Raw genomic sequence first — 53,673 nt, 5'->3', positions numbered from 1 at the left:
CTTGTTCCCTCACCCTCCTGCTGGACAGTGGGCTGAGGAGGCGATTACTGCACTGTCCCTCCGTGCCCCTGACTCTGGGTCCGTTACATTCCAGCCTCTTCTCAGCTAAGTCTTCCCTCTCCTGCCCCCATCCATCGCCTCGCCATGGGTGGCCTGGCTGGCGGGTTATGCCTCTAAGTGCCCAAAGAGAAGTGAAAGTCACATGTCAGGGAAGCGGGTGGGATGAGGAAGCTTCGCAGAGCTGGGTGTCAGTGGGGTCAGGATTCAGCAAGCAGAGCTGGGAGGGGAAGAGCATGAACAAGACAGCAGAGGTGAAGACACGGAGGCCTGAACACGGTCCGGGGTGAGGGACGGGCAGGGGAAGTGGTGCTTGGAGGGAAAGAGGCAGGAAATGAGTGCGGACAGCGTACAGGACAGAGGATCTGCACTCAGGGCCAGGCCGGTTGCTACCAATAAACTTTACGGAGGTGTAATCTACATAAAGCACAATGTAATCGCTGTACAGACCACTGTCGTGCTACAGGACACAATAGAACTTTTCCGTCTTTGTGAACAGTTCCTTCTTGTCCCTTTGCAGGCCTCCCTCACCTGCCTCCTGTCCCCTTAGATTAGTTTCCCGGGAATTCCCTACGAAAGGAATCACACAGTCTGAAGTCTTTCTTGTCTTGCCTTCTTTCACTCACACAACGTTTTTGAGACGCATCCAGGAGCAGGATTCCAGTTTATCCATTCCCCAGCTGAGGGGTGTGTGGGTTGCTTCCAGTTTGGGGAGACTCTGTACAAAGCTGCTGTGAATATTCATGTGCAAGGCTTTTGGATGGACATTCATTTTCATTTCTCTTGGGTGAATACCTGGAAAAGGGATGGCTGGGTCTTATGGGAGTTCTATGTTAAACTTTATAAGAAACCACCAAACTGTTTTCCAGAGTGGTTGTACTGGCTTAGATCCCCGCCAGCAAAGTGTGAGAGTCCTAGGTCCTCTGTACCCGCATCAGGATTTGCTATTGTTAAACTGAATTTTAGCCATCTTCGTGCGCATTTAGTGATATAGCACTGTGGCTTTAATTCACATTTCTCTGAAGACTAATGATATTGAACATTTTTTCATGTGTTGTTTTTTGTGGTTTTTTTGCCACTCGTATATCTTCTTTATTTAAGCATCTGTCCACATCATCTGCCTATTTTGAAAACTGGATTATTTACTTTCTTACTCTTGATTTTCTTGAGGTGAAATTTGAATAACGTGTATTCCATCATGGCCCATTTTAAAGTGTACAATTCAGTGACATTTAGTACTTTCACGGTATTGTGCAACCAGCACCTCTGTCTAGTTTCAAGATATTTTCATCACCCCAAAATGAAAATCCACGGCCATTAAGCAATCACTCCCCATTTGCCCTCCTCCCAGCTCCTGGCAACCACCAATCTGCCTCTGTCTCTGTGGATTTACCTATCCTGGACGTTTCATGTCAATGGAATCATACAGTATGTGGCCTTTTGCGTCTGGCTTCTCTCACTGAGCTTCATGTTTCTGAGGTTCATCCATGCAGTGTCTTGTGTCGTAGTCTCTTCCTTTTTATGGATGAATAATATTCCCTTGTGTGGGGGCTTCCCTGGTGGCGCGGTGGTTCAGAGTCTGCCTGCCAATGCAGGGGACATGGGTTCAAGCCCTGGTCCGGGAAGATCCCACATGCCGCGGGGCAACTAAGCCCGTGTACCACAACTACTGAGCCTGCGCTCTAGAGCCCGCAAGCCACAACTACTGAGCCCACGTGCCACAACTACTGAAGCACACGTGCCTAGAGCCCGTGCTCTGCAACAAGAGAAGCCACGACAATGAGAAGCCCGCACACCGCAACGAAGAGTAGCCCCTGCTCACCGCAACTAAAGAAAGCCCGCGCATAGCAACGAAGACCCAACACAGCCAAAAATAAAAACAAATATAAATAATTAAATTTATTTTTTAAAAAAATTCCCTTGTGTGTAGACACCACACTTGTTTATCCTTTCATCTGTTGATGGACATTTGGGTTTTCTCCACCTTTGGTTATTATGAATAATACTGCTTTTCACGTGTGTATACAAGTATTTGTTTGAGCATCTGTTTTCAGTCCTTTTCGGTAGATGTTCAGGAGCACAACCGATGAGTCACATGGCAGCTCTATATTTGACTTTTTGAGGAACTGCCGAGCTGTTTCTGAGTGGCTGTATCATTTTACATCGCCACCAGCAATGTAGGAGGGTTCCAATTTCTCCACAACCTCACCAATACTTGTTATCTTTTTTTTATAAATTTATTTATTTAGTTAGTTAGTTAGTTAGTTTTGGCTGTGTTGGGTCTTCATTGTGGTGCGCGGGCTTCTCATTGTGGTGGTTTCTCTTGTTGAAGAGCACGGGCTCTAGGCGCGCGGCTTCATTTGTTGTGGCTCGCGGGCTCTAGAGCGCAGGCTCAGTAGTTGTGGCTCACGGGCTTAGCTGCTCCGCAGCATGTGGGATCTTCCCAGACCAGGGATCGAACCCGTGTCCCCTGCATTGGCAGGCAGATTCTTAACCACTGCGCCACCAGGGAAGTCCTTTCTTGTTTTTCTAAAATACTTTCATTAAGGCCAACCTAGCAGGTGTGAAGTGAACCTTAGTATTGATTTTTAAGGGTGCTTATATGGTCCAGATGTAAGTCCTTTGTCAGATATACATATTGTAAATACTTCCTCTCAGTCTGTGCCTTTTGATGATAGGCAGGGTTTTGTTTGTTTTTTAATTGAATGTATTTAATCCTTACAAAGACTCTGCACTATTTTATTTCATTCTGACACACATCAGACTTATTGCACCCTGTTTTAAGTAAGAGGTATGTGAAAAAGTGGCACATAAATGAAATCTAAATGAGTTAGCCCTCCATGGGTGGGCATTTATACAACTGTAATATACTATCTAAATGGGAAAGATTCCAGGGTGTGTGAGACATCCATGTGAATACTGAGTCACATCTGTGTAAGGGTGAGTGTGCGACTTATGATTGGGTGTGCCATCCATGTGGGGGACCTTTGAGCGTGTGTGACGTCTGTGTGTATGTGTGACATTGGAGTCCTTCATCATAGATTGGAAAGGACCCTGGACCAGCCCGGACTTCTCCCCCACTGAGGCCATAAGCATCCAGTTCCAGATAAGCCTGCAAGTGAGGGCCCATCACATGGGTGGAGCTTGTCTCAGAATAAAGCTGTGGAAGGGAAGAAGGAAGACAGAGCTTCACGATGGAGAAAGACAAAACCCTGGGGTCGTGGAGCCCAGGATCCAGCCATACCTGAACCTTCACCCTGGGCCTCTGAGTTACATAAACCGATGAGTCCCTGCTCCTTTATTTGTAGCTGGTGTGAATCGGGTTTCATTGCAAGAGTCCTGACTAATATAAACACTTATGATGGGATGCGAATGCGGAAAAACTTCTTTCTGTTTGCTGCCACCTCCACCAAATACAGAATATGAATGAGTGGCAAGAGCCCAGGAAGAAGTGAAGGAGGTGGCCAGCTTCACTCCTGGGAGGGAGGCACCAGGAAGTGAGGGCACCAAGGCAGGTGTAGCACCACCAGGTGGGCCCCCCTCCCTCCGTTTCCTTTGGAGGGGCTTCTAGTGAAGGGGGAGGAGAAGTTGCCAGCAGGATGTTGGCAAAGGGGGTCTCCAGTTGGTGCAGTGGCAGGGCAGGTGGGGGAGGGGGTCAGGAGGCCCTAAGACGCAGCTCAGGATGCCCCTCCCTGGACCTAGAGGGAGGGACCCAGAGGGCTGAGCCTGAGAAATAGGGTTTGGGGAGTGTTTGCTGTGACTCCAGGCTGGGAGGGACCCAGTGGAGTTGAGTTGGGAGGTGGCGTGTGGCGGATCATCAGCCTTCAACTCTGCACTTTCCATCACGGGAGTAATTTCTTAAAACGGTCCCGGCAGCTAGGGTGCTGCTGTGGCTCAGCTCAGTGCCAGCCACGTGCTGCGGGGACCAGCTGCAGAGAGCGGGAGGCCAGCAAGAGGCTCGGGTCCCAGGCCTGGGCCGGGCATGGCCAGCAGGAGGAGGCCGCTACAGCCTCACTGCCAGGCTCCGAACACACACTGTCCCACCCCGTCCTCTCAACTGTGCCTGTTTACAGATGAGAAAATGGAAGGCTGGAGAGGAGAAGTGACTTCTAAGGTCCTATGGCTGAAAACGATCATGATAATATGCAATATTATCATGATCTGTGTAATGATAATAAGTCATATATAGTGATAATAGTAATATCATTCATATACTTACAAAATGTACATTCTATATTTATGTATAGAGATCTCACCTATACGGCACAGTTTCTTGGGCACTGAAGCAGACGCTTTGCTATAACCATGTGGTGGATCGCCTCCCGAGGTGGGTGCCCTGTTGTCTCTGCTGTAGCCCGGCTCTAACTGGGCCAGGCATGCACTAAGTTCTCAATATTTGCTGAGTGAGTGAATGGAGATGAAGTTCAGCTAGCAAGGTGGCCAGGGCAGCTACAGGCAGCTGGACGTGGAGAAATAATTGTAAATGCCCAGGAAACATTGACCATCCACTCGGCCAAGTGAAAGAATGGCTTAGTGCCTGGTGTCGACGGGGATGAGGCGAAAAGGGCACTCTTCACCTTTCTGGCAAGAATGTAAATTGGTACAAAATTTCTGGGGAACAAAATTGTAAAAGGGCATATCCTTTGACCAAGCAAGTTCACTTCTAGAAATTTAATGAGAGAAAATACTTAAATTTTTTTAAATGTATATTTTTACCAAAGTATAGTTGATTTACAATATTGTGTTAATTTCTGTCGTACAACAGTGACTCAGATATATATATATATATATATATATATATATATATATATATATATATATACACATTCTTTTTCATATTCTTTTCCATTATGGTTTACCCCAGGATATTGAATACAGTTCCCTGTGCTATACAGTAGGACCTTGTTGTTTATCCATCCTATATATGATAGTTTGCCTTTGCTAATCCCAAACTCCCACTCCATCCCTCCCCCACCCCCTCTCCCCCTTGGCAACCGCAAGTTTGTTCTCTATGCCTGTGAGTCTATTTCATAGATAGGTTCATTTGTGCCGTATTTTAGATTCCACATGTAAGTGATATCATATGGTATTTGTCTTTGAGAGAAAATACTTGAGCAAAGGTGCAAAGAGAGGTGTGTATATTAGTAAAAAGTGCCCAGAATTGGAGATGGGTTAAAAACGTCACGGTCCCTCCATATCACAACGGCTCACAGTAAGTGTGGCTGCAGTGAGAGGTTAGCACCTGTGTGCCAGGTGACAGCTCATTTGGATATCACCACAACCCCTGTAACCCTGTAAGGTGGAATGACCAACCCTGTGGTCATTCCCATCTCATAGGTGAGGAAGCCAGTGCAGAGGGGTAAAGAAGGTCACACACCCAGTGAGTAGAGGAAAAGGAATTTGGATACAGGCCGTCTGGTTCCTAAGTCTCTGCTCTTTACTCCATGGCACATGCGACGATGACATTGACCTAATTCATTAACATGAACCGTGTCCACAATAAATTGTTAAGTGGAGGGGCTTCCCTGCTGGCGCAGTGGTTAAGAATCTGCCTGCCAATGCACAGGAAATGGGTTCGAGCCCTGGTCCGGGAAGATCCCACATGCTTCGGAGCAGCTAAGCCCTATGCGCCACAACTACTGAGCCTGCGCTCTAGAGCCCGCGAGCCACAACTACTGAGCCTGTGCTCTAGAGCCCGTGAGCCACAGTGACTGAGCCCGCGTGCCACACCTACTGAAGCCCACGTGCCTAGAGCCCGTGCTCTGCAACAGAAGCCACCGCAATGAGAAGCCCGAGCACAGCAAGGAAGAGTAGCCCCCGCTCGCCTCAACTAGAGAAAGCCCATGCGCAGCAACGAAGACCCAACACAACCAAAAGTAAATAAATTAATATATTAATTAAAAAATAATAAATTGTTAAGTGGAATAGGGAGGTTAAAAAAAAGTCAAGTGCTTATCTCTCCATGGTGAGATAATGGCAAATATCTTTTAAATTTTTTCTTCATGTTTGTTTGAATTTTTTATAACATGTAAATATTACTCATCATGGAAAGATAATGAAGCTTTTCTCATGGGGGGTGGGTTAAAAAAGGAGAAAATCTGGAGGATGAGGGAAAGAACACAATGTGGGAAACTTCCCAATTTCCCTGTCTAGTGACCAGGCCCCTGGCCTCTGCACCCTCCGATGGCCAGACAAGCTGCCATCCTCCTCTGCTTGCAGGAAAACCAAAGCCTTGTTTATTCATTCCTGATGGCCAGAGACACGAAGGCGGAGAGGCAGCTGCAAAACTCACTGATTCCACAGAAAAGTCATTCCCACCCAGAATCTCCACGCGGCTGCTGATCTTAGTGCCCATTTTTCAGATGGGGAAACTGAAGCTCAGAGAGGTGCCTTCACCTCTCTGGCTGAGGTCATTTCTGCAAAGAGGAGGCTGGACACAGACTGGGGGTTTCTGGCTTACCACTCCACTAAAAACCTTTATAAAACTATAGCAAAGATGCTTTTCCTTCCTTTAAAAAAATGTTGAAGGGAAATGTCTTAGGATCAGGTGTCTTGATTCATATTCTATGTGCAGCAGTTTGGCCCTTGAATATGGTCAATGATGTGGTACAGGCAAACTGAGCACTTCCATAATATGCAGACTCTGCAAACCTCCAAGTGGGCAAGCGATTATCAAGCTTAGCAATAGGCTAACCAAAACCGCATTAGAGTGAAACTGACCCCAGTCTTTAGATTCTGGTTTTGCCCCTTTCTTGCTCATTACCTATAGATGTGTATCAAGATATCTCCAAACTCAGCACCTTAATACAAATATTTATTATTATCTCTCAATTTTCTGTGGTTTGATTGGGCTCAGCTGGGTGGCTCTCATTTGAGGTCTCTCACAGAGTTGCAGTCAGGTAGTGACTGGGGCTGCAGCCACTGGTGGGTCATCTGGGCTGGATGTCCACCATGGCTCACTCCCATGGCCTAAACCCCAAGGATAAAGAGGAAGGGAGATGAGACATCAGCCTATGGAGGATTTCAGAAGAGTCTTTGGAGAATTGGAAGTGGATGGAGAAGTGGTATCTGGTGTAATAGAGCAAGGGAAACTGTAAGCTAAGTGCCTGCAACGAGGAGAAACTGATTGATTGAGAAACTAACAATTTCATTGCCAAATGCTGGGAGCATGGTATGTGCGAGCTAGCTCATACTGGCTCAGCAGAGACGATTTTTAAATTATCAGGAATATTGTCCCTGCGTGGTGCAAATACTATACAATTCTGTGCTACTGCCCTCCTCCTTTCCATCGGGGGGAGGGTAATTCTGAGATCACCCATGGTACCGACATTTCTTGAGTACCACACTGTGCCAGGTACCGTGCTGGGTACCTGCAAACAGGGATCAGCAAAAGAGACAAAGGACCTGCCCGTACGGGCTTATAGTCTATAGGGGCTGGGGTGGGGATATTTATAAAATGACCATCCACATAAATACATAATTAGCGATCATGATAAGCCTAACGAAGGAAAAGTACTTTTTTTTTTTTGAGAAGGGGGGTGGTTTAGAGAAGGCTTAAAAATGACAATTGTGCTTAGGTGTTTAAGTAGGAGTTAATGAGGGGAGAGGGCAGCAGGAGGAAGAGCATTCCTGGAGGCAGGAACAGCATGTGTACGTGCCCTATAGCTCAGGGATGGTGGAACAGGCTGGTGGGAAAGAACAATGAGAAGTAAGCAAGGGGACAACACGCAGACCCCTGGCTTCAGAGGGTGGAGGGAAGGAATTTACTGGCTCCGTAGCCCACTGCGGCGCGAGATTGCGTCTTCTGGGCTCCCATTGGCTCAGTGGCCTGTCCTTGGAGCGCATCAGCGAGCTGAGGGGGATGAGTGGCCCTGATTGGTCAGATCCAGTCACGTGCAACCTGGAGTGCTGGGTGGAGCTAACGCAGGTTGAAGCCAGGAGGTGGGGTGCGTGAGGGTTGGGTCTGTGCAGAAGCAGTGGGTGAAACCAAAGTCCACTTACCAAAGTAAGGGCATTCAGTTTTGTACCCGAATCTGCCTGTGGGCTCACGGGCCTTGTTCTTCACAGAGGTATGACCCCGTGAAGCTGTCAGGCAAAGGAAATGTCTTAAATGACTCCATTTGAGTCCGGCCGCTTCTAGCTGGCCGTGCCACCTCTCACGAACGATTTCAAGCCTCACTCTAGTGAAAAATCCAAAGCAGAACTGGAACTGCGATGTGGTATAGGGTCTAGCTTAGTGCAGACCGTGGTGCCAGACCGCCTGGATTGAAGTTCTTGTCCATGTTTGTTTGTCCTTAGGCAAGTTATTGATATTTAACGTCAGGGTGTCAGTTCCCACAACTATTAAAATGTAGATAATAATAACACCTACCTCATAGTTCTGTGAGGATTAAATAAGTTACAGTTAATATATGCTAAGCACTTGGCCTGACACATGGTAAGTGCTCCATACGTGTTTGCTATTATTATGTTTTATATATATATTAAATATACTTAAATATAAGGAATTCAGGCAAGCACCAATTCCTTACTTTGTGATAAAAGAAGAAAGGGCAACAAAGCAAATAATAGTAATAATAACAACTGAGGGTTTACTATGCACCAGGAACTGTTTTGGAAGCTCCGCAGGTGTTATTTTACTGAATCCTCACAACAACCCCTGAGATGGGTGCTACTATCATCTCCATTTTTCAGCTGAGGAAATTGAGGCTCAGGGAGGTGAAGTGACATTGCCCAAAGTTACAGGCCAGTAAAGACTTGAAGCCAGACTTTTGTAATTCCAGACATCAAGGTCCGCAGTCGCGGGCTTCCGTGGTGGCACAGTGGTTAAGAATCCGCCTGCCAATGCTGGGGACACGGGTTCGAGCCCTGGTCTGGGAAGAACCCACATGCCACGGAGCAACTAAGCCGGTGCGCCACAACCACTGAGCCTACGCTCTAGAGCCGGAGAGCCACAACTACTGAGCCAGCATACCTAGAGACCGTGCTCCGCAACAGAGAAGCCACCGCAATGAGAAGCCCGCGCACCACAAGGAAGAGTAGCCCCCACTCAGCGCAACTAGAGAAAGTCCCCGCGCAGCAACGAAGACCAAACGCAGCCGAAAATAAATAAATAAATTTGTTTTAAAAAAAAAAAAAGTCCGCACTCGGGTTCTCGAAGCTCAGCCCCACCCCTCCCCGCCCCTCTCCCCGCCCCTCTCCCCGCCCCTCGCTCAGCCTGGCCCCACCCCTCCAGTCAGCCCCGCCCCACCATGGACTCGCCCCGCCCATGGCCCCGCCCCTCGCCCGACTGCAGTATTCCAGCTAGACTCGAAGGCCCCGCCCCTCCCCTCTGTGGGCCCCTTCCCTGCCCCGCCCCTCACACGGATGGTCCCACCCGAGGCCCCGCCCCACGTGGCCCTGCCCCCTTGAACGGCCCCGCCCCCAGGCCTCGCAGTCGCTGCGCACGCAGTTCTCGGCCCGGAGTCGCCATTTTGCTCTTGGAGAGGCCGTCAGGGCACCGGCATTTTCCTCATTCGGCAGCGGAGGTTGCGGCGGGGCCGGGGCTGGGGTCGAGGCCAGGTAGGCGGGCGGGAGGCGGCGAAGGTGGTGGCGCGGCCGGCGGGCCGGCCCTGCGGGGCACAGGTGCAGGGGCGGGGGGCTCGGCGGGGACCCGGCCGCGCGCAGCCCTCAGCCCGGTCCGGTTCGCCGGGGTCCGCGGGCCGGGACCTGCGGCTGCGGGCGGAAGCCCAGCCTCACGCGCAGACTGACAGCCCTGGCGGTGCTGGGCTGGCCTTGCGGCGCGGGCCTTTCTGTTGCCCCGCGGAGCTTGAGTGAGGACAGGGATGTAGCTCTAAGGCTTTCTTCTGCTTTTAAATGGTTTCTAGCAGATACTGCACAGTGATGATACCGATTTCCCCCCCTTTTATTAATATTGACGCGGTTTGGGTGTTTAGCTTTTGCAAGGAATGGGAAATTCGGGATGGGGATTTGGGGGGTGAGAAAATGTGATTTATAATGTTTAAAACTGTACCATGCACAAATATGTGATTCACCCACATTATTGAACCCCACGAAGTCCTACCCTTCTTGTCCGTATTCCTATCCCGACCTCGTCTGTACCGTTATTACCCAGTCTGGGTTCGAGGAGATGCAGTTCTGCTCTTACTTAACGTAAGCACTTTCGTACAGTCCCGGATATTTACCGTTTTTATTGTATTGAATGTATATTCAGAGTTTTACTGAATTACCCCATTATGTAACTTTTGCATATGTTCAGTGTTCCTCCTCTTAGAAAAACCATGCAGTGACCGTCATTGAGCTTTTTCTTTCTTTCCGTAGGATAAATTCTCCAAAGGGGAAATACTGGATCAGAGTTACGTGTTCTTTCTTTGACACGTGATATAAATTGTTTTCCAAACAAGGCGTGTTTACTACGCACATATTTCTAAACCTGGGTGTTTGTCTGCCTCGCCCCCCGAAATGTGGGATGTCGGGTCACTCTCCGTGGTGTTGGGAGACAGGCTGAAGCTGAGCTGGTGTCTGCTGCTTCCGGGTGGGCAGCCTTGAGGAGGTGTCTTCATCTTCAAGCGTCACTTATCTCGTGTCTCAAAGGGGACTTGTAGTACCTGCTTTATTGAGTTGTCGTAAGAATTCACAGCCCTCAGAAAATGGTATTTAGCCGAAAGAAAACGTTCTGATGAAGAGACAGCCAGGTGCCTGGGGTCACAGAGGCCTGGAGGATTAATTACATATAGGCTTCACCCTTCTAATTCTCTTCAATACTGACCCCGAAAAAGCAAATTTTCTTTGAGTGAGGTACATCACTAATAAAAATAATAGTTCTTTATACTTTCTGACACCTTTTAGTTTGCAGACGTCTTTCAACTCCATGTGTTAATCATTGCAACTCAACGAGGTCAGGCTTTATTCAACAAACATTTGTTATTTGACAAACATTTGTTAAGCCTCTCCCTCTGCCAGGTACTATTCTAGGCCCTGGGTGTACAGCAGAGAACATAATAGTGGAAAAAATCTCTGCTGTCTTGGACCTTAAATTCTGGTGAGGGAAGCTGTTTTTAACCAAGCGTCTGTCTCTGCTGTCGAGAAGGGGAAGGCCAAGGACTCGTAGCTGGTAAGCAGGGGAGGCAAATCAGGTCTTCACACTGTGACTCCAGCCATCTTTAGATGGGAGGTATTCACACAGCAGACGCACTAGATGGAAAGCAGCACACTTTGATGCCAGCCTCCCTCATCTGAGATGTGCGTGAGTCGTTTTGAAATGACTGCCAGCGCTTGCAAAGCGAGGGCTCTTTCAGAGTGGTTTCCTTCATGAGACTTAACAGATTGCCCAGTCTCAAGCAAAGAGGAATATGATTTGCTTTTCGTAGGGTTCTGAGATTCTCTGAAAAGGCTGTGTTTTCATGTGTTGTATATAATTCTCACACATGCTAGAGTGAATTTAGGATAAATGTAAAAGCACCTGTAGCTTATGGGGGGGAAATGGGGATGTTCTCTTTACCCTCCATTTAGCACTATAGTCTTGTACTAGTGAGCCTTCTGCCAGCCCCATCCTGGTGATTATCTTGTTTACGAGGATAATCTTTAAAACTCTTAAAGCTTGGTAAAGAGCACAACTTGAACTTCCAATAGGAAAAGGAGAACTAAAACTAGCAATGGCCTGAGAACTAAAACTAGCAACTAGTTTTATTGTTTGACCGACTTGTGAGATGGGCAGTCACAGAGCATGTCTGTACTGATAACTGTTTCCAAAGGGACTCCCAGCCTGTGCCGTTTTGAGGTCTTAGGTTAGGTTTCCATTACTGAAACCTGGTATCTGGAGACTGAAACCCTAGAGACCGTAGTCAGTGATGAAGGACATTTAAACCATGACCATTAATGAAAGGTTCCAGGAAAAGAGAATACACAGAGGCAAGAGAGCCGTCTTGAGATAGGTCGAGGACTGCCCTGGGGAGAAGGAATTTGGGGTTTCCCGTAAATCTTCAAAGAAAGGACAAGGCCCAGGAGGGGGAGGCTGCTGGGAGAGGGATCTGCGTGTTCTAAGGAAGAATTTGGAATGGCTGGACCCTCAGGATGTGGCTGTTCAGGTATCTGGAGTGGCTCCTTGGTAGGAGTCCTAGAGATGGACTGAGTTACTTCCAAGATCTCTTCCTTCCCCTCAGATAGTTTGATTCTCAGTGTTCCACATCCTCTCAAGAACACTGCTGTCCTTTAAGAAGCTTCTTATTTGAAGGTTAGGGGATGTAAAAAGGTGGCCATCCCATGCATATTATGTACTCGTTCGGTAGATAACCGAAATATTAACAAGTTGACTCATCAGAGCTTCCATTCACCAAGCGTATCCTGTATGTGGGGCACTGTGTTAAGTGCTGTACAGGAACTAATCTTACAGTGACCCTGTACGGTCAGTATTCGCAGTTGCATGGATGAGGGGGTGGAAGCTGAGAGTGACTAATTTATGCGAGGCCTCACAGTGAGTTAAGGGGAACTAGGAGCTAAGATGCAAACCTGGGTTTGACTCCAAAGCCTGTATTCATAACTACCGGAGAATGAGTTTTATTTTTGTTGTGGTTTCCTTTTCCAGACTCTGTTCCTAAACACAGGCATAGAAGAGTTGAGAGGTGGTGTTAGAAGACACCTAGGATCTCCTCCGATTCTGAGTGTTGATGGTTAAATATTATTTCTTTCATTTGCACCAGTCACCCTGCCCCACGCTATGCTGTAAAGCTGGCTCGGCACACTTTTTCTGTAGAGGGCCAGGTAATATTTTAGGCTTTGCAGCCCATACTTAACTCTACCACTGCATCCACAGACAACTTGTAGACAGTGAGCATGGCTGTGTTCCAATACAGTTTTATTTACGGAAATAACCTGTTTTGGCCCGTGGGCTGTACTTTGCCGATCCCTGCTCCAAAGCCACTTTCCACGGTACACACCAGTGGTCCTTCTTGGTCTCCTTAGGGCTTTGGCCAGCTGTTCATACATTTCTGTTTGTAATTCATAGGCTTTAGGTCAAGTGCATTGGGATGGCCTGTGTTTCCCATTGAGGGATGCCTGTGGAGAGGAAATGTGCTCTCCTCACCTGCGTGGGAGACCATGAGTGACCCACCCTATGACCCACTGGCCCCCACTGGCAGTTACTGCAGAGAGAGACACACACATGCATAAGGAGGCCTCTTTGGGTTGGTGACCTGCTAAGTGTGGCGTGCCTGCACCAGGGAACACTGGCACCAGTTAAAAAGGACATGATGGGTCTATACTTTCTACCTGGGATCTTAAAATACATTGCTCTTTAAAAAAGCAGATTATAGGTAGATTTGTACGATGATCCCTTTTTATGTTAGAAATGAATTTTTATATGTATTTTTTATGGGGATCACATGTGTGAACGTGTAACAGCCTGATGGTGTCTCTTTCAAACTAATAATAAGAACTGTCAGGTCCAAGGACCTAGGTGGGAAGGAGCCTGGGATCGGAGCTAGTGACGTCAGCCTAAACTCTGATGTTTCAGTATTTTTTACAAGGAGAATGTATTTGTTTATTACTTGTGTAATTAAAAGTTCAGAATAACAAATAAGATAATTGGCTTCAGCCTTTTGCTCCCGTCCACCAGCCTTCCCAGAGCCACCCACGTAAACACATGACTGGGGAAATGCAGTGGGCTTGCTGGGAAGGCGCCTCCGTCCCCGAAGGCCTAGTGGACTGTTGCTCCTGCGTCTAAGCCATGCCTGCCTTTCTCCATAAGGACACTCGGCCCAGAGAGTGGGAGGAGGAGGAGAGCATGGAGGGCTCTGATGACCTCTAGGACAGGCTCTTTCTGTCTGTGCCCTGCTGCTGGTCAGTTGCGTGGCTGAGTCACTTTCCTTCAAGGTTATGGTCACCTGGTCGACCTTGTGTTCCAGTTGAGGAACAATGCAGATGACAAGGTCAGGCTTAGACAGGACCTGGGGCAGCTGCAAGGCCGGGGGGAGGTTTCATGGTGAACAGGCATTACAGGGAAAGCTGGGCATGGACGGGTTTTTTATTCATTGTTTAAGGATCAGTCAGTCCTTGTCCTTGCTAATGGCTTTGCCATTTTTCTGTGTGTCAATCCAGGAGGAATTTTGTTGTCAGAGACTAAAAGGAGGTTGTCGTAATTGACTTTAAGCAGCAAACAGTAAAACACTGAGCTCTTCAGCTCCACCTTTCTTGTAAGTTTATCATTTATTCCCAGTGGTCATGAAAATAATTGAGTCATATGATAGCATCTTTCCATAAATTTGGAACCCTAAAACTCAAATAGACTTTCTATTTGTCTATAAACATGTTTAATATAAAAGACTCCATCATGGTAAAAACTAATGTCCTTCAGCTTAAGTCATTTGCTATTAAAAAATTTTCAGGTGTATTTCATATCATATGACAGTTCTTAATATATTTTGTATCTTTCCAGGCTCTGAGAATTGGAAAACCAAGAAGGTTTTGATGTTTTGTGTGGCGCCACCTGAATCAGAAGCCAAGATGAACATAACCAAAGGGGGTCTGGTGTTGTTTTCGGCAAATTCTAATTCATCATGTATGGAGCTTTCAAAGAAAATCGCTGAGTGAGTATAATCATAGTATTAAAATCTGTACTCATGATGTGGTGTTTTACATTTGATAAATGGATTGGCACTGATTGTTAAATTTGAAAGCAGATATTTTATAGTTAATCTGCTTATCATCTGTGTATTAAAGGCTCACCTTCTTGTAAACTGTTGTCACTCCTACACATTCATTCAGCAGACATTTATTGAGTGACTCCTGAGTGCCAGAGATTGTGTTAGGTGCTACGTATGTATAGAATTATTTGAGTATAAAGAACAATGAAGGGTATATGCTATATGAAGATAGTTTATAGATAACAGTTCAGTATAATTTTAGTTATTTATTAAATAAATATTGAGCCCCTGCTGTGTACCAGACCTTGATCTAGATACTGGGGAGTAACAGTGAACAAGCCAGTCAGAACCCTTCTTTAGTAGAGGGGCCAGGCAAGAAGCAAGTTAGCAAAACAAACAAACAGGATCACTTCAGATGGCGGTAAATGCTGCGGGGAGAACCGAGAGACAAGGGCATGTGCCTTTAAACCCTGGGGATGGAATGTGAATTGAGAAACCTGAATAGGCACCAAGTGAAGGTCTGGGGCAGAGCCCTCCAGGCAGAGGAAACAGCAGGAATGTGGCTGGAGGGCAGGGAGCCCAGGACAGGGTCGAGAGGCCGCCTTGGGTTGGCATAGGGTGGGGATGTGATGGGTTAGGTGACCGAACAATTCTATGTCCACTTTAAATCTCGTAATAGGAATACCTCTATTTTTAAAAATTTGTTTTATTTTTATCAATTTCTAAATCAGCCTTAATAGTAAAGATGTTGCATCTGTTCTATTACTTTTTCAGCGTTTTCCCTCTTTCTCTTCCCTAGGCGGCTGGGGGTGGAGATGGGCAAAGTGCAAGTTTACCAGGAGCCTGACAGAGGTGAGTGATCCTGTGTTTTCGTGACGGTGGCCTTTTTGTGGTACTCGCCGTGCTGGCCCAGTCCCTCATCCGCCATAGCTGAAACGGTCAGCCTCAGTGTCCAGTTAGTTCTGCCAGCAGGAAGACAGGCAGGCAAGGTGGGCGAGCGCGGTGTCCCCGCTCCCACTAACACCAGCTCGATAGAGAATTCTGGGGCAGTCACATCTAGGGGCTTAAAGTCTAGTCCTTAGACGTCATCCGATAACAACTGCGTGGGTGCGTGAACAAGCTGTCCAGCTGAAGAAAGCATTAGCTCAGCGCTTGGTTGAATCCGTCCCCTTAGGCGGGGTGCGTGTGCCCTGTGTAGCCACGGTATCGGCTGGTGGGTGTTCTTTACCCCAGCCTGCACTGCCTTGGGCTAGACTCCATGATGTCATGTCAGGAAGTGCTTTTCGCTAACTGATTTATGATGTTGCATAAACACCTCAGGTTGTGAAAATCACGTGTTATTTAGCTTTTGTACTTTGTGTAGAAATGGCGGATGTTTGAAATTATTCTAGCAGGAGTGACAGATGACCTGCATAGGCGTGAGAGTCAGACAACTTCTCCTTGGCAAGTTATTTTAGCTGTCTAAACTGCAAATAATTTGGGCTGTTCTGAGGATTAAGTGGGATAATTTGTGTGCCTAACACAGTTTTTGGCACATAGTAGGCACTCAGTAAATACTGGTTCCCTCTCCTTTTCCACTGCAGGATTTTGTCAAATACTTAAATATTAGAGAACTTACAAGACACTTGGATGAAAAGGCACAAATTTGCTCTTCCCCTATTTATTTCTCCATTACTGCCTCCTCTTCCCTATCTCCCAAGATCCCCCATGTGGCTTCAGTGGGAAACAAGTATAATTGAGGGAAATATGCAGGGAGTTGGGAGAAGATTTTGCTGCTAAAGGGAATTGGATGCAGTCCTTTGTCTAGTGTAGAAGCGGGGCTGAGGGAGGCTGGTGGCGGGAGACTCAGGAGGAGCCTGCCCGCCCCCCCCCCGGGTTCATGAACGAGGGGAAGGAAGGAGGGAACTAACGTCTGTAGAATCCTTACCATTACCAGGTACTGAGGAGCCGAGTTCAGGGGTGACGTTAGGAACGAGGCCCCAGAGGGAACAGAGTCGGGATTCAAAGCTCAATCTCCCTGTCTCTCAAGCTCGTTTTCTTTCCGTGGTACCACACTTTTTTGTAAACATGTACTCTATTTTTTCCAACATTTCTAATGAAAATGTTCAAACCTATAACAAATGTGAAAGAGTAGTGCCTTGAGTACCCATATGAACGAGTACCACCCGCATTCAGCAGGTGACACTTTGCTGTATGAATGTGTGTTTGTGGGACCATTTGGAACTGAGTTGCAGACATTGACACTTAACCCCTGAATACTTGACCATGTGTCTCCTAAGGAGGACTTTCTCCCATGTAGATACGCTACCATTGTCACATTAAAGAGATTAATGATAATTCTCTATCATCTAATAGCTAATGTACGTTCTAATTTTCCTAGTTGTCCTAGCTGGTTTTTGTTTTTGTTTTTATAAATTTATTTATTTTTTTAAAATTTTTGGCTGCGTTGGGTCTTTGTTGCGGTGCGTGGGCTTCTTATTGCAGTGGGTGGGCTTCTCATTGCGGTGGCTCCTCTTGTTGCGGAGCACAGACTCTAGGCACGTGGGCTCAGTAGTTGTGGCTTGCAGGCTCTAGAAGCACAGGCTCAGTAGTTGTGGCGCACGGGCTTAGTTGCTCCACGGCATGTGGGATCTTCCCGGACCAGGGCTCGAACCCATGTCCCCTGCATTGGCAGGCAGATTCTTAACCACTGAGCCACCAGGGAAGTCCCTTTTGTTTGTTTTTTAAACCAGGATTCTTGGTTCAAGTGATGTGTTTTTTATATCTCTTTATTCTCTTCTAGACTAGGGCAGTCCCTTCACCTTCTCTTTTTTTTTCCCACAGCACTGACTTTTTGAAGAGTTTGTCTTGTGGAATTTCCCACTCTGGATTTGCCTAATTGTTTCCCTGTGGCTGATCACAAGTTTTTTGAGAGTAGGGATACTGGGCCTTATTTATCTTTACTTTCACAATGTTATTCTAACATTTGTGCCTAACAGGTTCTTAATTGTTGCTGGTTGAATGAAGGAGTCTGTCATTTCCTGTAAGGGTACGGGGCTCAGAGCAGCCCAGCACTCGCTGTTTATGTACAGGAAGTGAGGAGGGGAGATTTACTTGTTTTGAGTGACAAGTGTGATTCCTTCTTAAGCATGTCGTATAACTTAACATGTTTAAAAGGTGTGATTAATCGAACTATGTTCGTTATCCTTCATAGAACTGAAAACCTAGTGAGTTTTGAAACAGGTCCAGTTTCCATATTTTACAACATTGGGGGATGCTGCAGGGTTTTCTGTGTGTATTTTTTAAAGTTATGTGCCTTGTTCACCCTTCTTCTCTTTTCCCCTTTTCCTGCCAGAAACAAGAGTACAAATTCAAGAGTCTGTGAGGGGGAAAGATGTTTTCATCATCCAAACTGTTTCAAAGTGAGTAACTTATCCAACAGAAATGTTGCTTTCTGGGCCTCTGTTTGGGCATGAATGTTTAGAATAATAAGAGTTGCCTAGACAGGGAGAGTTACGATTGTTTTAAAATTGGCATGATCTTACTCTGCTAATTTTTCTGACATAGCTGCTGACTTTTTTGTGTTCTTTCAGTGTTCTCAAGGGTGGGAATAACCAGGTTTGGGGGTGGAGGCGCTTAACGATAAAAGAGCCCATTACATTTGCTCTCAGTAGCCAGAATTTCATAAAATTTGTAGGGAAACTCTTCTAGTTCCAAAAAAGAAAACAGGCGGGAGGAGAGGTATTTGCTTACTTGGGGTTCTTAAAGCTTTTCCTGCAGATAATTTAAACGTACTGTCCTGTTGCATAAATTAAAGGAGCTGAGAAGGTAGACGGTGTGTTGAAGGCATGTGCGTTCCTGTCTCCTGTGACATTTGATAGCCGTGTGTTCTGGAAATTGTTGAGGTCACAAATGTGTACGCTGGGGATAGAAGATTCAGTGCAGTGAGAGTGTCTGCACCGCTCTTTGATCAAATGCCACTCTGTCCACAGGTGTCCCTGAAGGCCTCTATAGATGAAATTTTTAACTCAGTACAATTTTTAATAATGTCTAGAAATCGGTTTGTGTAGTGCAACATTTTTTAGCCTAGAGGTTCCAGAAATTGCTGCAAGCTAAATTTGTGGTTATATGTAAAATAAATACCAAAGAAAGGGAAGAAGAGCCAAATTTGGGGAGAATTTAGACTTGGAACACATGTACTTTCACCTAAATTTTGAACATCTCTGTCCTGGTCTTTGGTTCACGGGGATGAAATCTCGAAGCCATCTGACTCTTCTGGGAGGAGGAGCCGAAAGGGACCTGTCACTGCCTCCCATCGTCCTGGAGCGCAAGTGTGCGGGGCCTTTGCGGCGGGGCCTTTGCGGCGGGGCCCTGGCTTCATGTCTTGCCTCTGCTTAGGACCCTCAGCAGGGCTGGGCTGTGGGGACGAGAGCTGGTGCTGCCCCTGCTGCCGCTCTCTTTCCCGGGCCAGACGCCAGGCTGGTAGAGCGCTCTCCCTGCCCACGCCCTCATCAAGGAGGGGAAAGTGCAGAGCACAGAACAGCTGACTTCCTTCTGGCTCCCGGGTGTTTGCAGTACTTTTATACCTTTCGTTTCTTTCCATTCATTCATTCACTCATTCCTTTACGTTTATTTTTGGGCATTTCAATACTCTTTTCATTCTGCCCCTGCCTCTTGTCAGTTTCTTATTCCTCTAGCCAAAACCATTCCCTTAATTTTCTCTCTACGTGCCTCATTTTGGAGTGCTCCAGAATGTGCCGTAGGCTTGTCTTGTCCAGGTTGCAGAAAGCTTAGATATTGTGGTCTTCAAGAAACAGTTAACACTGAGATTTGGTGTTGTCAGATACACCTTGTACCTTGCCTTAGTGTAGACTGGTGGTAGGCACTAAAAGTATAAGAAAATTTTTAAATTAAGAAAATTCTGTCCATTAACTTAACTTTTCCTGTAATTCAGACAAGTTATTACTAGAATTTAGTGACGGAAAGCCTTGTACCAGCTCACAGAAAGATGGTGTTCCTGGGAGTATAGTTTGGGAACGTGGTGTAACTTCACACCCGCTGTTGGTCCCCCTGCTCTTACCCCTCACACAGAATGCTTTCTGAAAGGCTCCTTTAACTCTTCCCATGTCAGGCTTGTTGTCAGGTATCAACAGGGAACCTACTCACGCAAATGTTCCGTGTTTCCCTCACTCTTTCACGCAGTCGCTCATTCACAAACATTTATTGAATGTCTGTTACGTGCCAGCCGCTGTTTCAGGTGTGTGAGATGCGTGAAGGATTAAAATAGATCACAGATCCTTGTCCTCATGGAGCCTATATTCTAGGACATGCAGGCAACATAATGAATAAGTAGATTATCTAGTTTGTCAGAAGATGATGAGCGCTGTGGATAAAAACCAAAACAGCATGGCAAGGAGCCGGACGTGACGGTGGTGAAGGATGGAGAGAGGGCAGGCTGGGGAGGTGACATCTGACAAAAACTGGAAGAAGGTGCCAGCCGGCGACGAGGGCACTCCAGGCAGGGGCAGGGAGCCCTGAAGCGAAGGCCCTCAGGTGGGCGTGAGGCCTGGCGTGAGGGGAGGGCACGGAGGAGGAGTGGAGCGCAGAGCGGGGGTGGGGGCAGACCCTGAAGGGGCCTCGGGAGCCATTGTAGGGCCTTGGGCGTCTGCCGTGGGCAGAACGGGAAACCGTCGCTGGCTCCTGAGCAGAGTGCACGATCTGCCTTTGACTTGAAGCTCCAGCTGGACGCTGTGCAGAGCGTGGGCTGCAGAGGGACTGCCGGGGGCGGGCTGTCACTGTCACTGTCACTGTGGGGGTCGAGGCTTGGCCCCAGGGCAGCAGTGGAGTGGTGAGTTGCTGTCACTCTGGACAGGAGAGCAGTTAAGGGCGCCTCTGGGGGTTTCGTCCTGAGTAAACTGGAGGAGCAGAGCTGCCATCGACTGAGATGGCAGAGGTTTATGGCGAGGCAGGCTTTGCCGGTCAAAGAGCAGTTCAGTTTTGGGTACGTTTTGAGATGTCTTAACAGACTTTCTAGTGGCATTGTCAAGAAGCAGCTGGATTTGTTAGTCTGGACTTGAGAAGCCTGGGCTGGAGCTATAAATTTGAGTCTCCAGCATTTACAAAGCTCTGAAATTGGATGAGAAGCCCGAGCGAGGGATGAGGGAGGAGAGAGGAGAAGAGGACAAATGATCAGTTGTCAGGGCAGGAAGCCGGGGAGGAGAGGCACCAGCAGAGGAAACGAAGCGGGGCGGGAGGGGAGCGGTGGGCGAGTGATGGAGTGTGTCAGGGCGAGGACGGAGAGGGGGGGAGTGAGAACCCAGCGCTGGCCTTGGCCACGTGGAGGTCATCGGTGACCTGGATCGGAGCGTGTGTGGGAGAGGATGAGAGAGATGAGTTGGAAGCAAGTGTGGACAACCGTCTTGAGATGTGCTGCACAGGGGAGCCAAGAAATGGGGCAGTGGGGAAAGTGGCCTGAGCTGCTGTTAATGGGAGAAATGGCCCATGGGTATGAGCCGGGGAGAGTGACACACTGATGGGGTGGCCGGGGGGATAGCTGGAGCCCTGCTTCAGTGGGCGGGGGGGATGGGATCCCTGCGTCACGGGAGGGCTGATTTTAGAGTGACTTTGGTGTGGAAAGTTCGTCTCTGGCTGATGGCTCGGGGCAGGCAGACTTGGGGGCTGCGTGCGCATGTGGCGGTGGGGGCCCCGGGCTCTTTTCTGACGGTGCTTTTCTCAGTGGAAAAGGAAGTAGGGTCATCGGCTGAGAGGCAGCATGGGGCGACTAATGGAGGCCCTAGAAGAGAGGGATGTGGTTTCTTTTTTGTGTCTAGAGCCTGTCTCGGTCGAGGCGGGCGTGGCACATGGCCAACGCTTAGTTGGAGCCGAGAGGGGTCATCGTGTGTGTGACGTTTCTCCTTGCTGGTCTCTGTCCTTGGGTTCCAGGGATGTGAACACCAGCATCATGGAGCTCCTTATCATGGTGTACGCGTGTAAGACCTCCTGTGCCAAAGGCATCATCGGCGTGGTCCCCTACTTTCCTTACAGCAAACAGTGCAAGATGAGAAAGAGAGGCTCCATTGTTTCCAAACTGCTAGCTTCCATGATGTGCAAAGCTGGTAAGAAAGGCAGATACTTGATGGTTTACTGGGGCTCTGGGCGTTTTATTTTTACCTGAGAAATTGTAAGGCATTGTCTTAACTAAATTAGAATGTTGAACAGAGTAGAAATAGTGATACAGCTTTAAGATGCTAATTTATAATGAGTCAGCAGCGCTCAGCGTTCTCTCCTGTTCCCAGCTCCCTAAACACAAAGCTGGTGAGAACAACTTATTTTTTCCTAAATTCTTTGTTTAAAAAATTAATATTGAAATGACAAGTTACAATCATATTTAGGTTGTTTTTAACGGGGAAGAAGGCATTTGGAATCAACAACTCTAATAACACAGCGACTATTCTTATTTTCATCTCTTCCCTTTCCCAGTACACATTGGCATACTTTGCAGACCATACATATTATTTTGTGTTGTGCATTTTTAGGTAACATTCTAAGTGTCTCCTCCTTGTTTCTAAATAATCTTCAGAGTTGTTACTCTGTGTGTGTGTGTGTGTCTGTGTGTGTCTGTGTGTGTGCGTCTGCGCCCACGTGCACGGGTGTGCCTGTGTATGTGTGTATGATTATAGAAGGCACATATCACAGAGCGTTTGCACAGAGAGAAAAGAGTAAAAAGTCCCCATATCACTACATTTTAACACAGACACTTACTGCAGAATAAATTTTCTACGGTAGCATTTCAAAGAAGGCAAAACCAAAACAAAAAGTGAACAAACCTGAACCCCAGCAACCTGAAGAGCATACCCGGTTGAGAACCCTGCCGGAGGGAGCAGGCCTGCCCTGCCCGCCTAGGCTTGCTCCTGGGGGGCCACCAGGCTCGCTTTCCTGTTCATTTGGGCAAGTTCTGCTTTAAAAAATTTTTCCAGTTGAATTATATGTATGTTTATATATATATTTCCATTTCAAATATCCTTTAAGGAGCCAATGGGATGAAGATTCTTCACTTTTTCGAATTACAGACAGGCCTGTGCAGTTTGTCTTAATATATTAAGACAAATATTTGTCTTAATATGGCTTGGTCATGCCTATTGACAAAACTTCGGGGAGATGAAATCCACTCTCATAGAATTATCAGAGACATTTCTTCATTGCTATGATCTTGGCTGTTTTAAGACTTTAAATTGATGTGAAAAGCATGCGTCTCTGTGTAAGAAAAGCCACCCAATCTTTCCCTTCTGAGGAGGGAAACCCAGTTCCCCACCTCCTCTGAGTTTCCTTTCCTCCTCGCAGGGAACACTTCACCTCTGTCACCAAATGTGTAGGCGTGTTCCCTACACCGTGCAGTTCTCCAGGGCACCAGCTGGGTGTCGTACAGTTTCACTCTGACACTGTGTACCTGGAGATGGCGTCAGGTCCCACGGGTTAAGGCTCAGTCCCACGTGCCTGCTCCCCTGACCCCCCCAGACGCTCACTGCAAGTCCAGGTTGTCACCTGTGCTGACCAGTTGGCTATAAATCAGAGGTTCCCACGACCTCCTCTTGGGTTCGATTAATTTGCTAGAACTCCTCACAGAACTCGGGAACACTGTCTCTTACTGTTCACCGGTTTATTATAAAACGACATGATAAAGGATCCAGGTGGACATCCGGGTGGAAGAGGTATGTGGGGCAGGGTATGGGGAGGGGCTTGTGCCCGTGTTCACCCGCCTGGAAGCTCCCCGAAGCCCGCGCTGTTGGGACTTTATGGAGGCGTCCTCACAAGGGCACAATCATTCATTAGCTCCATTTCCAGCCCGTCCCCCCTCTCTGGAGAGTGGGGGTGGGGAGCCTGAAAATCGTGGTGACCGGCCCCCATCAGGAGCCCATCCTGGGTCGCCTCATTAGAACAAAAGATACTCCTGGTGCTCTTGTAACTAAGGAATTCATAAGGCGTCAGGAGCTCCGTGTCAGAGGCGGGGTCAAAGACCAGATGTTAGAATAGGAGATGCTGCTGGTGCGCTCAGCACTGCGGGGGCGGCAAGGGTCTTAGGAGCTCTGTGCTGGGACCCGGGGGCAGAGACCGATATTTATATTTTCTTTTATCTCATAATCTCATTGTACTAAAAAAAAATCTGAGAAATAAAGACGCTGCGTTTTTGATGAGAGCAATTTTTAATAGTAATTTATTGTATATGGTGTCTTGTTTTATGCAGTACTTATTCATACAGTGCAACTGGTTATGAAACTATTTGTGTGTTTGTGTCTGCTTTATTTTCAAAGGTCTGACTCATCTTATTACTATGGATTTACACCAGAAGGAAATTCAGGGCTTCTTCAATATTCCTGTTGATAATTTAAGAGCATCTCCCTTCTTATTACAGTATATTCAAGAAGAGGTGAGCTAGCTCAAACTTTTTAACATTCTGTTTAAGGCTGAAAGATGCCTTTCCATTTCCTTGGGCTGTCCATGAAGGATTAAAACTTGATGTGTTCTGCTTAAAGTACTGTTTACTTTATAAATGTAATTCAGTGTATTTTTTTTTTTTTTCAGTCTGAAATTCTTTTCCCATTTAGGTTATTACAGAATACTGAGCAGAGTGCCCTGTGCTATACAGTAGGTCCTTGTTGGTTATCTAGTTTAAATACAGTAGCGTGTATATGTCAATCCCAAGCTCCCAATTAAAGAATTTGAAAAAGAATAGATGCATGTATATGCATAACTGAATCACCGTGCCGTACACGTGAAACTAACACACCATTGTTTTTTTTTTGTAACATCTTTATTGTAGTATAATCGCTTTACAATGGTGTGCTAGTTTCCGCCTTACAACAAAGTGAATCAGCTATATGTATACATACATCCCCATATCTCCTCCCTCTTGCGTCTCCCTTCCACCCTCCCTATCCCACCCCTCTAGGTGGTCACAAAGCACTGAATTCGGTGTATTTTTAAATTCTTAAATCTGCAATTTATTTCTTTTGCTAGGCTGTTAAAATTGCTTTTTTTTCTTTTGGATCTCAGGTACCTAGAATCACCTAGTCGTGATTGTGACAGATAACTCACTGTCATCATTGGTCCGTGGGTGGTCCTGGGCCTCTTTTACGTGTCCCTCTACCTGCCTCATCTCTGTCCATCCATCTGTAGTCGTCGGCATCTGTGATCCTACCACCCAACAAGAAAACTAGCATCATCATGATAACTTACGTCCACACGTGTGGTCCTTTTGTGTCCCTTCCCCCTGCCTCCTTCCGCCCAAGGGAACCACTATCCTGAATCTTGTTTCATTTCTCTCTCAGTTTCCTTGGTTAAATTTATTCCCAGGTATTTTATTTTTTGGCTCTATTGTAAATGGAGTTGTTCCTTTTGGACTGTTCACTGCTGGTGAATAGAAACGAAACTGACTTTTGTGTGTTGATCCTGCACCTTTGCTGAACTCATTTATTAGCTCTAATAGTGTTTTGTGTTGTATGTGGATTCTCTAGGGTTTTCTACATGTAAGATCATATCATCTGTGAATGGACACAGTTTGACCTCTTCGTTTCTAACTTGGGTACCTGTTTTTCTTGTGTGATAGCTGTGGCCAGAGCTTCCAGTACGGTGTTGAGTAGCAGTGTTGAATGTGGGCATCTGTGTCTTGTTCCTGCTCCTAGGTGGAAAGCTTTCAGCCTTTCACTGTCAAGTCTGATGTGAGCTGTAGGTTTTTCATTAATGCCTTTTATTATGTTGAGGAAGTTCCCTTCTATTCTATTCCTAGTTTTCTGAGTGTTTTTATCATGAAAGGGTGTTGGATTTGTCAGATGCTTTTTCTGCATCATTTGAGATGATCATGTGGATTCTTTTCCTTCATTTTATTAATGTGATATATTACAGTGATTGATTTTTCTCATTTTGAATCACTCGTGTTCCTGGGACAAATCAGACATGTAATTTTAATATAGTTACATTTGTTATTCTTGGATATAATAGCACTTTTGTGACTCATTATTTAAGAAGCCTTTTTAAATGTTAACTTATAATGCACTTAGCTATTTTGCTTTTTTAGGAACTCTTTTCCTCACGTGAATTATTTGTCTCTTTAATAACTTTTCCAGAGAACTCTTTTAACAGTATTTAAAAGAGAGCAGTTTGTAGATTTCTGAGCAGTTTCTTTCTGTCAAGAGTACAGGCCTTCCCCGTCCTCCAGAAACTAACATAGGCCCTCAGTAGTGAAAATGGATCGAAGTATTTTTGAAAGGGAACACTAGAAAATATTCTACTTGTTTTTTTAAAGTTATGCACAAGAAACATACAAACTCTAACACATTCAAAAAACAATATGAATGTAATTTACCTGAATATGATTCTCAGTTGAGAGAGAAAGGGTGCGAGAGCGCGGCTCCTGTCCTCACAGGAAGAAAAGGGTCCAGGCAGAGGGAGGAGCGTGAGGGCAAGGCTGGGGTTCACAGAACATGGTCCCGGGAAGAGCCGTCTCAATGGCACCTCTAGTTTTGGAAGAAATAGAGCAGTCGGTGTACACTTTTATAGGCTAGTGTTCATCTTTTGGTCTGGGGGATGTTTCCTCTCAAGACACCAGGGGTGCTGTGCGCTGACATCTAGAGGCATGCGTGGCAAGAGCGCCTCTTGAGAGGCCCCTGCAGGCCTGGTGAGTCAAGACCACAGCACCCTTGGCGCTGATCCAGAGGTCAGGCCAAGGTCATTGCCCTCTGTGTAGGCGTCTGCCTCGGTGCAAGGCTGCCTGCCACTTGAAGAATCCCGTCTTAGGTTTCATTGTTGAAAAGAAGTCGGACCTGAACCCTGTTACACTGCTCATGGTTGAGCAGATTAGGGAAGTGGGGTCCTTGTTTCTGATGGTGAGCTAACAGTGGTAACCTCAGATGTTTTAGCTTTAAATTCTCTGTTCTTCATTCATAGAGATAAATTAAAACAGCCTATAGAAAATGAAATACTGTATGGGAGCTCACTGTGTACTTTTTTATAGTGTATGTACTTGCTTTGTGCCTTTTGTTTTCATGCATTAGAGTTTCTCAGGCAGCGGGTAGCTTCACCATGTTTTACTGACTCTACGTTGCCGTCAGTTAGGGTTTATGTTATTCACGTCATCAAGAAAGAAGGAAGCACTGCCAGTCCTGCCGTGCCGCATTGCCTTCGTGTCACCTAGTGGCTCTCTTCTGCAAGCTTTGACACTGATGTCATCCTGTGTGACAGCTCACCCTCTGTTTTTCTTGGGTTGTCAGGGGAATTTGAGCACTTTCTGCCCAAAGTGGGCGTTCAGCTAATGGATGCTCGTCGCCTGGAAACCGTTCTCCAGCCTTGGCCGTGTTGCTGCGCGTGCGCTAAGCATCCTTTTCAGATTTAGTCCTTCTGCGGCTTCACCTCCTGGCAGGGAGTCTTCCTTTCGTAGGTCCCAGAAAGCATTTGATTGTTGCCTTGCAAGAAAACATGGAATTGTGGTCATTCCTCCAGTGATGACCCTTTGATTCATGAATATGAAATTCACATCGTGCTGCCCTCTTCCTGTCTTTCTGCATGCATGGTAACTTGTCATTTTAATGCTGAATCATAGTGAGCTCTTTCTGGCGACATTTTAAATGGCAGTTAAGCCCAGCCCGGAGAGAACCAACAGTGCCTGTGATTCATGTGAATGGAGGACATAGGAACACCGTGGCCACCTTCATGCACGCGAAGGGGTGAAAGCACACAGTGCAGCTGCTGTTGGGCTGACAGCGGCTGTAAGGCAGCACTGAGTGTAAGACATCCAAGCTGTAGACATAATAAAATATAACCCAAAAGAGGTTTGGGTATTGATTAAGTATAGTGCTTGTTTTTAAAAAAATGACTACGTATTATAGTGATAGTACTAGTAATCACTTGTCTGCACCAGGGTTTTTTAAGGAAATTATGAAGAGGGGAGGCTACCAAGTGTATTTTTGTGGTGTATCGAGAGATCCCATCCCATCAGTTTTTAAAATAGGAACTTATAAAGTGATCCTGTTTCTGATTCTTGGGTTGCTTTATTCCCCCCTGTGTTCTTCTTAGTGTCTTTATACCAGTTCACTCTCACTGTCAGAGAAATGAGATCTGGCAAGAAATGGAAACCAGGGACACAGGCAGGGGTGTAGCAAAGGAGTGTGGGTGTCAGGCAGTTTGATTCTCTGTGGTCCCACAGTGGCCCTGGTGATGTTTTCCCTTAATGGTTCCGGGGAAATTACTACAGGGTTTGGAAGTCAGACTTGCGTGACATGTGGTGTGTTTTCCCCTCCACTTGATAAGACTAATAAGAGTAATCTTCTAAAATGTGAAAAATGAAAACTTACATTTACAGTGGCAGTTAGGGAAATTCTGACAGAAGTGATGAAACGATCAGCTTCCCTGGACCACCAGCCTGGGCCCAGGCCCTCGGCAGGGCTCACCCTGGTTACCAGCCTGCGTAGTGTCCTGAATCCTCTCAGACCTTTGCCTCCGATTTACCTCCCATTTCTATACACCTAGTTACAGAAATTGATTTGTGGGGGCTTTTTGGAAAAAAACCAAAACACACAAAAAAACACATTGATAGATTGTTTGTGTTGTTCTGTAACTTTCTTTCCTTTCCTGTGCTGGTGCCTGCAGGTCTTCCCATGTTCAGCTGTATAGGATTACTTCTTCCTTCGTGATTGCTACATAGTGTATCATCATCATAGTACATCACGATGGTGTGAGTGTTCTATCTGCTGTCAGAATGGCAGCCGCAGGTGCCTGTTGAGTCCTTGAAATGTGCCTGCTGTGACTGGAGAGTGGAATCCTTCATTTTATTTAAGCTTAATTAATTTAAATTTAAATAGCTACCTGTTTCGATGTTTAAAGCACAAGTTTAAATGAGCCACAGTTTTTTCAACCATTTCCCTCTTGCTTGGATATTAGGTTGTTTTAATTTTTCACTCTTTTAAGTGAAATATTTTGTTTTCAAAATATATTTAAGTCATGTTGCATTGAAAATTCTTGTACCTGCCCTTCTGAGTACTTACGCAAGTGTTTTTCTGAGCTATATTAAGAAGTGGAACTGCTTAATTGAAAAGTATCTACATTTTTCATATTTTAATAGATATTACAAAAATTGCAATTGTCTGAAGGGGCTGTATTCATTTACACTTGGACAGAATTCCCCATGTAAAACAGTGTTTTATCTTTTTGCTGTGGTTTTGAAATTTCAGCACAATGTGTCCAGGTGGATCTTTTTTCATTCACCTCACTAGATGCTCAGTGGGTCCCTTTCATTCTCTATGAATTTTGTTTGCTGAAGTTTGAGTATCTCATCCCTTCCATTTTTTCATTCCTTTCTTTGGGAACTGTTAGAAGTTGAAAATCTTGGATCTAGTCTGTATATTGTTTAACTTTTTTTTTTTTTTTCAAGTTTTGCATTCTTACATGCTGCCTGGTGGGAAAATTCCATGGCTTAATCTCACCCACGGTTTTTTTTCAGCTGTGTCCCTCCTGCCCTTCAGCCAGCTGAGTTTCTTATTTGGACCATAATAACTTCCACTGTCTAGATTTCTTTTTGGTTCATTTTCGTAACAACTTGTTCTTTCTTTATGTGTATGATTTCCTGTTTTGACTCCTGAGGAGAAAATAGACCTGTTTTTATTAAAGAGTCCTTTCTTTTAAAGTTTCCTTTTCTTTGCTCTATTAACTGTTTCTTCATTTGTCATTTTGCTCTTAGCTGGGTTTGGTGCTGTCTGGTGATGTTTGATGAGGCAAAGAAGTGCATAAAGCAGTTTAGAAAGACTTCCAGCAGAAATAAGGAAAACGCCTAAATGAAAATAATTTTTGCTACCTTACTCCCTGATAATGTTGGATAAGTTAGGCTTTTTATGTGTATAGATGGATCAGATGTAGAGATTTCTTATCCATGTGGATATATCTATAATAGAGCCTTGTTCAAACTAGTAAGTTTTTTGTTTACTAAGTATTGATTATTTAGTGCTTCCCATGTGCTAGGTATTGTACAAGGTGCTAGATGTTATTAAGCGCTTATATTAAAGTTCATTGATCTAGCATAATTGTGAGAAATCAGTGGGGATATATTTGAATGAAATAGTGTAATTTAATGAAATGATTAGATTTTAAGAACATAATTTGAATATATTGTCAAGATGAAATCAGAAACAACAAACTACTGCTCAGCTTAAAAGTAGTTCTGCCTTCTAAACTCAGAAGTTGGTAATGGGTGTATCTTCAACTGTAATTATCCTAGTACAGATCACTTCAAATGTTTAAAGTAAAGGACTCCAAAGTAGACTGATGTTTTGCTTATTTTCTTAAGGACTCTTAATATCTTTATGAAACAGTACTAGGCGGGCTGATTCCTTTAACAAATTGGTTTCTTCATTATGCTGTGACAGAGACACATTAAGTAGTTATTTGTTTGGACCGCACTTATTTGGAATTCAACAGGTGCCTTGAATTCAGGTTCGTTGAGTATCATCCTTGCCCTGTGAAATTACATGTAACTGGGATTCATGAGAGGCCTTCCTGTTGACTTTATAAAAACATCTTTGCTGCCGCATAGATATGAGCTAATTACTGATTAACCCCACTTTTTTCTTAAAATAGGTCTATGAGAGTCATGCCTTGATAATAATTTTTTTTATTCCTAGGTAGGTGTTTCTTCATCTTCTAAAGAGGAAATTTACTTTGAACTTTCTGTCTTTTTGGAAAACTTTGAAGTGACCAGATGACGTTTTTGAGTCTGTTGGAATGTTCATTTTTATCAATTACCGGGTATTGGTGTGAATAGCCTTGTGGAGACATGGCAGTAATCCCCACCCTCTCCTCTGTCACAGATCCCGGATTACAGAAATGCAGTGATCGTGGCCAAGTCTCCAGCCTCGGCTAAGAGGTAGGTGGGAGCTCACGACTGCTCCACAGAGCCGCACCCAGGGGTCCCAACCCCGTCGAATCCCAGGTGTTCTGGATTCTATCTCAGCCGTTCCCACTGTGTCTCTTATTTTTTATCCTGTGAACTGATAGTTTAAAAGATTGTCTGCTGACTCCATGTATTAAGTGATGGTTTATTTTCCTCCCTTTTTTCCAGTCCCAGTCTGTGACTACCATCACATTTCTTAGCAGAAGCCGTCCAGGACTGGGGATTCCCAGCCCGGTGCCGAGGCAGCCGCTTGTTGTTCATCTTCACATCTGCCCTTTAAAATACCAGTGAATGTATTTTGAGGTTGTTTACTGCCTTTTATTCAGAGAACTCAGTAATTTATTAACAGAATTGTACCCAGCCGAGAGGCTGGATTGGTATGTGTTAAAAGGTGACATTTTACAGAATTTACAAACACTACAAGGTGTGCAAATGGGGCAGTGCTGAGAGTTACATGTAACCTGGAGTAACTGATGAGTCAGGGATACAGAACCTAAAGTTGTGTTTGAATTGAAAGGGTTTCACACACAGACATGCCTTGGAGATAGTGTGTTGGGTTCCACACCTCTGCCAAAGCCAATATCACAGTAAAGTGAGTCACATGGATTTTTGGTTTCCCACTGCATATAAAATTTTATGTTTACACTATACTGTAGTCTGTTACATGTGCAATAGCATTATGTATTAAAAAACATTGTACATACCTTAATTTAAAAATATTTTATTGCTAAAAAATGCTAACCATCATCTGAGCCTTCAGCGAGTTGTAATCTTTTTGCATCAAAGATCAGTGCTCGGGGCTTCCCTGGTGACGCAGTGGTTGAGAATCTGCCTGCCAATGCAGGGGACACGGGTTCGAGCCCTGGTCCGGGAAGATCCCACATGCCGCGGAGCAACTAGGCCCGTGCGCCACGACTACTGAGCCTGCGCGTCTGGAGCCTGTGCTCTGCAACAAGAGAGGCCCTGATAGTGAGAGGCCCGCGCACCGCAATGAAGAGTGGCCCCCGCTCGCCACAACTAGAGAAAGCCCTCGCACAGAAACTAAGACCCAACACAGCCAAAAATTAATTAATTAGTTAATTAATTTTAAAAAAAAAGGAATAAAGAATAAATTAAAAGAAAAAAATTCTCCCCCTGAGACTCTCCCTCTTTTCCTTACGTAAAAATATTCACACACACACACAAAGATACACTTTTCTGGATCAGGTTATGCAGTACAGCTCTGCTCCTGTGAAATCTGTTGTCTTTTCCTTGGAAATATAAATTAGATTCATTGTAGGAAGTGCCAGACCAGTAGACGTTTCTTTGTGTGCATTTGAGATTTTTTCAAAACCACAGAAGACTTAACTGCATGTGCTTGCTGTGTAATGACATCTTCTACTGAGGGAGGAAAGTGTAGCTTCTTAAGAAAGTAATTTGCAATGGATGTAGCATCAATTTAAATTTCTTGAACTGATTGCAGACACTGTGACAAAGCTCTCCTTGGTCGTGGAGTGCAGACGGGAAACGTGGCACAGGGGAGATTCTGTTCCACCAGGGAGCACAGTCGTTCCTTCAGGTGCCTCCCTGTGGCATTGCGGTGCCTCGGCTGTGTCTAGTGCAGGCGGTCCTGATGATGGGGTTCTGTTAAATCCCTAATTTATGGCCTCAGCCCTTGTTTTTGTTTCTTTTTAGCTGTTCTTGTGGGCTCTAAGGAACTTGTTTTGAATTTTTGATGTTTGAAAACCAAGGTTGGGAGAACTTATTGGATCTTTAAGCACTTGAACATTTTTTTGCACACTAGGCGCTGAAGATGGAAAAAAGAGTAAGACCTCGGTGGTGAATTGTACCAAACATTTACGGGGGAAATAATGCTAACTGTACATAAACTCTTCCAGAAAATTGAAGAACTAGTACTTCCCAGCTCACTTTATGAGGCATTCATTACCCTGATAGCAAAGCCAGACACAGACATGACAAGAAAAGAAAAACATCAATATTCCTCATGAACCTAGGTATAAAAATTCTAAGCAACGTTTTAGCAAATATAAGCTAACAATATGTAAAAAGCATAATACATCACGACCATTTAGGAATAAACTAAAAAAGAAAAAACGTATTATCTCTGTAGGTGCAAAAAGCATTTGATAAAATTCAATTTCTCTTCCTGATTATAACTTTAAGCAAACTAGGAATAGAAGGGAACTTCCTCATCTGGTAAATGGTATCTATGAAAAACCTACAGCTAACATCACACTTACTGTGAAAGACTGATTGCTTTCCCCTAAGATCAGGAGCAAGAAGAGGATGTCTGCTTTCCCTCCTTCTACTCAACATTGTATACTGGAGCTTCTGGATAGTGCAATTAAAAAAAAAGAAAGAAAGAAAAGAAAAGGAATCCAGTGTGAAAAAGAAGAAGCAAAACAATCCTAATTTGCAAGTGGCATGATTATTTATGTAGAAAAATCTGATGAAATCTGTAAAGATGCTGTTACTACTAATAAGTCAGTTTAGCAAAGTTGCAGGATATAAGATCACTGTCCAAAAATCAGTTGTCTTTCTGTATACTAGCAATGAACAATTGGAAACTGAAATGAAAAATAAAACCAAATAGCATCAAACTAAGTTGAAACACTTAGGGATAAACCTAAGATGTTCAAGACTTGCACACTGAAAGACTTGCCTAGAGAAATTAAAGACCTAAATGAATGGAGAAATATACTGTGTTTGTGGCTTGAAAGACTCAATATTGTTAAGATAGCGTATCTCCTCCCTACATTGGTCTGTAGAATTGACACCATCCCAATCAAAATGTCAGCAGGCTTTTTTTTATAGAATTTGACAAGCTGATTCCAAAATTCATATGGACATGCAATGAAACTAGAATAATGTCCCCCCCCCCAAAAAAAAAAACTTTGAGAAAGGAGAACAAAGTTTGGAGATCTAACACTACCTGAATTCAAGACCTATTATAAAGCTAAAGCAATCGTGATTGTGTGGTATTGGAATAAAGATAGAAAAATAGGTCAGTGGAACAGAATAGAGTCCCAAAATAGACCCACAGGTATCTGGAAGACTGATTTTCGGCAGATGTGCAAAGGCAGTTTAATGGGGAAAGGCTAGTCTTTTTAACAAATGAAAAGTGTTGGAATAATCGGATGTTTGTGGGCAAAATAATGAATTTTGAGCCATATCTCACATCATTTTTAAAAATCAACTTCAAATGAATCATATACCTAAATGTAGAACCTGAAAGTACAAAACTTCTAGAGGCAGAGGAAAAAAAAATCCTTGTGACCTTGGTTTAGGTAAAGATTTCTTAAATATGACACTAAAAGCCCAATTGATAGGAAAAAATTGTTAAATTGGATGTCATGAAAATTAAAACTGCTCTTCAGAAGACATCATTAAGAGAATAACAGGAGAAAGCGCAGATTGGGAGGGAATATTTGTGAAGCATGTGTCTGATGAAGGACTTCAATTCAGAATATATAAAGAATTCTCCAGACTTACTAAGAGAACTAAAAACCCAACTAAAAAATTGACAAAAGAGAAACAGACCCTTTACCAAAGCATATATATAGGTGGCAGATAAGCGCCATTTGTCATGAGGGGTCAATGCAAACTGAAACCACAGCGACCCACTGCATGCCGCTGGGATGGGTGCATTGAAACGGCTGACAGCGGCCCGGCTGGCGAGGACTTGGAAGGGCCGAGTGCTCACACACGGCTTGTGGGAGTGTGACAGCCACTTTGGGAAACGGTAACGTGTGATCCAGTCACACCAAGGGAAAAGGAAACATGAGTCCAGACAGATTTGTACACGAGTGTTCACAACGGTTTTGTAACAACTCATGACTGGACACAACTCAAAAGTCTATCCAGGGACTTCCCTGGTGGCGCAGTGGTTAAGAATCCGCCTGCCAATGCAGGGGACACAGATTCGAGCCCTGGTCAGGGAACTAAGATCCCACATGCTGTGGGGCAACTAAGCCCATGTGCTACAACTGCTGAGCTCAATGAGAGAGCCCACGTGCCGCAAACTACAGAGCTCACGCCCTCTGGAGCCCACGCACCACAACTAGAGAAAGAAAACCCACACGCCACTACTAGAGAGAAGCCCATGCCCTGCAAAGAAAGATCCCGCATGCCTCAGTGAAGATCCCGCATTCTGCAACGAAGACCCGATGCAGCCAAAAAATAAATGAAATAAATAATAAATCTTAAAAAAAAAAAAAGTCCATCCACAAGTAACTGGACAAATAGTGATAGACGCACAGCATGGACTGTTTACTCGGCGATGTGAGGGACGCTCTCCTGATGGATGTGCGATGTGGCGACTCTCCAAACCGCTACGCCAAGTGAACAAAGTAAGACAAAAAAGGACTACGGACTCCGATTCCACGTACGACATTCTAGAAAAGGTAGAACTGTGGTGATAGAAAGCAGCTCACTGGTAGCTGGTGCTGGAAGGAGAAATTGCAGAGGGGCACAGGTGACGTTTGGCGGGGGTAGATACTTTCACTGACTTGGTTGTGCTGACGGTTGTACGGATATAGAAATACATCTGAGCTTATGAAATCATACGGTTTAAGTGTGTACAGTGTCTCGTGTCTCAGTTACACAACAAAACCTTGATGCTTCATAGTCTGATGAGTAGTTAGTGCACTTTGTGTCATGTGGTTGGTTCTCACTGTTAACTAGGTAGATAGGTAGAATTAATTAACAATTCCAAGTGAGGAAACGGAGGCTTAGAGGAGGTGAACTAACTTATAACTTACACGGGCTCACTCGCTGGCCGAGTGCACACCAGGCCCAGCTGCCAGGGGGATGTGTGGTCACGTGGGGTCTCCACACTTTGTCTTGGATTCTGAGAGTCTAAGATTATTTCATTCTCCTTTCTCATTAACCCTTTTGGAAACTACCTTTTTAAAGTTCCCGTGATGTTTCTCCGTAGATGTTATCAGAAACCAGCTTTGCGTGATTGTGAACGGGTCTCCTGCTCTCCTCCAGGGCACAGTCTTTTGCTGAGCGCCTGCGACTGGGCATCGCGGTGATTCACGGAGAAGCGCAGGACGCCGAGTCCGACCTGGTGGACGGGCGGCATTCCCCCCCCATGGTCAGGAGCGCCGCCGCCATCCACCCCAGCCTGGAGATCCCCAGTAAGTGTGCCGCCCCCGGGTCGCTTTCCTCTTTGATTTTAAGGCTGACTTAATTTTTTTTTCGAATGTGAAGTACTACTTCTCTTTTTGTTTTTTAAATTGGCAAAAACTGATACCTTTCGTGGCCTGGCTGTGACAAGTGCACTTCTGGTGGCCTCTTAGAGGCAGTCTGTCTGGTCATACCAAGACCTATGCACATGCTCTGTTTAGACGCATCTGTGGCACGTCAGGGATTTCACTTGTGCATTCAGTAGCATGTCCTAGAGTAGAGTAAAGTTTAACACAGCAGAAAGCTTTTGGTGCACAAGTTATTCACCGTACTGTTAATTCTAACGCAAAATATTGGAAAAGTCTAAATGGTTCACCAGAGGGCTGGGCTTGGTGAAGAATGTCGTATCAGCACAACTCATTATGAAGCCCTTTGAAATAATTAAGACTCTGGAAACAAGAGAAAAATCTATGGAATGTATGCGAATAAGGCAGAATACAAGAGTGTAGGCCTGTCTTTTGCCTTGGCCGGGAGGGAATATGAAGGGTGAACGTGGTTGTGACTGGGTGGTAGAGTTATGCAGGAATTTGTTTTTGGTTTTAAGAAACTTCCCTCAAGCTTTAATAACATCTTTTCAGTTAAAAAAAAATACTGCTTTTGTTTGAGTCTGCGGGGGAGAAAAGACTTTTCCTCTACCCTCTGTAGCTTCAGTGCTCAGGAGGCTGCAAATAAAACTGACAAAAGACAGATCAAGAAGAGAAAAGACAGATTTTAAGAGGAGGTTGGAATTCGGGGCTTGTATATGGTCTTCATAGGGGAAGGGGAGCGGAGGAAGGGCGCTGATGGGAGGGCCAGTGGCTCGTAGGGAGGATTGATGGGAGACAGGACGGTGTGTGACAGTGTCTGTGTAGGAGTGGTGCCGACTTCTGGTCTGGGTGATGAGAGCCAGTCTTCTGCGGTTGTTGCTGGGAGGGTTTAGGACAACTGAATTCTTTTGAGTTCTTTTGGGGAGCTCTGCTTTTAGGCAGATAAGGGACTTCAGGAATTCAAATGCCTTCAGCTTAAAGTAATTTTCATGCCACTGTGGTGTATTCTGGACCCCTTTGGGTTCTCACTTTGCCTAGGAGTTTGCTCATTTATAAACAAAAAACCTCAGAGAAGGAAATACGGTCCTGGGATGGCCATGAAGGAGCGACATTGCAGCTGGGCCTTGTGGATCCCGGTTAGCTGAGGTGGAGGCTGAAGGCATTCAGGCATGGGTTCAACTGGGAACAGGATGGCAGAGGCAAGGGCTGGGCTTTGTGTGTGGCTGTGGGTGGCCAGGAAGGACGCCACCCTGACCACCGAAGCTCCCTGGAGGGAAGACATGGGGATAAGGTGGCAGCAGAACGCTCCTGAGGGCAGTGAGTCCCTCGTGTTGTTTTTGCTCTTTGGAGTCCTTTGCACTTTAGGGTCAGTTTATTTCTGCAAAAAAAGAGGTTGGGATTCTGACGGGGTGCATGGAGTCTCTAGATCACTCGGGGAGCATTGCCGTCTTAACAGTACTAAGTCTTCCTGTCCGATCTGGATGCCTTTTATTTCTTTTTCTTGCCTAACTGCCCTGGCTAGCACATCCGGTGCTCTGTTGAATAGCAGTGGTGAAAGTGGGCATCCTTGTCTTGTCCCTGATGTTAGGGGAAACGTCTTTCATCACATATGACGTTAGCAGTGATTTTTCCATAGTTGCCCTTTATCGGGTGGGGGAAGCTCCCTTCTGTTGCTGGTCTCTTGGGCCTCCGTCATGAGACAGTAACTTGCTAAGGCCTCGGCTTGGCTCTTAACCGAGAAACGTGTGTGCGTGTTTTGTCCTGGGCAGTGCTGATCCCCAAGGAGAAGCCCCCGATCACAGTGGTCGGTGACGTGGGAGGAAGGACCGCCGTCATTGTGGTACGCAGGCCTCTCTTCCTGTCGCTCTGTCGCGCTTGCCGCTGGTGCTTTGCTGACTGGCTTGCCAGTCATGCTGGGGACGGTGCCAGGTAGGTCTCACGGGCGCCTTGTGCTGAATGTCTACTTTGGTCCAAAAACTGAGACTCGCCAGGTGACCCACAGCTTCTGTCCGGCTTGCCTACAAATCCGAGGCTCCCAGGACCCCCCTGGACTGGAGCATTTGCTAGAGCAGCTCACAGAACTCAGAGAGACACTTAGGTTCACCAGTTCATTAAAGGATGTGACAAAGGACACAGATGAGCAGCCAGATGGAGAGAGAGAGGCACGGGGCAAGGCCGGGGAGGGTCCCCGTGGAGCTGGGGTGCATCACCCACTCGGTGTGGAACGTTCACCCACCTGGTTCGCTCCCCGAACGCCGTGCTACTGGGATGTTATGGGGGCTTCTTCCTGGAGGCCTGATGGATCCTTAACCCCACTTCCAGCCCCCTCCCCTCTCTGGAGGTGTTGGGGCTGGCCGTGCGGGTGCTGCAAATTCCAAGCTTCCCTGGTCTTTCTGGTGACCAGTCCCCATCCAGGAGCCCGCCCGGCATCGCCTCATCAGGACAAGAGGTTCCTCTAGTGCTCTTACCGCTAAAACATGTAAAAGGGCTTTAGAAGAGACCAATGTATATATTTTCTATTATCTCATACTGAGAGTCTGTGAGATTAGAAACCACTGGACTCTGAGTATTTTGTTAAAATAATAATTATTATTATTTTTCCCCTTATAAAAATATATGGAAGAAACACATTTCACATCCACCCAGTGCAGAAAATTTAGAAAATAAGGAAAAGTAGCAAGAGGAAAGAACCACCTAGAGTCAAAAGCATCTTCTAACAGGTGCTTTACTATGCATTAAAAAAGTCTAGGGTGGGTATTTCTGGAGCACCTGCCTGGTGGGGTGTAGCTCTAGATGGTAGGGATAGAGAACTGTAGGCCCAGGGCGCCTGTCCTGCGCTGTGGGAGGCCCGGAGGGAATGCAGCGGGCGCCCGGTGACCGCGCTGTCTGGACACGTCAACGTGGACAGCAGGTGTGTCACAGTAGAATTAGTCCAGCCTCTTTCCCCGTGGTCTAGACCCGCCTTTACAAAAGCGTTCATGTCTCTTGCTGACTCTTTCATGCCAGGACGACATCATTGATGACGTGGACAGCTTCCTCGCTGCAGCAGAGACCCTGAAGGAAAGGGGTGCGTATAAGATCTTCGTGATGGCGACTCACGGCCTGTTGTCCTCCGACGCCCCTCGGCTGATCGAGGAGTCTGCCATCGATGAGGTAACAGAGCCGGGCTGAGTGTGGGCACAGCTGCCTGGTGCCCGTGCCCGTCCTGACCTGTGGTCACGGGAGCAGGTGGAGAGTGAGCTGCCCTGTAGTTAAGAGTGTTTTCTGTTCGCGTGTCACTGCCTGCAGCCTTTGTGTTCTGCCCGTGGCAGCGGGTGATAGTTTTAGTGCCTCTCGTAAGTGGAGCCCCTGGCCCTGACGGCGCTGCCTGATGCCGGGCACATGCCGTCCCTGAGCTCCGGCACAGCCCTGCAGGGAGAGTGAGAACTTGTGCACCAGAAAAGTTCAGTGACTTCTTAAGGTCAGGCAGCTACGAGCCCCAGCTCGTAGGGTTGAGACCCTAGTTTACCCGATGCTAAAGCCCAGCTCTCTCCCTGGTACAGACGCCCGTGGCATGACGTCGGGAGAGGAAGGCACATGGGGCCACCTTCCTAAACTGCCTGCAGCTCCCAGAGTGGCTGAAGTGAGGCCGGCCAGGTTTCCTTGCCCTCCTTTGTCCACCCCTCATTCCAAGGGCCAGCTAGCTGCGCGGGTTGATTGTGTGAATCACGTTTTTATTATCTTTTAAGGAGCAGAAATGCTGTCTCCTGTATATTCCTGGGTGTTGAATCTTCAGTTAGTCGGACTCCTTTTACTTTTCTGAGGCCCACACTTTTCCTCTTCGGCAGCCGCTCTCCCTGAGCCTGGCCCGATGCTCATCATCTCTGATGGGTTCAGGATGCTCTAGCACAGAGAGAAAGCCAGGCTCGCACGGCTCAGCTCGATCCGGCCTCCTTTCTCCGCTGCACGAAACACACATAAAGCGGGAAGACTTCAGGCCCACGGCAGTGCTCACTGGTCTGTCCGCGTGGCGCTAGGCGGGGTTCTCGCGGGTGCTGTGTGTGGGCAGGTTGGCAAGAGCGTGTGGGGGGCTGCTGCAGCCAGGCCCTCGGAACAGAGTGGACTTTGGAGAGGACGCATGAAGCCCCGGACGCGGAGGTCGCACATCCTAGGCCAGCAGGGGGGCTCTTCGGGGGCCATGGGGGCTCAGTCACCGATACCCATACCGGGGAGTCGGGTCAGTAACTGATGGATAAGCTGGGTTCCATATAAACCTGTAGACAAAACACGATTGCCCAGTAGATGATAAAGCTATGAACAATGTAAAAGTAACAGCAGGATCAACAGGGTGGGAGGTGGGAGAAGTGGAGATAGGCTGATTTCCCTGTCTTTCAGAAGAGGAGCCAGTAAGGAGGGCTTGGAGTTGATAAATCAAGATTTGAAGTGTTTTTCTTTTTGTTTTTTTAATTAAAAGTAGTTAAATGAAACGTCCAGAATAGGCCTCTATAAAGTCAATAGATTGGTGGTTGCCAGGGTTTGAGGAAGGGTGAAATGAGGAGTGGCCGAAGGGGGTACAGCGTTTCTTTTGGGGGAGATACTAATCACAACTCTGAGTATCCTGAAAGTCATTGAATTGTATGCTTTAAATGGGCAAATTGTATAGTATGTGAATTATATCACCATAAAGCTGTTATTTTTAAAAGTGGTTAGAATACATTTGGAAAATTCATTCCCGACTGAGGGTGGCTATCTAGTGAGAAAACTGACCCTCCAAGGTGACCAGGTGGTTCACTTCCTCCTGGGGGCACTGTCCCCGAGCCACTGGGCTCAGAGCAGGTGCAGCCCTGCCTGGGGTCACCCTTCACGCTGATGCCGTGTGGATGATGGGGCAGAAAATTCTGTTGTTTGATACCAGTGGGTAGGTGTTTTTCCTGTGGGAACTGTTCTTTTACAGGTCATGAGACTTACATGACCCTTCATGTTCCCATTTTTGCCTTAGTTACCAGGAAGATCAAACAGAAAAGGAGTCACACAGTAATTACGATGGGCTAGGTTTTCATGGCCCTGCTGCTGGTTCTCAATGATTCCTGATCGTCTGTTTCAACAATCTCATGGTGTATGTACGTTTTTTATTATAAGCTGTCTTGAGGCTTATTTTGGAAGTAGGGAGTATGTATTATAAACAATAACTTTAAAAATATCCCCATCTATTTTTTTAAGAAGGCTGAGTGTTTTTTTTCCATTTGTAGCTGTTGAAAAATGCTTGTTTCTCCCTTTTTGATTTTCATCAAATCTTTTTAAAATAACAGCTTTATTGACATATACAGTAGTCCCCCCTTATCCACAGGGGATACCTTCCAAGACCCCCCAGTGGATGCCTGAAACCGTGCACGGATAGTACTAAACCCTATGTATAGTCTGTTTTTTCTTGTACATACATACCTACGATAAAGTTTAACTTACTAATTAAGCACAGTAAGAAATTGGCAGTAATAACTAATAATAAAATAGAACAATTATGGCAATATACCTTATTGTGCAAATTTAATGCCTTTTTCATCTTAACTAAGCACTTTCACACACTGTGTCCGCAACTTTTGCAATTTGATGTGTGACAGCAAAACTAGCGTGAATTTCTGTTTCCTTCTTCACAAGTTTACGGATGGACGATTCATTCTTACCATAGATCTTAGCAATCTCAGCACCCAGTTTTCTTTCCTTGCAATCTCAGCACCCAGTTTTCTTTCCTTAAGTCGAGAACTTTTGCCTTTTTGCTTAAAGGAAGCACTTCACAGCTTCTCTTTAGTATATCTGAATTGCCAGCCTCACTACTTTTGTAAAATTAAGTAAAATAAGGATCACTTGGACACAAGCACTGTGGTCTGATACCCGAGATGGCTGCTGAGTGACTAACGGGCGGGATCTGCTGGACAAAGGGATGATTCACATCCCGGATGGAGTGAGACAGCCCAAGAGTTCATCACACTACTCAGAACAGCGCACAATTTTAAATGTATAAATTATTTATTTCTGCAATTTTCCATTTAGTATTTTCAGAGTGAGGTTGACCGTGGGTAACTGAAACTGTGGAAAGTGAAACCTCGGATGGGGGCTGTGGAGGATGTCTGTAATTCACATGCCATATGATTCACCCATTTAAAGTGTATACTTCAGTAGTTTTTAGTATGTTCACAGAATTGTGCAACCATTACCACAGTCACCTTTAGAACATTTTCATCCCCCCACAAAGAAACTCCATACCCATTATCAGTCACTCCCCATTTCTTCTCAATCCACTCAGCTTTAGGCAACCAGTAATCTGCTTTCTATCTCTGCAATAGGTTTATCTAATCTGGCCATGTTATATAAATGGAATCATATAATATGTGGCCTTTTATATCTGGCTTCTTTCACTTAGCATAATGTTTTTTGCAAGTTCATCCATGTTGTAGCAGGTGTCAGTACTTCATTCCTTTTTATTGCTATGTAGTATTTCACTGTATGCGTGTAATTTTTTTGCTTTCTGTTCATAATTTGGGTTGTTTCTACTCCGACTGTTGTGAATAATGCTGTCATGAGCACTTATGTACATGTTTGCAAATGGAGATGTTTTCGTTTCTCTTGGGTGTCTACCTAGGAGGAGAATTGCTGGGTCACACGGTAACTCTATGTTTAAACTTTTGAGGAACCTCCAGACTGTTTTCCAACGCAGCCGAACCAGTTTGCATTCCCACCAGCAGTGAATGAGGGTTCCAGTTTCTCCATGTCCTTGCCAGCACTTGCTGTTATCTGTCTTTTTGCCTGTAGCTGTCATAGTGGGTGTAAGGTTTTCAAACCTTAACCTAAGATACAGGTAGCATTCACACTGACTGAAAACATTGCTGAAGGCACAGTAGACCCACAGTCCTCCTGTAAATAGGACTTCAGAGATGTGAGAATATATCAGATTTTCAGGTCAAGCCAGGAAGCTACTTGGTTTTATGATCTCTTGTTTTTCTCTTGATTTGCAGGTGGTGGTTACCAATACAATTCCACATGAAATCCAGAAGCTCCAGTGCCCCAAAATTAAAACTGTGGATATAAGCATGATCCTTTCAGAAGCCATCCGTCGGATTCACAATGGGGAGTCCATGTCCTACCTTTTCAGAAACATAGGTTTAGATGACTGAGCAGCTTTCCTTTCTTAAAACTCTCGAGGGCCAAACCTGGAATAGTAAGAATAGGCACCGTGAGGCGCATGCCTGGCTGATGTGTTTCACAGAGACCGTCTGTGTCTTGTTCCTTCCTTTTGTTAATTCCTGTGAAGATAGACAAACTTCTTAAGTCCATTTGGGTGTTTGTGAGTTTATGGGGGCAGTTTTTATAAAAGAAAAACTATATTCTCCTCTCAAATAAAGTAAGTTAAGACCTGGTTGTGTTCAGTTTACCTGTTGAAAAAATAGCTTGGAAAAAAAATTTTAAGCTCACAAACAACCTTTTCCCAAAGTTGCTGGAGCCCAGGTGCTTTAAAAAGTTAATAAAGTAAAATGATATACTGTATGATACTGCAGGTGAAAAGCCAAAAAGATTATGCTGTGAAGTCCAGTAAATTACATTTTTAGAAATGCTTTTATAGACACGCATATGGAATATGTGACCGTTATTTATTTTCTGCAACAAAAGAAGGAATAAAAACTGTATTTGTGTGTGTTTTTTTTTTTTAACTTTGTGTTTTGGCAATTGTTTTATAACTAAAATAAAATGAGAGCTGAATGTACATGCTGTGGATGTTGAAATGTTCACCAGCTTGTTGAGATTTCCGCAGCTTTGGGGTGATGCAGTCATCTCTTCGGGATGTAATCTTCCCTGTTCTGTTTGTCCAGGACCCTGCACGTTCTCGACGCGTAGTCACTTGACTGCAGCAGGAGAGGAATTGGAACACCAGCTGTGAGCCACTGGGGCAGGTCAGGAGTTGGCGTGAGCTGCCATCTGCATCTTGGCGTGGCTCCTTGGCGTGGCATCTTTGTTCTGCTCCTTGTTTAAACAAAATGCAGCACTGCATGCTCTGGAGAATGAGATGCTGGCGGGGAGGGGGTTACAGAGGGCAAGCGATGTGACCCTTGTCAGTGTCAAGCATCTAATATTGTCTGTCAGAGTTCAGAACTCAAAACTCTAGAGTTTATCAGGCTGGGAGACACTGGGGTCCCATAAGTTATGCCACTAAGGTCATGTAATGGCAGTCCCCTCCAATTCATGCAAGAAAGAATTAAGACTTTCTTATAAAGAAAAAGATTACTTTTTCTTCCAAAAAACCTTAAACCTTTGCTTTCTGAGTGCATGCTCAGAAAAGACCTGAGAAAGCCTTTAAGCTCGCACCTCTGGCTGCCCTTGAGGTTCTGTGTAAGCAAGAAGTGAGGGCCAAGGCCAGGTTGTAAATTTTCTGGCAAAGTGTTGAAGGCATGCCCCAGGACACACAGCCCATCTACAGACTGGGAGAGTTGTTCTCTCTCTCTCTTTTTTTTTTTTTTTTTTTTTGGTTTCAGGGTTTTACGGAAGTGTGTGGTGACTCACTAGCTGACTGTCCAGAGATTTCAGTTGCCACAGACAACAAAGAATACAGACTTTACAAAATCAGTTGAGAAAAGCCACTACGCAAACAAACCCTGTGGAGGGAGGAGAATCTGATTTCCAGACTTTCACATTATAATACTTAAAATACCAGTTTTCAACAACAAGAAAAAATTCCGAGGCATATAAAGAAACAAGAAGGTTGGGCCCATACACAGGGTCTTCCTTGAGGAAGCTCAGACTTTAGACCTACTAGACAAAGACTTGAAGTCATCTGTTTTAAACATGCTCAAGAGCTAAAGGAAATCATGGGAATTATGTCTCACCAAATGGAGAATATCAATAAGGAGAGAGAAATAATAAAAATGAACCAGACAGGATTTGAGGAAGATGGAGTAGGAAGCACCAGGAATCTGTCTCTCCACCTGGACAGTTGCAGTGGCAAATACATCTGATGATTTTGGAATTCTGGAGTCTGTTGAAGGTTTGCAATTTCCAGGGGAAGTGTTGGACAGTAGATTATAGCTAATTTTGGTCAAAACCAGCTCTTAGTACAGTTGGAGATACCCGGCCCCCACTCCCAGCCCTGTGGCAGGCAACTCTGCACACGTTCCTGGAGCAGTCTGTACCAGCTTGTGGGAACCAGGATAGGCAAAAAGGCCCCCTCCTCCAGAGAGCAGGGATTTGTCCTCTGATAGCTGATACCGGCTTCTGATCAAAGAAGTGCAAAGAGGCTGGTAGCCATTGTTACTTCACCTCCCCCATTGTTGCAAGCTCCTCCTCCTCCATCTGAAGAAGGAATAGTGCTTAACTCATGCTATGAGGCCAGCATTACCCTACTACAAAAAACAAAGACATTACAAGAAAAATAAAGCAAAGTCCAATATCTCAAGAACATAGGTGCAAAGATCCTCAACGAAATATTAGCAGAACAATTCCAGCAATGTATAAAAAGAATTATGCATAACCAAGTGGGTTTATCCCAGATATGCAAGGCTGTCTCAACATTTGAAAATCAACTCGTGTAATCCATCACATCAACAGACTAAAAAAAGAAAAATTACATGATTATATCAATTGATGCAGAAAAATCATCTGACAAAATCCAACATCCATTCATGATAAAAACTGAGTGACATAGTAGAGAGGGAATTTCCTCATCTTGTTAAAGAATATCTTCAAACAACCTACAGTGAACATCATACTTAATGGTGAGAAACGAGAAGCTTTCCCACTAAGATCAGAAATAAGGCAAGGATGTCTCCTCTCATCACTCTTTTTCAACATTGTACTGGAAAGCCAAGTTAATGCAATAAGACAAGGATTTAAAAGGTACACAAATTGGGAAGGAAGAAATAAAACTGGTTTGTTCTCAGATAGTATCATCAGTGTAGAAAATCTGAAAGAGTAACAATGCCTCCACCCCAACTCGGAACTAATAAGTGATTATAGTTAGATTGCAGGATACAAAGTCAATTGGTTTTCTATATACCAGCAATGAACAAGTGGAATTTGAAAATAAAAATACAATACCATTTACATTAGCACCACAAATATGACATACTTAGGTATAAATCTAACAAAACATGTATAAGATCTATATAAGGAAAACTGCAAAACTGATGAAAAATCAAAGAACTAAATAAATGGAGAGATAGTCCATATTCATGTAGAGGAAGACTTAATTGTCAAGATGTCAGTTCTTTCAAACTTGATCTAAAGATTCAGTGCAATCCCAGGGACTTCCCTGGTGGTGCAGTTGTTAAGAATCCAACTACCAGTACAGGGGACACGGGTTCAAGCCCTGGTCTAGGAAGATCCCACATGCCGCAGAGCAACCAAGCCCATGCGCCACACTTACTGAGCCTGTGCTCTAGAGCCACGAGCTACAACTACTGAAGCCCGCACACCTAGAGCCCATGCTGTGCAACAGAGAGAAGCCACCACAATGAGAAGCCCACGCACCGCAACGAAGAGTAGCCCCTGCTCGCCACAACTAGAGAAAGCCCGTACGCAGCAACAAAGGCCCAGTGCAGCCAAAAGTAAATAAATAAATAAAAAGATTGAATGCAATCCCAATCAAAATCCCACCAAGTTATTATGTGGATTTTGACAAACTGATCCTAAAGTTTACATGGAGAGGTAAAAGACTCAGGATCACCAATACAATATTGAAGGAGAAGAGCAAGGTTGGAGTATTCACACTACCCCACTTCAAGACAACTCTAAAACTACCATAATCACAAGTGTGGTATTGTTGAAAGAAAAGACGTATAGACCAATTGAACAGAATCGAGAGCACCCAGAAATAGACCCACATGTATATAGTCAACCAGTCTTTGACAAAGGAGCAAAGGCAACATAGTGGGCCAAAAATAATTTTTTCAACAAGTACTACTTGAATAGCTGGATATTCACATGGGAAAAAAAAATGTAGACTTAAGTGTAAAAGTCAAAAACATAAAACTCCTAGAAGAAAACCTAGATGACCTTGGTATGGCAGTGACTTTTTAGATATGACACCAAAGGGATGGTCCATGATAGAAATAATTGGTAAACTGGAATTAACTAAAATTAAAAACTTTTGCTCTGTGAAATGCACTGTTAAGAGAGTGAAAGACAAGCCACAGACTGGGAGAAAAATCTTTGGAAAACACTTTATCTGATAAAGGACTGGTAAAAACAGTTAAATCTCAATAATAAGAAAACAAGAACCCGATTAAAAATTGGGCTGAAGACCTTACAGACACCACCAAAGAAAATACACAGATGGCAAATAAGCATATGAAAAGATGCTCTCTATCGCATGTCTTCAAGGAACTAAAAATTAAAACAACGAGATACACTACACACTTATTAGAATGACCAAAATCTGGGACACTGACAACACCAAATGCTGACAAGGATGTGGAGCAACAGGAACTCCGTCATTGCTAGTGGGAATGCGAAATAATCACTTTGGCAGAAAACTAAACACACTTTTACCATGTGATCCAGCAATCATGCTCCTTGGTACTTACCCAAAGGAGTCAAAAACTTACGTCCACATAAAAACCTGCACATGGAATTTTATAGCAGTTTTATTCATAATTGCCAAAACTTGGAAGCAATCAAAATGTGCTTCAGTAAGTGAGTGGATAAATAAACTGTGGTACTTCCAGACAGTGGAATATTATTCAAGCAGCAAAAAAGAATGAGTTATCCATGAAATGATGTGGAGGAAACTAAAATGAATCTTATTAGACAATCTGAAAAAGCTATATACTATATGACTCCAACTATATGACAGTCTTTATGGAGACTAAAAAGATCAGTGGTTGCCAGGGGTTGGTGTGGGGATGGAGGGAGGACTAGATAGAGTACAGAAGATTTTTGTGGCAGTGAAAAATACTCTGTGTGATACTATAATGATGGATCTATGTCATTATACATATGTCTAAACCCATAGAATGTACAACACCAAGAGTAAACCCTAATGCAAACTGTGGACTTCGGGTGGTGATGATGTGTCCATGTATGTCCACCAGTTGTGACAAATGTACCGCTCTGGTGGGGTTGCTGATAATGGAGAGACTGTGCGTGTTGGGGGCTGGGGCCATGCGGGAAATCTCTGTACCTGCCGCTCAGTATTGCTGTGAACTTAAAACTGCTCTAAAAAAAAATAAAGTCTTTAAAAAAAAACAAAAACAAAAAACCTAGACTGGTTTGTCAAAAAACTGCGTACCAAAGCCTAGCCAAGCTGACTAGTAAAATTCACCATCGTATTAGGATATTGATTGTAATCCCCAGGGCAACCACTAAGAAAATAAGTAAAAAATACATAGGAAAAGAAAGGAGAAGGGGACCAAAATGGTAGACTAGAAAATATCTATGCAACACCAAAAAGGGAGTAGTGGAGGAATTGAGGACTAAAAAAGATATGACATATAGAAAACAAATAGCAAACTGGCAGAAGTGTTTCCTTATCAGTAATTATATTAACGTCAATGAATAGAACTTTGCAATCAAAAGGAAGACATTGGCAGGATGGATTTTTAAAAAATGATCCAACTGGGAGTTCTCTGGGGATCCAGTGGTTAGGACTCGGTGCTTTCACTGCTAGGGCCAAGGTTCAATCCCTGGTCGGGGGACTAAGATCCCACAAGCCATGCAGTGTGGCCAAACAAACAAAACTTACACAATGTTAAAAGAAATTAAAAATTATTTTAAAAAAGTGATCCAACTATATGCTGTGTGCAAAAGAATTGTCTCCAGAGACACAAATAAGGTTGAAAGTGAAAAGATGGAAAGATATTTGATACAAAGAGCAACCAAAAGAGGGACTTCCCTGGTGGTCCAGTGGTAAAGAATCCACCTTCCAATGCAGGGGATGCGGGTTCTGTCCCTGGTCAGGGAACTAAGATCCCGCATGCCACAGGGCAACTAAGTCCGTGTGCCACAACTACTGAGCCTGTGCGCCTCAACTAGAGAAACTGCGTGCTCTGGAGCCCATGTGCCACAACTAGAGAGAAGCCCACACGCTGCAAAGAAGAGCCCATGCGCCGTAATGAAAGATCCCATGTGCCGCAACTAGGACCCAATGCAGCCAAAACAATAAGGAAAAATAAATAAATATTTTAAAAAAAGAGTAACCAAAAGAATTGGGGTGGCTATACAAATATCAGAAAAAGTAGACTTTAACACAAAAATTCCTGCAAGAGACAGAGAAGGACATTATATGATTATAAAAGGGTCAGTTCATTAAGACGATATAAAAATTATAAATATATATGCACCTAATGACAGAGCCCCCAATAAATGTGAAGGAAAAACTGACAGAATTGAAGGGACAGTAGGCAATTCAATAATAATAGTTGGAGACTTAAGCACCCTCTGAAGATAATAGATAGAACTAGATAAATGATCAATAGGGAAACAGAGGATTTGAACAACAGTATAAACCAATTCTACTTAATGGACATGTAGAGAACAAAAGCAAAATACACCCAACAAGAGCAAAATACACATTCTCAAGTGCACATAGAACATTCTCCAGGATAGACCACATGATAAACCACAAGATAAGTCTCAATAAAATGACTGAAATCATACAAAGTGTCTTCTCTGACCACAATGTAATGAAATAGAAATCAGTAACAGAAGGAAATCAGGAAAATTCACAAATGCATGGAAATTAGAAAACATTTTTTAAAAACCAGTGGGATAAAAGAAGAAATCAGAAGGTGAATTAGAAAATACTTTGAGGGACTTCCCTGGTGGTCCAGTGATTAAGACTCCGTGCTCCCAATGCGGGGGGCCCGAGTTCCATCCCTGGTCAGGGGACTAGATCCTGCATGCCACAACTAAGAGCCCGCATGCTGCAACTAAGATCCGGTGCAGCCAAATAAATAAGTATTTTTTAAAAAGAAAATGTATGTTTTTTTCCATTCCATTGGATTCACCTTGGTTTGTAGCATGTAACATAACTAGTATGTTATATATATGTGTATACTAATTGAAATTTTTAACAGATTTTTACTTTTTTAAAAATAAATTTATTTATTTATATTTTCTTTTTTGGCTGCGTTGGGTCTTTGTTGCTGCACACGGGCTTTTCTCCAGTTGCGGTGAGCAAGAGCTACTCTTCGTCGTGGTGCGCACTTCTCATTGCAGTGGCTTCTCTTGTTGTGGAGCACAGGCTCTAGGCGCGCAGGCTTCAGTAGTTGTGGCTCACGGGCTGTAGAGCGCAGGCTCAGTAGTTGTGGTGCACGGGCTTAGTTGCTCCGTGGCCTGTGGGATCTTCCCGGACCAGGGAATGAACCTGTGTCCCCTGCCTTGGCAGGCGGATTCTTAACCACTGCCGCCAGGGAAGTCCTGTACTTTTTTTTAATGAAAGTTCCTGGTTCTGCTTGACCAAATAGTGCAATCATTATTTTTTTTAATATTGTAGCTGATTTCAGAGGGATATTCACTAATAAATGTATGATGTATATCAAGTAATTGCCCCCTCCAAAATATATAACATCCAAAAGAATGAAATACTTGGAGTATTGCAATTTTAACAATATTAAGTCTTCTAATCCATGAACACGGGGTGTGTTTCCATTTTATTTAGGTCTTCAATTTCTTTCAGCAATGTTTTGAAATTTTCATTTTGTGATATCTCGTTTTGATTTGCATTTCCCTAACAACTAGTGATGTTGAGCATCTTTTCAGGTACCTGTTGGCCATTCATATATCTTTTTTTGAAAAATGTCTATTCAGGCCTTTTGCCCATTTTTAAATCAGATTTTTAAATTTTATTTATTTATTTATTTACTTATTTATTTTGCTATTGAGTTGTATGAATTCTTTATTTTTTTTGCATATTAACCCCTTATCAGATACAGGTTTGCAAATATTTTCTCCCATTCTGTAGGTTGTCTTTTCAGTTTGTTGATTTTTTCCTTTGATATGCAGAAATCTTTTAGTCTGATATAGTTCCACTTGTTTTTTTATTTTATTGCTTGTGCTTTAGGTGTCATATCCAAAAAATCATTGCCAAGACCCATGTCAAGGAGCTTTTTTTACTATATTTACTTCTAGGAGTTTTTCATAGTTTCAGGTCTTACATTTAAGTCTTTAATTCATTTCAAGTTAATTTTTGTAAGTGGTTTAAGATAGGGATCTAGTTTCATTCTTTTACATGTGAATTTCCAATTTTCCCAGCACCATTTATTAAAGAGACTGTCTTTTCTCATTGAGTATTCTCGGATCCCTTGTCAAATATTAGTTGACTGTACATGCTTGGGTTTGTTTCTGGGCTCTCAATTCTGTTCCATGGGTCTATTTGTCTGTTTTTATGCCAGAACCAGACTGTTTTGATTACTACAGTTTTATAATATAGCTTAAAATCAGGAAGTGTGATGCCTCCGGCTTTGTTCTTCTTTCTCAGGATTTGGCTATTTGGGGTCTTTTGTGTTTCCATATAAGTTTTAGGATTGTTTTTTTCTACTTCTCTAAAAAACGCCATTGGAATCTTGATAGGAATTGCATTGACTCTGTAGATGGCTTTTGGCAGTATTGACATTTTAACAATATTAATTCTTCCAATCTGTGAACACAAGATACCTTTCCATTTATTTGCATCTTCTTCAATTTCATCAGTGTCTTATTGTTTTCAGAGTAGCGATCTTTCATCTTCTTGGTTAAGTTTATTCCCAAGTATTTTATTGGTTTTGATGCTATTGTAAATGGGATCATTTTCTTTATTTCCTTTTCAGGTAATTTGTTGTTAGTGTATAGTAATGCTACTGACTTTTGTATGTTAATTTTGTATTCTGCAACTTTACTGAATTTGTTGACTAGATTTAACAGGGTTTTTTTGTTTGTTTTTGTTTTGTTTTGGTGGAGTCTTTAGGATCTTTGATACATATAATATCATGTCATCTTAAGATAGAGACAATTTTACTTCTTCCTTTCCAATTCTGAGGCCTGTTGTTTCTGTTTCTTGTCTGACTGCCCTGGCAAGGACTTCCAGTGCTGTGTTGGATAGCAGTGGGGAGAGGGAACACTCTTGTCTTATTCCTGATCTTGGAGGAAAAGTTTTCAGCCTTTCACCACTGAGTATGATGTTAGCTGTGGGCTTTTCATACATGGCCTTTATTATGTTGAGGAACTTCCTTCTGTACCTAATTTGTTAAGAGTTTTTATCATGAATGGATGTTGAATTTTGTCAGATGCTTATTCTGCCTCTATTGAGGGATCATATGATTTTTTTTCTTTCTTTCTATTAATGTGATTTATCACATTGATTGATTTCCATATGTTGAACTATCCTTGCATCCCAGTATAAATCTCACTTAATCATGGTGAATGATCCTTTTAATGTGCTGCTGAGTTCAGTTTGCTAGTATTTCATTGAGAATTTTTACACCTAAATTCATCAGGGATATTGGTTCTTTACTTGTAGCGTCCTTTTCTGGCTTTGGCATCAGGGTAATTCTAGCCTTGTCATGTGACCTTGAGAGTGTTCAAGCTCCTCTTTGATGTTCTTGGGAAGATTTTGAGAAGGATTGGCATTAATTCTCCAATGTTTGGCAGAATTCACCAGTGAAGCCATCTGGTCCTGGGCTTTTCTTCATTTGGAAATTTATGATTACTGACTCAATCTCATTACCAGGAATTGGTCTGTTCAGACTTTCTATCTCTTCCTGATACAATCTTGGTAGTTCATATGTTTCTAAGAATTTTTCCATTTATTGTAGGTTGTTCAGTTGGTTGGCATATAGTTCATAGTAGCCTCTTGTCATCCTTTGTATTCCTGTTGTATCGGTTGTAATGTCTCCTTTATCATTTAAAATTTTGTTGATATGTGTCCTCTCTCTTTTTTCCTCTGTTAGTCTAGCTAAAGGTTTGTCAATTTTTTAATCTTTTTAAAGAACCAGCTCTTAGTTTGGTTAATCTTTTTTATTGTTTTCCTGTTCTCTATTTCATTTATTTCTACTCTAGTCTTTGTTACTCCCTTCCTTCTGCTAACTTTGGGCTCCATTTGTTTTTTTCCTAGTTCCTTGAGTCACAGTGTTAGGTTATTTTGGGGGGATCTTTCTTGCTTCTTAATTGAGGCATTTATTGCTATATAATTCCCTCTTGGAACTGCTTTTGCTGCAACCTATAAGTTTTGGTATGTTGTGTTTCCATTTTTATCCATCTCAAGAAACTTTTTTATTTCCCCTATAATTTCTTCTTTGATCCATTGGTTGTTCAGGAGAGTGTTGCTTAATTTCCATGTATTTGTGAATTTTCCAGTTTTCTTCTTGTTATTGGTTTCTAGTTTCATACCTCTGTGGTCAGAGAAGATATTTGGTATGATTTCAGTCTTCTTGAATTTGCTATGACCTCTTTTGTGGCCCAACATATAGTCTATTCTAGAAAATGTTCCATATGCACTTGAGAATATGTATTCTGCTGTCATTAGATAGAATGTTCTGCATATGTCTGTTAGGTCTGTTGGTTTGTAGTGTTGTTCAAATCCACTGTATCCTTATGCTTCTCTGTCTGGATGATCTATCCATTGTTAGAGTGAGGCATTTAAGTCCCCTACTATTATTGTATTGCTGTTCATTTGAAGAAAATCTTAATAGGTGCTGGGTTCTACCTTGGTTCAGTACATCTCTGCAGGAGGCCAAGACCTCTAACGCCTTTTAAATTCCAGAAGCCTATGTTTTTTATTCTCAAGGTAAAATGCACATAACATAAAATTCACCACTTAAACTATTTTAAAGTATACAATCCAGTGGCCCCTAGAGAGCTTCAGGATGGGGGCTGGGCACCAGAAAGACCAAGGCATGATTAGAGGATTGGAAGT

At 44.2% G+C, this 53,673-nt stretch overlaps 1 protein-coding gene and 1 long non-coding RNA gene across 8 annotated transcripts; one reads left to right on the top strand and one right to left on the bottom strand.

Moving 5' to 3' along the window:
- Positions 1 to 6,857: 6,857 nt before the first annotated feature.
- Positions 6,858 to 9,189, bottom strand: LOC309651087. The gene is made up of 2 exons (XR_014257915.1): positions 8,059 to 9,189; positions 6,858 to 7,026 (listed from the first exon to the last, which is right to left on the bottom strand). It is a non-coding gene; the product is annotated as an uncharacterized lncRNA (long non-coding RNA).
- A 320-nt stretch (positions 9,190 to 9,509) lies between these two features.
- PRPSAP2 (phosphoribosyl pyrophosphate synthetase associated protein 2) lies at positions 9,510 to 48,014 on the top strand. Of its 7 annotated transcripts, none has more exons than XM_082442427.1 (12): positions 9,533 to 9,618; positions 14,152 to 14,246; positions 14,489 to 14,639; positions 15,496 to 15,548; positions 18,031 to 18,097; positions 21,618 to 21,790; positions 23,984 to 24,099; positions 30,524 to 30,579; positions 35,599 to 35,747; positions 37,592 to 37,662; positions 38,829 to 38,975; positions 42,812 to 48,014. In XM_082442427.1, exons 3-12 carry the CDS (start codon positions 14,521 to 14,523, stop codon positions 42,968 to 42,970), a joined length of 1,110 nt encoding a protein of 369 aa, XP_082298553.1. In that variant the 5' UTR covers positions 9,533 to 9,618; positions 14,152 to 14,246; positions 14,489 to 14,520; the 3' UTR covers positions 42,971 to 48,014. The 7 variants fall into 7 exon arrangements, 6 of the variants coding, with proteins under 6 accessions (XP_082298554.1, XP_082298553.1, XP_082298556.1 ...); XM_082442430.1 differs by lacking the exon at positions 9,533 to 9,618 and adding an exon at positions 9,688 to 10,209 and having other exon boundaries at positions 37,592 to 37,751; positions 38,829 to 38,889; positions 42,812 to 42,948; XR_014257693.1 differs by lacking the exon at positions 9,533 to 9,618 and adding an exon at positions 9,690 to 10,209 and having other exon boundaries at positions 37,592 to 37,751; positions 42,812 to 42,948.
- The last annotated feature ends 5,659 nt before the right edge of the window (positions 48,015 to 53,673 follow it).

Source organism: Balaenoptera physalus (genome assembly GCF_965194825.1).
Source record: "Balaenoptera physalus genome assembly, chromosome: 20".
Classification (NCBI taxonomy): Eukaryota; Metazoa; Chordata; class Mammalia; order Artiodactyla; family Balaenopteridae; genus Balaenoptera; species Balaenoptera physalus.
This window is presented reverse-complemented; position numbering and strand designations above follow the sequence as displayed.

What these genes read in the sequence shown, in the direction of transcription:
- PRPSAP2 (XM_082442428.1), top strand. Translation starts at nt 14,521, where the DNA reads ATGTTTTGTGTGGCGCCACCTGAATCAGAAGCCAAGATGAACATAACC. An exon ending in TCTCCAGCCTCGGCTAAGAG is followed by an intron (nt 30,580 to 35,598) that starts GTAGGTGGGAGC and finishes GCTCTCCTCCAG; the next exon opens with GGCACAGTCTTTTGCTGAGC. An exon ending in GAAGGACCGCCGTCATTGTG is followed by an intron (nt 37,663 to 38,828) that starts GTACGCAGGCCT and finishes CTTTCATGCCAG; the next exon opens with GACGACATCATTGATGACGT.